Source organism: Pyxicephalus adspersus, chromosome 6, assembly GCF_032062135.1.
Source record: "Pyxicephalus adspersus chromosome 6, UCB_Pads_2.0, whole genome shotgun sequence".
Taxonomy (NCBI): Eukaryota; Metazoa; Chordata; class Amphibia; order Anura; family Pyxicephalidae; genus Pyxicephalus; species Pyxicephalus adspersus.
Window position 1 is genome coordinate 84,567,053 of NC_092863.1, and position 60,948 is coordinate 84,628,000.

Sequence of the window (60,948 nt, forward strand, 5' to 3'; positions counted from 1 at the left end):
GAGTAATTCTGTTGGTGGAGGGGATGCTTGTATTCTAACACATTTTGGCACAGCACTAGGACTGTGATCCTAAAGCCCTGAAGTATCTGTTTTAACAGTCAAAGGAGGAGACCCTTCATCATGTGGGACTGCTGGATTCCATGTAGCCCTAACAAATCATAGTATTGGGTCAGCAGAACTCTAAAGCCTGGCCACAAGTTTACATAAAGAGAAATCACATGGCATGCAATATTTTTCAGCGCCTTAATCTGGCAACACAGACAGGGCTGTGCCTATGCCCCACCTACACCATACAATTACACATATTTGTTGAGAGAGTGCTGTCATTGTTAAAGGTCTGCTTTCAAATACAGGTAACTTTTAGAAAGAAGACAAGTTTTACCTTTGTGGAGGGTGGTGGTGGAGGGAAATTAAGCCAGGCTGGAGCAAAGTCATGCTGCGCCATTTAGGTCAAGTCACTTGGATAAAGTGAAACAATGCTCTAGCAGCTCATTGCAAGTCCCTGTAAAATAAAAGCATAGCAGTCATCAGTTAATGGTATAGACATAACCTCCTCCTCCCCACTAAATAGCAAGCATGCTAAAATTATATCAGTACTACGAACACCTCCCAAAATTCATAACATTTCATACATATCCACCTTTCTGAAAGCAATATGTGTATTGCTGGACACCTGTTCACTAGGTTTTTCCATGGGAAAGAAGGTTGGAATGCTGCTTATAAGATTAAGTTCTGGAGTAAATGAGTGTTGTGTGCCATTTCCCCCACTTTTTAGATTGTAAGCTCTTCTGGGCAGGGACCTCCCTTCCTCCTGTGTCATTGTTTGTACCTGTGTATCAATTGCAACCCCTATTTAATGTACAGCACTGCGTAAAATGCTGGCGCTTTATAAATCAGTTTAATAATATTTGTATTTAAAGTGGACCTATCACTGAGAAATAATGGAATAATTGTAGAGAATGCTGATTGCCTGGGTGTAAAACTGATTATTTGGTTCCAGTAGTGTCGGTCTGAAAAATGTGTGGCAATTAGCTAACACCTGAACTGAACACCCATTGTGGGTCAGGGATTCAGAAGATATGTAGAAGTCTAGCTTTGAAAATCAGCAATCAGGCATGAGTCTTTATTGCAAATAGGGACAGGGCAACGTCCCTTTGGCAATAAAATATACTTACCGGCCTGTTTCCTATCTTTGGTCGGGTGCTGGGACTGAACAAACCCATGGGAGTTAAGTTAACCCATCCTGGCTAATCAAGGTGGCCAAGGATTAGGTCACAATGAAGATGGAGACGCCTGCAACACAACAGGGACAGGTGAGTGTATTTTAAAAAGTGAGATCAGGCAGGTAAGGTTATTTACTGCAGAATGGAAATCTACAATAATAGACCTGCCGGATCACAATTTTCTCATTTTTAGATCTAAGTACAACTTAGAGACAGATCAGAATACCAACCAAGCAAGCTAGCTAGATGAGCGGGAGGAAGAACACACTACAAGGATTCTGCAGTACATAAAGTTGGGACTTTAAACCACTGAAATAGGACGTTAAGGACCAATAAAAAATCAGCGTCAGATGTCAGGCAACAAGTGTCAAGCAGTATACATTACATGCTTCTAGGCACCAATACTTAGAAAATACAAGGAAAAGGTAAGTAGGTATATACATACACACAATGCTAGATTCTATAATAGTGTGGACAGCATACAGGTGAATGGGCTGAACAAAATACTTCTCTAGACTTAGGAAGTGGCCGTTTTCTTTTGGTGACGGCATTATACGTTATAATAAATAGTAAAATAGTACCAAATTCACTTACTGTGTGATACACAGGGCTTTGTTTATTTTCCCTGACATAGGTAAATCCTCATTTATTGGTGTCTCATGCGCTCCCCCTCCCACTACACTGCAGGGTTTTAGTAACTAAGGCAGAGCTGTCAATCCAGAAACCAGTGAGCAGAGCTAGTGGTGGCCCCGAGTCTAAAGTCTTGTGATTCAAAAGTGACAACAACCCCTGCAATATTTTGTTTGTCCCCCTTTAGTGCAAGCGGGCACAATCTACATGAGAATGACAATTCTCATATGAATTCAGGATCAGTGCAGCATTGTTGCAACCCCATCACAGAAAGCTGGATCAGGATCAACAGATATTTGTGAAACATTGTTGAAGTACTGATAAACACAAAGGGCTCCATTTATAAAGCAAGGAATTTGACTGAAACACATGGAACGTTTGGTTCTCAGTTTTATAAATAAAGCCCATAGTGCTGCAACACATTTTTTTATAGGATTTCATAGTTTAGGTTAAAGGTTGGGCAGCACGGTGGGCTCAGAAGTTAGCACGCTGGCCTTTGCAGCACTAGGTCACGGGTTCAAATTTTGGCCAGGATATGATCTACATGGAGTTTGCAGGGGTACAAGTTCAAATGGGAAAGAAGGAACAGCCTCACCTCAAATCAATGCCAAGGAGTGCAACTTTCCGATTGCCAGGACTGCAAATGGCCTTCCCAGAGACCAGATAAAGGAATCACAATTTTAATTTAATGGACATATTTTGATTATTATTATATAGTCCCTTTGATTTATAGGAAACTCAGTTGGGAAGGGACATTTGTCACATGGTTTGTTAGACAACAAACTTTACCAATCTTTATGTAATGTGAGAACTGATTCACTTACAATGCATCCCAACATATTTGCTGGTCTGCATAATAGGGACGAGGAAATCTCAGGATAAGATAGAGGGGGGAGCAAGCAACCACAAAAAACAACCTAGAAGGTTGGCACCATATTGTTCAAAACCAGTGTTTTCAAAACCGGTGCTGGTAGCCCCTGACAATTCAATGTATGTCATAAGTCATTTTCACTTTTAATAAACATGCAGTATGTAATATAATAGCAGCAGGTGATCCTGCCATGAAGATCCTTCTACAAGCTGGCTGATTTTGGTTGTTACTGAAGAGTTGCGCCATAAAACAGGGGTGACACCCGACTACAATTTCTTCCTACCTAGCTTCAAAAAAAAATTTGGGATGAGCACTGGGTTAATAAAGAAACACAAATATAGCAAACTATGGAGCCTTTACATCCATACTGGACCCTGACCCAGCTGAATATTCCTTTACCGATGTCTCCGATCTAAAGTGAGATCACCAAGGAAGCCGAGTCCGAGCCAGTCCCGCACATGAACCGTGCCCTCTTCCTGGAGAATGGAGAGTGCACAGCAGATGTGCAGGTCCAGCTTAGAAGACTTGACAATCGGCTCACAGATGATCGCACGCTGGGCCACCGGAAAGTAAGTACATCAGTGTTTAACCCAGAAATTTTTTAAAGCTGGGTGGGAAGAAATTGTAGGCGGGTAGAAGCCCCTGTATTGTAAAACAAATCTTTAGTAACCACCCAAAAACAGCCAGATGGTTACTGAAAAGTGTCAGGTGGTGTGCCCAGCTAAAAGGGGCTGGGGGGAACACTGCACATCATTGGTCTGTTGAAACAGGAGGCTATTTCCTACAATATGAAGAAAAAAATGATTAAACCAGACATAAACCATCAGAATATTGTGTCCCCAATGAAATGCATCCAGAAACTGACTTATTTTTTTGCTTAGTATAGAATGGATCCGATATGACTTTCAGACTTTCACTTTTTTCCCCCCTTCATTTCCCAGAGATACAACAGAAAGTGAGAGGACATCTCAAATAATAATACAAGGAAACCTCCCACTTCGGTATTACATTTTTATTTTATAGTATATATTTTAGTATATTTTATAGTATAGTATATATATTACAATTTATTTTATAGTATTTTAATACGGTGGCTAATCACCCGACATAAAACACCCCTCTTGATTAATTTGTGACTGACACTGTCCAAAAAATAAAGTAAATACAAACTTAATGGTAATAATAATAAACTTAATAATTTAATGCACAGCTCTGCATATTATGTTGGTGCTGTAAAAATACTGTTTAATATTATAAACATAAGGAATGTTTTATTTGATCTATTTTTGTTAAACTAATCATGTAAATGACTGAAGACAACACATGGGGCATTGGGGGACATTCCCACAATCATTCCCTAGTGGGAATCTTCCACATGTTTTAATGACAGTGATTGATTCTCACCAGACTCCATTCAGATTCCTTGTTTTATAAATAGCGCCCAGCTTTAGTCCCCAGAACAGGTGTCCCCATTGAAAGATTCACTTGTTCCGGTGACAAGGCGAGGTCACATAATAGAAGGGGGAATCTCCCAAATCCCTCAACGGCCGCCAAGGACACGGAAGTATCAGCACCTGTCAGGGGCTCTAACCCCTTTCTACATCAGCCAAAACTTTTTTAAGTTCTGCCATACCTGTTAACTTTTTTTAGTGAAGGGCCCACCTGAGCCTCCTATGGCTGTCATGTCAGCCCCCAAACACCCTGCAGTACACAGAAAGTGTCAGTACCCCCCAATCCCAGGATATGTTACCAACCAGGGGCCCCTAAGACAAATGTGGCCCCTAGCCTCTCCACCAAGTGTAAACATGCCAGTAAAAGTGAGTTGTACTCACACATGGCTCCACCTAGGAAGCTTAGGGACTAGAGAGTAGGGACTTATCCCCAACAGAGTTCAGAGGGGCCCACACTCCTCAAGCGACCCGAAACACCATAAGACACATGCAAAATATCCTGCAGGCACCAGAGTAACTTCCTCAATTCAGGGTCCTTCAACGCTTATAGGTCCAGCTTTTTCTACCTAGTTCAACGCAAAGGACCCAAACCTTAGCTGCCCTAAATGTGCCTGTTTGAGTTCCACCACAGTGGACTTCACATGACTACGGGCCCAAAGAGTTTAGGCACCAAGCCAAGCCTCCAGCTCTTCCCGTCTGTTCACCTGATTGTTCGGCGGCCACCCGATCACGAGCTGCGAGCAAAGCCGTACTGCTTAAAGCCATCGGGCGGCGCCATCTGGGGGCGAAGAGGTTAAAATGCGTTCGGAGGCAGTCATTAGGGGGCTCCCGGGCCTCCCCACGGCGTGACGTCATCTATTTCCGCACACCAGTCGACATGGCGCTGATGACGCACGCCGTCACGTGAAAGGGGGAGGGGCGAGAGATGAATGACTGTGATGGAAGCTGCTGGTTTGCGCTAGAATTTTCTATTGGCCAATTATCAGATGAGACCTGGAGAGGTCAATGGCCTGCTCTGTATAACACGATTAATATATATGTTTCTGGTTACACAGATCCCAAATGTGCTTGTTAAACACCTTCAGTCCTTCATAGCTGTATATTCATAAAACAGTGAATCTGACATTCCCCCAAACATTCCCTGGTGGGAATCAATGCCATTGAAACAAATGGATCTAGAAGAATCTCACCAGGGAATGTCTGAGGAGATGTCATATTTACTGTTTTATAAATAGAGCTCATTGAGATGGACAAATGTAAACAAGGGTCCTCCCCTCCTCCTGTGTCACTGTCTGTATCTGTCATTTGTTACCCCTGTTTAATGTACAGCGCTGCGTAATATGTTGGTGCTATATAAATCGTTTATTTAAAATAACGAGCTGCACCTACCATGTGCTATGATTTACAAAACACAATAATATTTAATATAGAGATACAAAGGCCACATGAAAGGTTTAGTGTGGTATAACTATGTATTGCACTGCGTAATATGTTGATGTTTTGTAAATTATTATTAAACAGGATTTATATAGCGCCAACATATTACGCAGCTCTGTACAATAAACAGGGGTTGCAAATACCAGACAGTTACAGACAGTGACACAGGAGGAGGTGAGGACCCTGCCCCGAAGAGCTTACAATCTAAGAGGTGGGGGAGGTAGCACACAGTAGGAGAGGGGATATGAAATGCTGGGTAAGTAGTGAGAGTTTAGGAGACAGAAGAAGATGGGTAAGTTTGAAAAGATGGGTTTTCTGAAGCCCATCAAGTCGAATAGGACGAGGAAGACTATTCCAGAGAGTCGGAATAGCTTTAGTAAAGTCTTGACTGAGAGAATAATCTTCCTTTCCTTATCAATAAAACCACGTCTAGATATGTCTTGTGACAGCCAATGCCACATTTCCCCACCCTACAGGACTGCTGCCTTGTCAACTATGTGCCCTCCATTACTCCTCACATTCAGAACATTTCTAGCTCCTGCAATAAATCAGAGGTTTCCACCTTTCTTTTTTTACAGAAACCACCCAATCCTAGTGCACACTTTCAAATACTCACGTCTACATTACTACAATATACAGGTTGTCCCTGAATTAAGGACATCCAACATACGGATGCCTCCTAGATACGACTAGATACAGGGCTTCCCTGCTCACTGTGTGCAGAACGGAGGCTTGAAGGGGGGGGGGGTACAGTTTGCATGACTTGCAGAAAAATTTTTTTGCTAAACACAGCTGAGGTTGTGGGTACCTGTTCTGACTTACATACAAATTTAACTTTAAATTTAAGAACAAACCTACACTATCTTGTATGTAACCTGGGGGCTACCTGTACTCATTTGCCTTCCCACTTTTTTGACTATCACCTCTCAATCCATCACACACTTTTAAAAAGCTTTTAAACACGCTTTTAAATCACTTTCTACTATGCTTGTCCCACCTACATTTTTAAGCTCATACAGAAATTCATCTATAACATCCGTGCCAGTTGATGTCCTCCTTGCTCATACTTTGTTCCTGGCAATGGCTCCAAGACCTTTCTAGAGCTGCTTCCACTTTCTGGAACTCTCTCACTTACCCTCACCATTACCATATTCAAAAGGACCCTTTAAACCCATTTAAACACACCTACATGTTTCCTCTTAGTGCTAACCACTAATAAGGAAACACAACGTTCATTTCTTCACCAATCATATACTATAGTCCCCCTTTTAGATTGTAAGCTTGTTTGGGCAGGGTCCTCGTCAGCTCTTGTATCATAGTTGGCACTGGACATCTACAATATATACATTTATAACTTGTACCCTCTGTTATTTATGGTACACAGTTGTTTAATACGTCAGCACATTGCTAGTAAGAAATGAGCATAATAATATCTTAGCATAGCTTCTTTCTTCTTTTTATGTAATTTGGCCAACATGTGAAAGTAAGTTTTTTTGTGTCATACCTGGGAATGGGCCAGAATTTCTAGCTGTCTATTATATATATTTTTAGAAGTGTGTATAATAAAGACAGGGATAAAGGGATTTTGTTACAAATGAGGGACAATTGGGATCTTTTCTTTGGTCAATTTATGGATTTGTAGTAATGTTACAGGTTTACAGTATTTATGTAGAGAAGGCGACACATAGACTTGTAGTTATATTAGCTTGACCAGATTTCACTTGTGATACGTCATGGCCATCTGACAGGTGAGTCGCAGCTCTGGCTGGTCCACCCCCCAGCGGCGTCAGGAGAAGGACCCTGCTTGGGGTGGTGCCCCGGCCACAGCTGCGGACCACATCTCCCGGAGACATCGCAGGCTCTGGGCAATGGGTGGGTTGTCTCTCTGGACACAACCAGCCCACTCTCCCATTGCAGATCTGAGAGTGGGTGGGTTCTGGCATCATGATGTCACTCTGGGGGAAGTTTGTTCCCCTTTAAATAACATTCAGCTCCCCACACACGTGCGGTTCAAAGCACTCGCATTTAGTGGTCGGTGAGCTGGTCGGTTGGGGACCACTGCCCTAAATGCAAAATTTCTTCTGCTTCTTTGGTCCACTGTCCATTGATCACTTGGTGTTGGCATGGAATTTTACAGTATGTACATGCAGTTACTGGGTATTTTGTCCCAGCCAACATTAGTTTGTGTATGTTTGGCTGGTGGGATGAATTTTGTGGTGAAGGGCAGAGGTAAGAGGGGATGGGTTTCAGTATGTCTTAGCCACAAGAAGGGTGCTACTTATGGGCTAGATTGATCCCCTACCCCCACGTTAAAAACTGATGGCTTTGTTAAGGTAGCTGTAAGCCTAATTAGCATACCCTCCTAAAGCTATAAAGTGACACTATCACCTTGACCAAGCAGAGAAAAATTGCACATTCCTGCCAGTACACAAGCCTGGCAGCCAATAGTTAGGGGCATAAGTATTGTCACAAAGTAAAGTGCTCCCTCCGATCACCAACATTGGGGGGGCATGGGTAAGATTACAGTAGCTATCTACCCTGCTACTGTTACCTATGATGTCTTTGCTTTAATGTCTTTTTCCAAAACCTTTATACAGGTATACAATTTTCAGAAAAAAAGTTGATATGAAATAAATACAAAATTAATGTGTGATAATTTACATTTTGCTGTACAGAGTAAACTCTGTAAATAATCCAATACAATTGATTGGTACATGTTTGTAGTGTAAAAGGTCTGAAAGTTGAGATGGTAAATATGGGGTAAACGGGAGTCTCAGAACTTGTAGGAGAAGAGGAAAAAAAAAGAGATGAGGTAAGTGGGTGGTGGGAGAGGGGAAAGGGGGAAGGAAAAGGTGGTCTGCAGAGAGGGAGGAAGGGTTCCCCTTGTATATGATGGTTGGATGTATTTATAAATAAAATATGGTAAACGCTTCAATATTAACTCTATATATGTCTTCTGAAAATATCTCTAGACTTTTAAATACCTAGATACAGGGATAATGCCTGCTTGCCTGCACTCTTCCTGAAGCTTCTTTTGAAAGAACTCATCATCACACCATTCACCTAATGAAACCTGGTATTTGTTCATATAGGGTACAGATTCCACCAAGTAAATATAACATAATATTCCACCCTAGGTAAAAATAAACTTTGTCCAAAAATTTCACCATAACCAACTAACTCAAATGGATTGTGTCCTGTTGGAACATTATTACTGTACCTCTGCAGTAATGACTTTAGCTTTTGACTGATCATGCCATGTAACTACAAAATTGTGCATAAAACTAATACAAACTTTCTTATTAACTCCCTGCAGTCATTTTATAGGCAGCCAACAAAACTGTCAAACAACACCCTCAAACTTCTAGCACGCACCAGGTATATGTACACTGCCAGGTACAGTATAACCCATGGGCGAAAGTGTGGGTCACTGAATCAATGTGCCTTTCCACTATGGAAGAATGTGGACATTTCTGAAGCTTATCCTCTGATAACTACCCATGCATACATCATACTTATGAGAAAGACAGGCCCAGGGCCAAAAAAAGAAGGAGAGATAGGTGCAGGAACTTCATGACAGGGTGAAAGTGCAGAAAGAATAAAGTGAAGGGGAGTTAAGGATTTTGGGGCGGAGTGGGGTAGTTAGAGGTATTAAAAGGGGGGGTCTAATTCTGGTAGGCAAGAGAGAGAAAAGGTTGTCCTGCCCTGGGATTGTTGAGTGGGTTTTAAAGCTGGTTAGTTTGATGGGTTTCAGTGGATGGCAGTTGATTTCCTGGAAGCAATGTTCTGAGTTGTGCTGTCTGCGTTGGGGTGATATTGGCACCTGAGCCAGGAGTGGCAGCTGGTGACCAAAAATATCAACTCTTGCACTTTCAGGTGGCATGAGGTTCTGGTTTGCTGTAAGGGTCCTTCTGGGGAACTGCAGCCAGGGAAGCTCTGATGTACCAGTTGTTTTTGTACGTTGATTGGTTATGTTATGTATGTGACATTATTATCAATACTGTTTAGTAAAAAAGAAAAACTGCATTGATATTATATATGCAAATATTTATTTGTAATAAACAGCTGTTACACCAAATTGTCCCACACTGCTGTGTCCCCAAGGTTATTTAGAGGGAAGGTAACCTGACAGCTCTGGTCTACCCTAGTGATGATCTGTCCAAAAACGTTATTATATGTTTGGAGTTATAACCAACTTAACGAACTTGGTCTAATATTTATTAATATATTTGCCATAATAATTAATGGAAACAATTTTCAACATACAAAACTGGTAAATATAAGAGCAGTCTCCCTCTTTTTCAGCAATAGAGCTGAATATCATGAGCGGCATGGTGGCTCAGAGGTTAGCACTCTAGGTTAACACTCTGCATGGAGTTTGCAAGTTCTCTCTGCGTTTGCGTGGGTTTCCTCCAGGTACTCACATTTCCTCCCACATTCCAAAAAAAAAAAAAACATGCAGTTAGGATATTTGACTTCCCCCAAAAAAAATTAGACCTTGGACAATATTAATGACATATGACCATGGTAGGGACACTAGATAGTGAGCACCTTTGAGGGAGAGCTAGTGACATGACTATGAACTTTGTAAATCGCTTCATATTGTTGGTGTTATATAAATATAATAATAATATATACCCTCATAAATAAGACACAAAAATGTTCCAGCAACAAATCTACATTGCTGGAGATGAGGGAGAGGCCTAGAGACCCTACTCCACACTAGGTAAGGATAAAACCATTCTGAGTTACATTCATTCCAATTATGACCAACCTGGGTGGCCTTGAATTACTTATAGACCCTGTTCTCTTGCCCACAGGCCCACAACCCTGATGATGAAGGTTAGTTTGAAAAGATTAACTAGATACACAAATTTAAAACCTTAACTATATCATTATATGAAAGGACGAAAACAATTAGGAAATATGAATCTACTGGCGGTAAAACCTACTAATCCATACTATATATAATTTGGCAGATCCTCTATAAAGAAAAACTGCAAGGCCCCCTTTCTACACATAGCATATGTAACTTCAGTTTCACACTCCCACTGCCTTTTCTGCCCTCCATACTTTTAAAAAGTGCAAAAAGTGAAAATGGCAGTGTTCTCCCCAGCCCCTTTTAGCTGGGCACACCACCCGGCACTTTTCAGTAACCACCCGGCTGTTTTTATGTGGCTACTGAAGAGTTGGGTCACAATACAGGGGCTGCCACCCGCCTACAATTTCTTCCCACCCGGCTCAAAAAAATTCCTGGGTTGAGCACTGGGCACTCTTACAAATAGCCAAAGGGATATTTGGTGTCAATGGTAGCTGACCTGAGAGGTCCTAATTGCTCATGACTTTCATGGCTCAAGGAACCCTAGGGTTCTTTTGAAAAACAATGATCTAGAGCAGCGGTCCCCAACCACCGGGCCGCGGCCCACTACCGGTCCGTGGCGGTGTTTTCAGTGGGCCGCGAGTACATGATCCATTATTAAAAACGAAGCGGCACCCAACCACCATCCGCGGACCGGAAGTGGTCCGCAGCGGTGTTTGTATGAGATGCCGGTAAATGTACACAGTAGTCTGTGTACAAGCAATGCGAGCACATGACATGCAGCTCGATTGGCTGTCAGATGTCATGTGATCGCTTTGAAGCAGCAGAGGTGCACAGAGAGAAAAGAGAAGACGCCAGAGTATGTCTTCTCTTTTCACTCTGTGCACCCCCCCGGTCCTCAGAGAAATTTCCTTCCGTGAAACCGGTCCCTGGGGCCAAAAAGGTTGGGGACCGCTGATCTAGAGGATACCAACGATTTTAGTCTAATTAGTACAAAAGCTAGCTATAGGAATGAGGAATGAGGAAGCAATATACCAAGAAAATATGCCCCAAACTATTACACCACAAGCTTGAACCACTGATAATGGATCCATGCTTTCATTTTGCTAATGCCAGTTTCTGACCTTCCCATCCGAATGTGGCAGCAGAAATCAAGACACATTGGACCAAGTAACTTTTTTCCAAATTTTTTCAATTTTCGTAAACCCATGTGAATTGTAGCTTCAGGCACCTGTTGTTGGCTGGCCGGAGTGGCACCCATGGTGGTCTTCAGTTGCTGTACGTCAAGGTTTGACATGTTGTGCATTCACAATGATGATGAGATTATAATGAGTGGTATTTAAGTTACCCTTCCCTTTCTATCAGCTCAAACCACTCTGGTCACTTTCCTCTGACATCAGCAATGCATTTTCACCCAGAGAAATGACACTCACTAGATATTTTACCTTTTTTAGTGTGATTTCTGTAAACCCTAGAGAAAGTTGTGTGTGAAAATCAAAAAATCAGCATTTTCTGAAAATGCTCAGACCAGCCCATCTGGCACCAACAGACATGCCACATCTAAAAAAAATTTTCTTCTCCATTCAGATGCTCAGTTTTAACCTCAGCAGATCCTCTTGTCTGGCTACCAGATAGGATGTAGACCTTGGGGTGAAGACCTATACACATGTGCACCTTCACCTGCAGGTCTTCAAACTGGCTATGGCTCGGGCTATGATTACAATACTTTTACTGGCTGAATTTAGCTAAATGCAGGATTAACCTAATTTTTTTAGAATTTTTTTTTGTGTTTTAACAGTATCCATAAGCATAATATGGCTAACAGCTTCAAGGCACATATATGTTTAGCTGCCAAATATTGAAAAGTAACCCCTCTTCATCATGGTATGGAAAGCTTGTTCCCCAGACAGCTGCAGTGTCCTTGGACAAATCTGTTCATTTTCATCTTTTCTTGGGTATTGCAAGTTATTATATGTTTCTAGTAAATCATATCTTGTTATGTAAAGCTGTAATATGGGTTGTGGTTATTCTAAAATCTTGATTGCTTTATAAAACAGTCATATTCTAGTCTGCCTTTGCTCACCCAAACCACACCTTTGCTTAGGCAAAATGGATGTTTGTGTCATCGCACATTGGATAGGTTAATTATGCCATGACATGGTGGTTAATGTACTTGAGATGCATTAAGGCGACTCCAGCAGAAGAAACTCCTAATCCTCGCTGAGGAAATTAATTTCTTAACATTTTGTAAGCCTATTGTAAGCCTTTGCCAACAGGTGTTTTCTGTAACTGTTACTAAGTAATCTCACTTTTCCAATGTAATCTCTTTTTTGCAACGCATGTAAATAAATCCTAATAAAAAAACTTTGAGTTTGAGTGATAATCTTCTATTCATATTGCCACTTTCAAATCCATCACATATTTTCTTATTTGGTTTCTCAAGCTGTACTTCCTAACCATTAAGGATTATTATTAATATTATTATTATTATCATTCAAGATAAACTAAAGTAGATGTATTATCTAAATAAAACTAAATGTTGTGCTGAAGAATCCATATAGAGAAAATAAACCTTACTGCTAACATGTATGTAAGGTTACAAAAGAAATGTCTTTCTTCCTGACACCCTTTGATCTAAACAACCAATATGCATAGTAAAGGTAAATAAAAAAAGTCTCAACTTCAAAGAATTCAGCCACCATTGAATGAAATGGATCCGCATTAACTTCTAAAAGGATCCAATCATCTCATAAAAAGATGAATCCTTTGGAAATACAGGAGGATTATTTGCTGGAGGAGGTGCTGTTGCTCACACAAATTAATGTGTGAATATTTTCATCTGGTAATAACTCATGTGCAGCTGAAATAAGTAAACAGGGTTTTGCTTTTTACAGGATTGGACAATTGGAGTGAATATTTTTAGGGTTTAACATATGAACACTTTCAACTCATATAGTTAGTCAGCATTTCAATCCCTAAGTGTTTTATAAATCCCAGAACTTTAATTTGAGATGATGGAATTAGATCTTTTATTTTTATTTCGGGTAATAACTACATACAGAGGAATGCACTACAATAAGTAAAATTTTGGTTTATTGTTTAATGTATAAAACCTTATAATCAGTGAATTTTTTTGGAATGCAGTGGCTTTATTTTCTGATCCCAGATAGACAATAATAAAAAAGAAAACACCTTATTGTTTGAAATCTATTGTAACATTTCAAACATTTGACTTCAAAGTATGAAATACGAAGGTCAATTTTAGGTATGTAACCGTGTGTGATGGGTAAAGAAAAGTGTTTAGGTTTTTCTCAGCAAGTTCTATGATCAACTTGGCTGACATTCTTCTGTGAAGCTACAAAGCGCTAAAAAGCCAATAGCTGTTTCTATCTGGAAAAAGGATACAATTAAAAATGTATCATAAATTTTTTTTAGCATATTGGAAAAAAACTCTCTTACATCAAGCATTTACCATCATTGCAAATGTTTAACACTGCCAAAGGTTATTCCCCGACAGTCTAATAGTCTTCCATCTGTCAAGTGATGCTTAAAAAAGTGTTGCAGTGATTCCTCTACAGTTGTAGGTCTCACCATAACTGCAATAAGCAGCTGTAACTGTTCTCTTGGTATACTGAGTTACTATTTCAGAGCTTTAGATGCCCTTTAATAAATCCTTATTTGACCTTTTCAGCATTAGTAGAAAGGAGTTAAAAATGCATTAGAGAATAGTTAACATGGTATGTCATATAAGCTTTAATAAAGATTGGTGTAAGCCTTACATTAAACTGGAAATACAGGTTTCTCCTCCTCCAGTTTATGAAACATAGTTCAGAAAACTATTAAATAATGTTGGAGGAAACTAGGGTACAATTTGGCAGTCAGCTGATGTCATCTTGGCAGAAAGTAAAGTATGGAGCACAAATTCATTCTTTGTTCCTACTATAGCAATTTGTTCATTAGATTTGCAGACCAATGCACTACATTTCTTCAAAATGCACATCTAATAGATACTTAGGACCATATAAATGATAGTAACACCTATATCTAAAATATTATGAAAAAATAATTTGTGCACCCAGTGAACACTTTATACAGTGACTCATTAACTCAGATAACCAGGCAGCAATTCACAGTCAAGCTTTCTAATGGTTTAGATAAAAGCAAAAGTTTAATCTGCTTATATTTAGTTTTCCCTGGTTCCTTCTACCACCCATTCCTTTATCAATTTTGTAATGTAATAATGAAATAAAACCTTTTTAGTTTCATTCCACACTTTTTTTAAAGATCCATTGACTTCATTACTTGGTCTTTGCAATGCAGGCAGATCATTCCTGGGGATGTGGCTTAGAAAGGAGCTGTACATTGGTTATGGAAAACAAAAATCTCTGGTAATGCCTACATGGCATGGTAAAGCTTTATGATTCAATGAACTATAATCTATTAATTAAAGGAAACAGACCAGGGACAGTAAAGCTGAGTAGGAAAGGGTTGGATGATGCTGGAAATCCTCCAACCAGGAAATGAGGTGTGCTGTATCTGACTTGCTGCAACTTTTAATGTAAGGAAGCAGTAGAGTAGCCTGTACAACTGTGCAAGACTGAAGTGAAGACGGAGTTGATTCATGCCAAATTTTGACTACATTTTTCAAATGACACCTTGAAATAATATGGGTTTATAAAATAGAAGGTTTTTTATACATTGGGAGGCTCATAGTGTTATGTAGTTGAGTCTGCATTTTTCATGTTAACCTAAACCTTCCGCTTAGATTGGAAGTTCACTGGCCAGGCCCCCTACCACAATTACCCATAAAGAAGAAAGTTAGGGTTATACTTGCTCACCCATGACTTACACATTGCTGTGACTAAGATAAGTGTATTTGTAACATTCACCTGTACATTTTGACCTACATTTCAGAAATGGTATGAGAACAGGGGAAGAGGGCCCAGCCACCATAAGTGGATCTCCCAGTTAAGTGTGAAGTTGAAAAATATACTCAGAAAGGCACAGAATAAGTAGGGAGTTTTAGACCTTAGAACAAAGCAGGCAAACTGCAGGGCAGCAAATTTTAAATATGCAAAAAGTTATTACCCGACTCCATAATCTCTCTCTAGAATCTCTCAATGTATTCGATAGAAGTTGTATTTTTTGTGTGAACTGTTAGGACAAAAAATTGCTTTTTGTGTGGCCTTTGTAGCAATGCTAACGTTCACTTTCGCCAAAATCAGTTGTCATTACGGCCTTCAACATGTTTCAGCTGAGTCGCTGTAGGATCACTTTGCTGTTTCTCACCAAGGTTTCATTCCTGTCCATATGTGAATAACTTCAGAATTTCACAGAATTGTTTACTACCTCTGTCCATTCTTGTAATCCACCTAGGCCAGCCATCATTCCAGCAAAAAAATACTGGGAATAATGGATGTGGCTTACACAGGCTTTTCTCACTGTTCACAAAGAGAATATCAAAAATAGAAACACCCTTTCTACCAATGATGGCTTCTTAGCAAACAATTGTAAGACTTGGGAGGTGTGAAGGCTGTGGGCAATCCTACAACATGAGGTGCTGGATTTATTGGTCTTTGGTCTTTTCATGTAGGATTTCACTATTTTTCACTAAAATTCACTAAAATATATAATGTGCTATATTTTTTTTATTAATGAGCATTATTTATTTGAACCTTTTGTCACCAGGGTTGTTTACCACCCCTCTGTAATTTGTTCCAACTAATGCTTTTTCATTAGTATCTTCCATTTTTCCATAATATTGTAATAAAGCCTGTTTATTGTGACTTTTTAGTGTCCCATGAATTGTAAAGAGCGTAATAGTGTGAATTATATGCTGTAATAATGTAGGCTTTCCATTCACATGAGCATTGAAAACTGTGGTGTTTACCACTCTACCTGGGAATGGTTCATGGTGGAAATTGCTAATCTTTTTCAAGTTTTTGCAAGTGGTTAAAAACACAAACTGCTAAGCAGTTTCTTTTTATAAGAATATTTATTTTTTTACTGGGGTTTTCCTGCAATGTAAAATAAAATGATTTCATGCATAGTGAGATTGGCACGTCATGACGATTTGTCACCCAAACTTATGCCTCCGCTGTGTGAGATTGTGTGATGTAAGAAAAAAGAAGAAAAGAGGAAGATGGTGGTGCCCTGTGTTCAGTCCACACTGAAATGAAGAAGGAAGATGGAGCAGCGTAGGACCAGCTGGTCTAGGATTGCTGAGAGATCAGTCGCTTTCTACCTATAAATACTGAAAGTTTCAATTTAGGATATGTTCAGACCCACAGCAGCACAAGCAGTTCCACACAGCACTCTCTGGCTGGCACCTTGGCATGTACTTACCCACACGCTGCACTGGTTCTGAATAAGCATTTATACATTATACAGCAGGTCATACTGAACATCTCACTGCAGCCCCTACATATGAATCAGGCTCCCTGTGTCTCACCTGTGGGTGTACTTCGGTGGAATGAAAAAGTAGTACCCAAACCGCAACCTCTCCACCAGTTTCAATCTAGTCTAAAGAACTGCAGATCTGTGACTAGTATGATGTGCTCAACTCTGTGTAGAAGGTATAACAAGCTTTCAGTGAGGGAGGGCAGCCTGTCAGTTATGCTTGCAGTAGATCTGGGATAGAAAATATGCAAAGTAATAAAAAGATACAAAGTAAAAGGGCCATTTCAAACTTTTAATTGACTGCAATGTTCTTTGGCAGGCTCAACTGTGCTCCCAACGGTTCCCATTCAACTGAATAGAAGTGATTGGGAACTATTTTGTGCACACGTTTGCATGTGGCTGCAGTTGTGGTAGAACTTTATACAGTTCCTAGAGGTAAGTCACTTCTGGGTGTGTGATTGCTCTTCTTTTTCTGGAAGAAGCACCCTACGTCAACCGCACAACAAAACTGTTGCCAAAAGCTGCCATTGACAATAAAATCAGTCTTGTTATTGGGTTTGTATGGAGTTGTGTTACAGGAGTTAGTGTACAGCTAAAGTATTTTCCATATGTACTAGATAAAACCCACATTTGCCTAAAACTACCCCTTAATGTAATTTTATAGGTCTTCCATTTCATTATCTAAGTATGGAAGGAGTTGGTTTCCAGTAATGGATGATTTTATATAGACATACATTAGTTAACAGTTTATTATCTAGACATGAAGGTTACATACTCCATATATGTGGAATGTGAATAGAGGGTCTATAGCAATAAAGACTTAAGATCATGTTTGACCTGGGAAGGAAGTGAACATCAATTACCATGGAAAGCAGGTCAAAGGAGCTCAGTGCAATGTTTATCTGAAATAAGGAGTCATGTGTTATAGAAAAGCTGCAGTGTATTTTCTTATCAGAATGTTTCCAACACTTCATATCCATACGGTCAAATGGTTGCCAAGCCAGCAGTATAACGCAGTCTGTGCAGTGATAGATTAGGTGTAGCTTTGTGATCACCCATTAAGTGTATGTCCATTACCTTTGTCATTTGCCAAATTATGTATTTTAGCGGGTAGGTACATATGCATTCACAATTGTAAATATTTTATTACATAGTAGTATCTTAAGAATAAGATAGCAGCTACAGTATTTGGGTCTGTACTCAGGTGGCTATGTGGTTATCAGCACAGACACTCTGCAAGAGAAAGATGAATATGTAGCATGCAATGTACAAGCCAGCTATTTGGAACCCATGAGATGAGTCTCTTGTGGGCAAACTATTCCTGGATTACATTTCTTAGGGAAATTACCAACTAGGGATCTTTTCTGCTTTGTAATTAAACCTTTTGTATTCCATGAAATATTACACACAGTTTACAAACCAAAGATTTAGTAATAGTATACAACAAACTTATTTCAACCAGATCACTATTTCAACTTAATGACCTTGTACTTAAATCCTAAAACTTAGGCCAACAAACCAATAAAACAGTTCAGCTGAGTGCTGTGACAATCATCCAAATAAAAAGGAAGCCAAGCAGCACTCAAACAGGATGCACTATAGTAGCAGTATTGGAAAAAAAAGATTTAGAAAAAGCATGTGTTTCCATAACACACATGTGTACATAAACAACAACTGCCTATACCCATTGGGAGAGGGAGGAATACATTTAGAGCCATCATTTAGGGTTAACACATCTTGTGCAGACCTTGTTTTAACACACACAGATCATACCAAGCAAAAACTATTTAATTAAGGTTTACATGACATATTATACATATTATATTAAGATCAAATTCATGCCTATTGCCTGTGTCCAGTAGTTTTTGTCAGAACTGCTTCTCTACTCAAATACGTCTATGGTAAAACAAAAGCAACTAGAAGCAGATTAAAGCAGCGACTGCTAAAGCAGCTGGCCCGCAAGAAAATTTGGGTGGCTGGTGCCAGTGCGCCCCCAAGCAGGGTCAGGGGGGGCGCACCCGGCAGAGCCACGGACCACGTCTCCTGTACGAATCGAAGGGTCAGGACGGTGGGTGGGTTGTGTCTCTGGTCATAACCAGCCCACATTCCCATTCAAGGCTCAGACCTGTGATGGAGAGCGGGTAGGTTCTGGCATCATGACGTCACTTGGAGGGAAGTTTCTTCCCCAGTGAGTAACACACAGCTCCCCACACATGTGCGCTCCGAAGTTCGTGCATTTATTGGTCCGTATGTCCCAAAAGTTTGGTGACCAGTGGATTAAAGCACACGAAATACAGGTCAGAACAAGTTGAACTGCTGATCAAATATACTTGTAATGATCCCAAATGTATCAGAAGCTGAAGTCAAACTGCATTTCAACAATGGCACATGTCATAATAGAAGTTGAATCAAAACCAACATGACAGCAATAATACAGCCAGTACAATATTGAAACACCAGAAATATGTTTGCAGACACAATTGTACTGTTATCACACAAACAGAATTAGTACTGACACAGCAGAAAGAATTCTGCAAACAAGGAATTGATACCACACTGAGACACCAAGAATACTTCCATTTATTTTATAAAATTGTACATCCCAAGACGAAAAAAATGAGTGCACTGCTTGTGAGCATATATATTGGGTTGTCTTTGGAAATTAATAAGCATTCACCTGCTTAGTGTTTACAGTACATTGTTGCAAGATGTATCAACGCACATTGATAGATTGTTTATACCACAAATGTTGCTGCTGTTTAATGTGAATTACTGAAACAGTCAGACAAATCTATTTACATACATGGATTAATAAATATTAGTTCTCCAACATTGTGGTTAATCAGACAATAATTCTCCAAACTAGTCTTATCATTTAATTGAGGAAACATTTATTTATCCAAATATAAGATACCTTAATATATAAATATAATAGATGAAAGATGCTCCTAATTTTAAACACCTCTTACTACAATTCAACAAAAAAACATTTTTTCACTTGCCAAAGATTTTTCAATATATTTAGTGTATTTCAGGTCTGCTGAATCCAGAAATGACACCAATTTCATTTGACTGGCTCTAGTTCTTGTGATACAGGAATCAGAATAGACGATCTTACAAACAACAAATGTTAACACAGCATATTATTATCAATCTTTGTTTACACCAATGTTTTGCATTTTATAGAACAAGAGAGGTGACACTCCTTCCATTGCAGAAAGAATGTCTGGAGACCTGGGTTATTGGGTTGGATGGGAGCACAGTCTAACCCCCAGTCTGCTCCTATCACAGGGGATTTCAATTCTTGAATACATAGTATGTTCAATAAAACTGGAAAAAATATATTTCATATTGTATATTGAAGTTTTTTTTCTGGGCTGCAGGAGTTCAGAATTTCATTGGGGTAGATTTAAATCTTTAGATTAATAAGAACTGACATATCTACTTTTTAATTTAGAGCAATGTAACCCATTTTTCCAATAAATATATGTTGGGTTATCACATAATGATAAAGAGCAACTTTCCAAATGGCAGTTTATAATCCCAATGTTTATAGAATAGGAAGTGATTGCAGTTGAAATAAATTACAAAGTGATGCTATGGTGGTACACGCTCCCTATCAAAGCTGCTCTGTTTTAGGAGATAAGGCGGCGTGGGTAGCATGGAGCACATATGGTGGTTGTGTCCAGTGCGCAGGAATACTGGGAGAGAGTATTTCAACTCATATCACTGGTATTACATACCTCCATTTATCCAATCTGGGATAGTGCCCTCCTGAGTAAAATTGATATGCCAATACCCAAATATCCTGGGAATCTATGTAATTATGAACTGTTTTCGTCCAGAATTGCATTGGCTAAGGCATGGAATTCACCCTCTTTCTCCCTGTACTTGTTGTCGACAAAACTCAAGCTGATAATGGTCAATGACAAGCTTACATGCACACTCAAGGACGATCCTCATGTATTCAGACTTACCTGGAATCCATAGATCTAATACCGCTTCTTGGTACCAAGCCCCTCCTGACGTGGACTTCCTTCTCGCTTTATCCCATATTACGCTTTTCCCTTTAACACCCCTTTCCTGGTTCATTCTGTGTTCCACCCATAAACACTGTTTTGTATTGTGTGTACTGTTATATTATGTTTGCTGTTCTGTCAATCTGTATCCGAGTTGTTCTTGTTAAACCTGTGATTTTACCTTTATACCTCAATTAAATAAAAATCTATTGAAGTAGAATACAAAGTGGTTGCACCAATAGGAAAATTAGTAAAGGAGATAGAAACCGTCTATAGTTACCTGGTAACATGTTCTGGTGTATAAATATGCAGAAATGTAGGAATAATATGATGACTGTATATAAATACTGCGTAATAATATTAATATTAATAATAAATTGTTGGGTTGCTTATCCTTTAAAGGGGTAACTTGGAACCTACCATCAGGTTTTCCTAGCAAAATTTGGAATTTTGGATCTTGGAAAGAAATGCATCAGAAATTGTAAACAGGTATCTTACATAAAACACTGTCTGAAAATGTAGTGGAATGGAGCCAGATTTACTTTTCAGCCTTTATCTCATGAGTAACACATTAAAGCGTACCTAAACTCACAATTTTCACTTTACATAAAAGGGTAGACAACCCATTGTGGGCATCACTGGGACAGGAAAGCATGTGGGCATCACATGGGAGTTTCAGGGACAGGAAGGTATATGGGTGTCACCCGGATAGGAAGGTATGTGGGCATCACTGGATCAATAGGATACATGGAAGTTACAGGGAGAGGAAGATATGAACATATAACCTAGACATAACGGCATGTGGGCATCACCTGGACAGGAAGGATTGTGGGCATCACTAGGTCAGGAAGACACATGGAAGTTATAGGAACAGGAATGCACATGGACATCACCTGGATAGGAAGGCATGTGAGAGTCACTGGGATATGAAGCTATGTGCTAGAAATGAGATGGGATGAATGGACCTAGAAATGAAGGCACGTGGGCATCACCTGGACAAGAAGACACATGAGCATCATCTGGATGAAAAAGCACACGGGCATCATTGAGACAGGAATACACGCAGGGGTCACCGAGACAGGAAGACACATAGGCATCACTAGGACAGAAAGACATGTGGGCATCACCAGGACAAGAAGACATATGGGCATCAGCAGGACTGAAGGAAGCAGGCAGCAATAAAAACAATTTTCAGACATTTTATCTGTGTTTTTTAAAATTAATTTCCAGTTGTCCAAATTCCAATGTTCTATTATGACAGAAAGTAAAGAGAAATCTCCCGAACTCACATGACAAGGGGCTCTAACCCAGATCAATCCAACGCAAAATCCAATGTTTGGCCCTGGGATGGGTTTTATTCATAATGATTTCCACGTTTAGGCTGTATAATGACACCATGGACCTGTTGGAGTTGCTGTTTGGGGTTCCATCTATTGATATCTATGATATATGTATTTATATATTATATGTATACATCCTATCATCCTGACCAGTGATGGAATGTATACATATGTGATATATATGTGTTATGTCAGGCTTCTATAGGATTTCAGAGGACTTTATATTATTATTACACAACCCGGGTATATATTTTATTGCCACCTATAGCCTGGGTATATATTTTATGGCCACACATAGCCCGGGTATATATGTTATTTCCACCCAATGCCTGGGTATATATGTTATCGCCTCCTGTAGCTCGGGTATATGTGTTATCACCTCTTATGGCCCGGGTATATATGTTATCACCTCTTATAGCCCGGGTATATATGTTATTACCTTCTATAGCCCGGGTAAATATTTTAAAACCTCTTATAGCCGGGTATATATGTTATCACCTCTTATAGCCGGGTATATATGTTATCATCTCCTATAGCCCGGGTATATATGGTATCGCCTCTTATAGCCCGGGTATATATGTTATCACCTCTTATGGACCGGGTATTTATGTTATCACCTCCTATAGCCCGGGTATATATGTTATCGCCTCTTAAAGCCTGGGTATATATGTTATCGCCTCTTATAGCCTGGGTATTACAAACATAACAGCGGAGTGATACGGGCGCCGAGATGACTCCGCCCACTCCTGGTCCTCAGCCTCACGCCCCTCCCCTTCTCCAGGCCGCCGGACACCTCTGGCTCGGCGATCATTGATTGGCTGACACTCTCCATCCGGGTACTTTGCGCAGTTGCAGCTCGTTCGCCTAGAGGTACCAATATGGCGGAGGTAAGGAGGAAAACCGGGCCGGAGCGGGGGGAGGGACGGAATAGACGGAAATTTCTGGCTCTACGGCCACCGAAACCGGCTATTTTCCCTCATAGCTCACCCATCAGAGCCCCATCCGGCTCCAGAGGGAGTCTGGGGTATCGAGGGCCGGCTAGGAGCGGAGAAATGTCGGCTAGGCCGCGGCTGGGATCAGACGGTCAGGGGTGGGGGAGGGACCGGGGGGCCAAGAGGCGGCGGCCGGCCGGAGCTTTCCCGCTTGTAGAGAGGGATGATCGGTTATCTATGGCTTGTTTCGTCATCCTTAGCGGTATTCGGAATGTTATTTGTGATGGACAGCCAGCCCCGGCAGTGTGATACCGTGTACGTAACTCGGTGTGTGGACCGGGACAGCGGCATCTCTCCATCTGTATAGCGCTGTCCTATAGAGAGGAGTTATATCATCTCTTATATGGAGAGCACCTCATCCTGGTGATACCTCAGGAGACAAGCTGTTACCCATAGCAACCAAACTCTGGAATCTGACAGATCAGGCAACAGGTCTGCAAAGCCATCAGTGTCATCATCAGTGTGTTCTGCTGGAACTTCCCCATCCCATGATGTCTCTGATATTCTTTATATAATGGCCGATTTATCAAACCCTCCAGGGCTGGGAGAGGATACACTTTCATCAGTGAAGCTGGGTGATCCAGCAAACCTGGAATGCATCTGGTCAAACATTTCTAATAACTTTCCATTTCAGGTTTGCTGGATCACCCAGCTTCACTGATGAAAGTGTATCCTCCCCAGCCTTGGAGGGTTTTAATAAATCGGGCTCATTACATTCATTTACGATTGTTTCTGGTTATTTGTACATTATGGGCTCAGCAAATCTAACCTGCTGGCAATCATTTGCTGCCATTGAATCTCATGAATCTGGAAGATTCCCTGTTTTATAAATCGATGTGTTGCAGCATTGACCCACCAACCTGTATGGCGTTCCTGAATTTTGTTTGATGTGGATGTAAATATTATCTGTGTGTTCTGTAATAAGTTTATTGGAATGGAAGCTGTTTTACATGTTAGTAAATATGATGAAGTTTGTTTTGAATAACCAGTCATGTGTTTGCAGAAACTTTTTTTTTTTCTAATTAAATTCTGTTTTGTTTATAAAGTGAGGATCTTTTAGGGATTATTCACACAGGCGGTGAGGTTGTGGTGGGTTTACATATGCATAGGGATTGAATAGGGGCAGGAATGAGTGGTACCAGTACCAATCACTGCTACCAGTCGTTGTTTTTTGGACCCAGTGCTGCCATGCAAGGTGCCAGCCATGGGGAGCTGTGCAAGATTGTTCAATCAAGCGGTGGCAGGGATGGACCTACCCATACACTATTGGTTCTTTCCACTGTTAGCATTTATTTCTCATTTATTTGGCTGGTGATTTATTCTTTGAAAAGTTCTTGCTGTTTCCTTGTAAACTGAGATGCGTGAATGGACCCCCCAAAAAAGATGAATATACTTTAGTGTTATTAAGCTCCCCAGAAAGACATTCCAAAAAGTTTTTTGTTTTCAATTCTAAGCGATCTATTTATAAAGAAAACATTTCCTGTGGGAGAGAGAGGGGTGTTTCAATTTTTTATGTATGTATGTATATATATGTATGTGTGTGTGTGTATATATATATATATATATATATATAAAATGGTGAACCAAAAGTAGGTGTACAGTACATAAGATTTATTTTGAGATTACATATACAATTATATTTACTATAAAATTAAATTTTGATAAACAAATATTACTTTTACAATTAAAGTTTATTGAATACAATAGTACAATACTAAAGCACTGAGAATTGTATTAACGCAGGTGCTCAAACTGCTGTCCACCTACTTTTGGTTCACCCTGTGTGTGTATATATATTTATATTTACATTGGGACTCTATCAGTCACACAACCTGTTTCCCCCAGGTGTATTTTGTATACACTACAATCTTTAAAACGTTTTTTTCCAATAAAAATTATTGTTAAAAAAACATTTTTTGAGGTGTCTGAGGCCCGGGAATGGGGAGTTACCTGGGCTCCCGTTACACTGCATTGGTATAATTGTAAGGAAACGTGTGAATCTGGAAGATTCTCCACTTGGGAATGTTTCAGTAAATGTCAGATTCACTGATTTATAAAAAGCCGCCAAAGTGTACATTTTAAACCAGATCCTCACTAAAACTTCAGAACTTGTATATAAAACACGCACTAAAATTGATTTCACTGCACATGTTGATTATATAACTCACATTTCTTTTGCAATATGTAGATCGGATCATATCGGGTACATGGACACTATGTATGTCAAAACCAAATAATTGCACCTTAAAGGATAAAAAATAATGTTACTCAAAATTGCCCACGCTATAAAAACTTTTTACCAGCTCATCAGTTTGTAGCAAACTGTAAATAATGGCCAAAGAATTATTGGTCTCCTCATTCTGTGTAGTGTTTTGTATAAAACCCAATATGTGTTACGCGGGTGCATGATTTTACTTGGTACACCTGATTACGTATGTGTGGTAAACCCCCTATTTACAAAAAACTAAAAATAAATTATTTTTTTTACTTTCACGGTAGGAAAACAAGCCCCTATGTGATTATATAGCACATGATAAAGTTTTGTTTTTGTTTTTTTGTGTGGGGGGTATACATAAAATTAATTATTTATTTTACTTCACTTTTTTGCCAGTCCTGGTGACAGGTCCACTTTATGATAAGTCAGACCTGTGTTAGACCCCTGATGTCTTCCCTACATAGTTTACAAGCAGAGTAAAACAGTTTTACTCGGTTAGTTTTTATTTGACAATCAGCCAATAGGAGGGTTCCCTGCTAAGATTACATTTCACAATCAGCCAATAGGAGGGCTCCCTGCTACGTTAACAGTCTTGGAAATTGATGTGTGCTATGGAAAACATTTAAAATCCTATAGGGTTCTCTTTTAGTACATGTGCCTATGTTTGCTTAGTAACTTTCTAGGTTTGTTTTCCTCTTAAAGTGGAACTAACCTAAAAGATTAAATTGTGAGCTGCCAGGGCCTTTACTGCTGAGTGGACCGGTGATGTCCCTTCTCCAATAAAAACATCAGCCTGCCTGTTATCAATCTTTTCTATAATATATATGTTGAGCCTGGCCTAGCTGGTATAGCATCATCCTGTGAGCTTTAGTTACATTATCCTGACCAAGCCAGTCAAGATGGCCAAATATTCTGAACCTGGAACCCAGTGAAGATGCTGGAAACAGGGCGATGAGAAGTGAGTTCAGTCACCTGCCCCTCTGTAATAAAGAATCCGCCTCCTAATATTTGTTTTTCTTTTAAGTTTAGTTCTGCTTTAAGTACGATTGCCCATCCCAATTCACACACTTAGAACAAGCTAACTCTTTTCATTGATTCACTCGCTGAATTGTTTTCTAAATGATTATATTCTCAGTATGAAATAATGAAGAGCGGGTTCTTTTTTAATGAATGAGCGGGGTCCTTTTTTATGTCCAGTCTTGTAAAACCTAGGTACACTTTTTTATATTTATATTCATGTAAAGGTATTATACTTGCATTCTTGACACAGTTGACATGGTATATTCATTCATTTTTTTATTATTTGAGATGATAAAAAAGAAGATTTGTTACATTTAAACATATGAACAGCTCCACATTTCCCATCACTTTAAATCCATGAAATTAGAATCTGACATTTCGGATTGGATGTTAATGATTGTGACCAACATGGGGAGTATACAGTTGGAACTGGTCATATTTAAACCTCAGATATCTAGGATCTGGTGTTTGCTTTGGTAATTACCTGTTTTGTGTCAGAAAGAAAGAAGGTTTGATGATAAAAGTAGTCTGCAAGAATACTTGGGTAACTTTTGCTACAGCTGGAGTACGCAGGGCATGGATCTACATTCTGAATTTTATTAAATGATTGAGAAGGCAAATTTCTGTGTTTTATTCATGTACATCACTTTTATCTGTAGGCAATGTGTGAATGAAGATCTAATGGTTGCTTGTTTAAATATATGAAATAATCCACCATGTGCATGGGGTGTACTTTCTTATGACTGAGTGTATAGACAGATATATAAAGACCGTGGTACCTGCATTTCATGTCAATTGAAGGGGCCTGGAGATACAAAACATTTAGCAATTACTAACAGGACCTGGCACAGGGAATATCAATGACAATACAAATGAGGGGCTGCTTCCCACTGAAACATCAAAGAAACAAAACTCTCATCAATACTTCTTGCACCAAATTCCATGAGTGCCCTGATCACTTCTGATAGTATTTGTGTGTGTTTTCTAATACCAAAGCTGTCTTTTGCAATTTGTTGTGACTTAGAACGTTGGTATGTGAATGCTGGAATGTATTCTGAAATGCTTCTACGCAGAACTGTTAAAACATACCAGTGTAAAATTCATTAAAATACAGCGATTGGTAATACATAATTAATATTCTTACAATGACAAAATCCATTACAGAAATATACTAATCACGCTTTTTTTTTTTTTTTTTTTTGCAGGCTTTGCTTGGCGGTTCGAGCCCAGGTTTGTTCTTTTTCTTCTCATTTAAACATTACAGTATCCTAGCTTGCTGAGAGGACATTATAGAGCCCTCAGTCAACTTTATTACTTAATGATAAAAAAGTAGTTTTGCTAATTTTGTCATTAGCTTGTTTAATTGAACATGATCATGTATTATGAGCTTAGTTGTGCCTGTGAGTGATAGTTTAGTCTTTTTAGAGTATTTGCATGTTCTATAGTTTAAAGATTTTTTTTTTTTAGTTTTAAAGACAATTTCTCCACTACAAATCCATTGTAATAATGGTTTGCAATGTAATCAGTAACTTTTTTTTTTTTTTACTGTATTAAATAATGACCTCCAAAAATAAATTAATAGAACATTAATACATTTTAAAACAAAGTAAATAACAAATCCATGTAATAGGATATTTTTGTTTTAATTTGTGGAAAATCTAATTCCAAATTTGCTGTTTATAAAGTAATGCATCATACATCTATATATGATGCCTTCCTTTACAAAATAATGTGTAAAATGAACCTCTGAAGTTAAGTTAGGGTTTATACTTTCCTTGCCCCCATTTTCCTCTTGTGGCATCAAACAATGAACAAGAAGGAAATTTTATCTGCTCTGCATTCCCTGTACAAGGAAGAAGCAGCCATGCCCGGCAATGTGTGGGATGGGGCTAAGGTAAGTATAAATGTTTTTTTTTTTTTCCCCAACAGGTACATTTACACCCACTTACAGGTGATTTGTAAATAGGGAGGGGCCTGTGCAATTTGAGCTGACCTTGCATATTTTTTTGCAAGGTCAACTTTAAGTACCATGCGCTTTCGTCTATGGTTAAAAAAATTGCTTAAAAATGGTTTAATTAGGGCAGTCTGCACGTTCCAACTCTTTCCTTAAATTGCAGTCTTACTATTCCTAGTTCCCCAATGCTTTCTCCTCTAACTGGTCATCTAAAGCTGCTTTTCTTTACTGCCCAACCAGTTATAGCTCTCTGATGTTTATTACATACCAGGCATGTCATATGTAAGTATGCTGAGGCCTGACACATCTGGAGAAATAAAGGAAAAGGGGGAGCTAGAAATAAGTAATTCACCTTCATCAACCACTAGCCAAAGTCTTTTTAACTCCTGGAGTTCGGTGATCAGCTTTAAATACTTAGTTGTATAGATGTGCTTTAGAAAGATTTGTTTGCCGTCTGTTTAGCTGTAATTACTCTGTTCAGGGTCTGTTACCTGTCATGTTGTGGGGTTGGTTGCCTGACCTTATGTGCCCTGTATGAGGACGGCCACCCAACCTAGACAATCACAAGCATAAGAGCCATGCACCTACGTGGTAGGTAAAGCTAAATAAGGATGGCAGACATGAGCCTTTCATTAGTATGTCTGCACAGATATCATTTTAAAATCAATATAAAGATTCTTCTCTAACTTCAACAATGACAAAGTATCTTTTTCAGAAACTTATACTGGTTGAATGTAGGGGTTGCAACTGCTGAGCTTTTTCCAAAAATGCTATTTGCGTGGGTTTCATATGCAGATCAAATTGGCTTTTATTTCTAAGGCTATATACACACATTAGATTTTTGTAGTTGGGAAAAGATCTTTCATGATCCTTTCCAAGGAAGGATAGTACATACAGCGCCATTCTGCTCTATGCAGAAAGGAGGGGGGACTATGAGCAAGCAGCACCCCGCTGCACTCTCTCCCCTTCATTTGCATTGCATCCACCTGGACGTATCCATAAACACACGTCATATTCTCGCCAAATACTAGCCCTAAAGCAGTATTTGGTCGAGAATCATCTGACGTGTGTATGTAGCCTTAGGGGGTTACCAAAACCCCAAAATATGCAAATTCGTTTTTCTGTTTTCTCTGGATTTTAAATAATAAAGCAATCAGGCAACCAATATTTTCTCGGAGGCTAGCGATGGTAGTCTCTATGTTTAAGGATGCTTTGCAGGGATCATTTTTACCAGCAGGTAAAATTTCTGGTCTCTGACAAAGCTCAATAGCAAGGAAGGGGAACCTTTAAAGTTTCTTTATTGGTAAGCCCCATCAGTTAAAGGACTTTGCTTTTGCTAAATTTAAAAAAAAAAAAGTTTTAATCTCTTTATAATATGTTAGCAAAACACATTGAACAGCCCTGCTTTATGGTATTAGCATCTGCTGTAAACGGAATTTATCATAAAAGTAAGAAATAAAGTTCAGTTAGTGTATCATCTCCAGTCTAAACATATGCATAATATTTTATTATAACCTATAATAAACTAAACATTAATGTATAAATATGAAAAGTTTTCCAAAGGGGGACAGCTGAAGCCTGGACAAAAATGTGGTTGCATCTTTCTGTGTGATTAACTTCTGTATGTAGTTGTGAGTCTTTGTTAGTTGTTTTGTGAGAACATTATAGACAAACCCCAAATCCACACATTTGGCCTTTTTCATGTTTATCCTATCTATTTATTTTTATGATATTTCCTTTAAGTTACATTTTATACTATTGTCCATCGCATTGTTTTTTTTTTCCCCCTTTCCAGTGGGTTTTGACTGTATTGTTCATATTTTTTTGTGTTGATATTGTATTTATGTATCTGAAATGCTGCAGACATTTTTCCAGCTTAGTTCCCAAGCTTTTCTTATGTTACATTAACAGTCTCTATATGGACAGCAGAAACGAAGCTTGACAGCCATTCCAAGAATATAAAGAGTTCTATAAACTAAGTAATGTAAGAAAACTTCTTGATAATCCGTAATAATGATAACCTGACATAATATGCATTGGGGAGAAGGGAGTTCTAAAGAGCATTTGTAGTTTTGGTTTCAAAATTTATACTGTATATGATGAATAAATAGAATATTCTGTACCCCTCCTCCTCCTTTTTATGGAGGTTTTAGAGTATTTTGGAAGTCGTATTTACATTTTGAATGACCTGTAACACTGCTTGATGACAGCTGAGCTTGTCTTAACTGACACTTCCACTTGTCAGTCCATATGGTGTTTCCATGGTAATGGGAAGTGGTCAGTGTGAGAGGATTAACTGTCATTTAGGATTAAAAAAAAAGGATGCTACAGAGCGACTTTTCTGAAGCATATTGTACATTTACATTTGGTATAGTATTTAGCTTAGATTTTAATTTGTGTCCACTTTTTTATGCAGGCAATGCTGTCCAGCAAAATGACCATGACAAGTGACAAACTATATCACTGCCACTTTCTCCCTAGTAACAGGCCTTAAAGCATACTTAAACTCAACATTTTTAGGTAGACAACCCTTCTAAATAAAGTTAAAATATTTTTTTTTAAAAAGGGATTAACAGCATCGCTTTAAGTCATGATAGTTGCGGCCATCAAGACTTATTGGGAGCGCAGAGCCACCCGGTATACCTATGTCACGCATCCTGGGGTGCTCTGGGTACTCCTTCTGTGCATGCCTAATCTCAGGCATGTGCAGAAGGGGCATTTTTTCCACCAAGTGCAAGATCTGGTGATGTAGCAAGAAGACCAGAAGAAGATGGAAGTGAAGACATAAGATGGCGGTGCCCAGTGCTTTCTTTTAATCCCGCAGATCTCCCGATGGCACTGGTCCTTCCCACTATCTAGTCCCGCGTCGTCCTGGAATTTTATCTGGTCCCGGCGCGGGACCAGATTGTAGAAAGGACCATCGTCATCAAGGGATCTGTGGGATTAAAGGTAAATGTAATTTTTTCATATTTAGTTTAGTTTTGCTTTACGTGCCTAAAAAACTAAATTGCAGAGTAATATCTTTATTTTCTAGTTGTACCTGCATTAGTATTCCTGATGACCCTTAAGGAAGCAGCATGAATTTTAAAATACAGGCTGTACAAATAGGTCTTGACTTTCTCTACTGTCATTGAGCCTCCTACTGGCTGATAAAATGTTAGCATTTGACAGGAGTTAGATTTTGTCAGGATTGAGTGGTTTATTCTTGATTTTGCCAGAAATTGAGGTCCATTGCAGCATTCAACTCAACAAAGTTTTTTTAAATTGTGTGGGAAGAAATTGTAGGTGGGTGGCAGCCCCTGTATTGTGACCCAAACTTCTAAGTAACCACCCAAAAACAGCCAGGCAGTTACTGAAAAGTGGTAGTAGTAGTGGGGAGAACACTGCATTGTACAGCTTGGGCTTAAAATCCAATGGCTGCACAGTCAAAGATATAAAAGCTAACAGAGGTACTGGTGCCAACACCTCATCATTACCTTAGAAACCATTTAGGTCCAGTTAGAATTGATTTGAATGATACAAATTAATTGTGACCCTTGTTGGCATCACTGGCAGTGTTCTAGTGTGTCCCAATCCTTGTCATGTTTGCTGTAGGACTCTCACCTGACTTGAAATGTAGAATAATGTTATTATAAGGTTAGACACTTCCAAAATAAACTAAAACCTTCCTCATTAGAAAAACAAAATATTTCATTACTCTTCCCTTCTTCAATGCATTTGGTCACTATTTAAGTGAACAGATTCAGTTCAGGAGGCTTTTTTTTTTTTTGTTCATATTTTGTCAAAATTAATTTCTAATAGCACCAGTCCCACTTGGCAAAAAAGTGAAGCTGTAAAATGTCAAACGTTTATAAAATAAATATATGCTATGTTTTTAAATGTGTTAAAATGTTATAATACCTAACAATAATCTAAATACTTAATGATAGAAATGTTGTTCTTATTGATTCAGAGCTGGAATAGTTCAGTTTAAGTGCCTTATAATTTTTGGTAAAAAATAATGGTAAAATCTGAATTTTTTTCCCTCTTGTCTGAAAAAATAGACCGTTGTTACAGTGGTGTGGGACAATCTGGGTAGCTTTTGTTAAATTACATTCTCTGCCCATGCAGATAACACATAAACATAAAATAATTCTGTGTTAAAAAAAAAATCTGTGCCGTGAAAATATTGGGAGGCTTCCATTGCTGACCTTCTGAAATGCTTGACAAACTTCAGTATTTTCTGAGTCATTGATATGGAACTATCACTCCACCAATGAATGTAAATTAAACATGGAATGCTGGATCTTCATACTTGTTCTGGCTACGACATCCAGGCAACAGGCATTTACAGAACCAGTGGTCAGTATTGGCTGCTTGTATATTATTAATACAGGTTTCCAATAATAAACATTTTGCCTATTGAGAAAGACAAATGCTTGGTCTTTAGGGGGCATGTTCACAAACCAGTGAATGTAACTGGTGGTGAGTCATTCATTGTCATTTAAAACTCAAACAGCAGAAAGATTTACCTGTGGTAAATGTTTTATAAATGGAGTCATGTTAAAAGGAAAACTCTGCTTTTGCTTAGAGTAAAAAAAAAATGTGTTTTTAAACTTTTCTCAGTCTGAACTTTTCCAGAACTTTCAGAAATATTGAATGTGACATTTTAAAAATGGGGAAAAAAGTAACTATTTTTAAAAATTGTATTTTAAAATTTAAAATAAATCTATTTTTCAAAATGTAATTTTAAAATTGTTTAATGAGCGGTTATTTGTATAATTTTAAAAATAAACCCAAATAATAAATACAAGGTCTAAAACTTATACATTTATACTTGGCATATGTTGTTTGAGCAGAAGGGTAGAAATGACAATTTGCCATTATTATGCTCCAATCAGAATTCGGAGCTGGTCCTGAATTAATTTATAGATGGCATCAGATCCATCAGTGAAGAGCATCAGCAGAACTTTAATGGCTTGCTTATAGCACAGATCTACTTTCACCTCCATCTTTTCTTGGTTCTTTTCTTTGGCTGAGCAGGGATGGCATTACTCAGTTCATTCATTCCTAGCAGCCTGGATAACCCACAGATGTCAGCCTCGTACACTGCCATGCATGGGCAGGTTACTTTTATTGCAGAAGGCACAAGTAAAATCTGATTGCAGATTTGTTTTGTGGAACTTTAGTTCCACCATAAAATCGGAGGATCAGATCACCAATCAGCCATATAGAGAAATGGTCATACAAAATATAGATCCATTCTGTACTGTTGCTGAATAAATAGGAGTCATTCCAGTCCAGTTAAAAGATACAAAGCAGTATTGAATGCTTCCTTCGGCTGCAGCCCTTGCACTAGAGATGCTATCAAATAGCCTTGCATTCTAAAATCCACTTTAGCCATCATTTGGATGGGGGGGGGGGTTACTCAAACTTTGGGGAAACAAAGTTTTCATAAATAGAGCCGTTGCAATAAGCCAGGGGACTCCTTGTTTCCCTGGGTAAACCAAACAAATTGTTTCTAAAAGTGGGGCACCCTGCAAACGCCCTTTTCTTCCTCCTCTGCCCCAGGGTATCTATTTGCTGTGAGCATTGGCTCCAGTTTTGCTTGTTCTATATTGTGTTAATTGTAATCAGTATATGTAGAGATTGTTCTTATCGATCATTACTCACATTGGTGGGAAAGTCAGTGTGAGCAGCATGTGTGAAACACACCACCAATTTGTTAGAAAATATGTGCATGGAAAACAAATGTTTTTGTTCATGAGACAGCAAGCTTAGTCACATCAAAATTTAGGAACTTTATGTGAGTTTCGAAAATACTGTTTTATTTCAATTTTTCTCTGAAATAGATAACTACTGAAGCATTTCTCAGTGAATTATTCAATCAGAATGACAAAGAGAATGTGAAGGTAATTTGTTGAACAATGTGTTTTTTTTTTTTTTTTTTTTTTTTTTTTAAATTCATTTTATTTTTTTATTTTGAACAAGTGCTTAAGTGAGACTGGTGCTTTAAGAGGTCAAAGGGAAAAGAATTGTGAGCAATTTGGGTGGAATTGTCCGAGTTTAATATAATATTGGAATTTTATCAATCTTGGCTATTGGTACCCATCTTGGACCAAGTGGGTCTGCTGCGTTCCTATGGGAATAAATGTATTTTTTAAGAACCATTCAGCTTTTTTCTACTTCATGCAGAACACAGAATTCAAAACCCTGCCCCAGGTTTCTTGCAAAGGAAATATTGGAAATAGGTATAACTTGTGTGTTCTGATAGGAGACTGTGAATGATAATATTCATTAATGGCTAGATTCACTTCCCCCTTCGCTGAGATTTAAAATCAAATACCTGTGAGCTGATATTTTTTTTTGTGTTTGGGATCAGCCAATCATATGCTGGCGTTTGGTGTTTTGCACTCCAATGGTGAGAAATCTTTACTACAGCTCAGTTATTTTAAACTGCTGCTGCTATTGGAGTCCATTTAAATCCTTTAATAGAGTGACATCATTGTTATGGTTTTGTGGGGAGGGGCAGAGGGAAAACTAATGTGAGGAGAATGACATTGTTCTTAGCCTTAAAGCCGACAGATGACTCCAGATGACTGCTCAGTCTAAACTGAAATTTCTAGTTTGTGAGGTGTAATCCATGTCACAATTTTTTTAGCTTTTTTTTTTTTTTTTTTTTTTTTTTTTTTATAAAAATCATTGTCGTGCCACAACTTTTAACTTTATCCAAAAAAATGTCGCTGCTTTAACCCTGGTTTAATTGGTTACTAAGCAGTTGACTTTTCTGACTTATGGGCTAAGCCACTCCTGCCTGCTGTTCCACATCCATCAGTGCCATTCTAGGTGAAAGTGTCTACAATGGGTTTATGAACAGGTCCCGGAGTATGACATGGCCCAAAAGTTTAAAAAGCCAGTTCCTTCATTACCATGTAGAGCCCAGAAGACATTTTTTTGGTTAAATAGATCTTAATCCAAGACAGGAAAGTGGCTGACATTGTTTGCTGAAGTTGAGATTTATATAACAAAAAATACTGCCTCCGGTATGATTTTAGTATTGATTCTTTTTGCCCTGGACACATACAGCACTGGTTAAGTACCACATTCCGCTTGCTAACACTGCTATGTTTAAAGTTTAATAATCTCAGTTCTTGGAGTAGCCTAGAGTCTGCAGATCCCCATTTCTGGAAACTATCATGGATCAGTGACTTTCAGCTACAGCTCTGGGTTTATACCCACAATATCAAGTTCTGCACATTTATTCTATAAAATACAATAAAAAATTTTTATGAATGAAAATACATTTTGTTTAGACAAGTCTTTTATCGAGAAATTTAATAATGTTTGGGGGAAAAAAGTATTTCTACCTATTGTCACTTTGCAGAGCCCTGCTTGTAAACTTCTGCCCTAAAAGAAAGTAGCTATATCCTATTTTTGCACATATCCTATAGATTTATAGCTGTGTCAAGGAATTTGGATTTTTGTTCATGCCTTAAAACATCTGCTGAGAGCCCTTTATTGGTTTTAGGCTTTACATTGCTGTTACACCAATTTCTGTTATTTATTTGTTTGTGTCGCTTCTGGTGCCATGCTGAAAGAAATTATTGAATACAGCTTACGGCTCAATGCCTGATATTATTTACCTAAATAATTGTATACATTAATATGCTAAATTGTTGTATTAGGTATAGTAAAATTTTCAGGTAGAATGCTGAAAATGATTTTGTGTAACAGTGTTTGGAAAATGTTAAGGGTTGTACAGTTTTATAACCAGTCCTGGACAATATTAGGACATTAGCAGATTTTAGAAAACAAACTATCCCTAGGATAGATGTTCGTGTTTTACACCTTAATGTATGTGTGCATGTAGCTCTATTTTCTAACCCATTCCACTTTTGTGACATAGTATATTTTTCCTGTCCTTTTCTAGTTGGCTCTCTGTCATCAGAAGATCATGACTTTGACCCTACAGCTGAAATGTTGGTACATGATTATGATGATGAGAGAACTCTTGAAGAAGAAGAAATGAAGGAAGACGGCAAAAACTTCAGTTCTGAAATTGAAGATTTGGAAAAGGTTTTTATTGCCTTGCTTTTCTTACAAAATATTTACTTCCTACTTTTTTGGAAAGATTAAACATTGCTGACCTTTTTCTAAAGAATAGTATTGTCATGTGTACATTTTAATTCTTGTATTTTAATAATGGATTGCTTTTGGGTAATAAGAAATCTGTTTTACAAATCTGTTTATAGGAAGGAAACATGCCTTTGGAAGATTTATTAGCCATTTATGTCTATGAGCCAGCAGATCCAGTTATGGCAGGATCCAGCGTTGGCAGTTCTCCCAGCGAGTTGGCTGATGAGCTCCCCGACATGACGCTAGATAAAGTAAGTAGCATCTATATACCTAACTATAAACTATATACTTACTTCAGGTGTTTAGATCAAAAAAATTTTTTTGAGAAAAAACTTTAACCAATTGGAAAGGGATTGTAATAACAAAATAATTAGATAAATTAGATTATTTTCTTTTTTTTTCTCAGGAGGAAATTGCAAAGGACCTTTTGTCAGGTGATGATGAAGAAACACAGTCTTCAGCTGATGATTTGACTCCATCTGTCACGTCACACGAAGCAACAGACTTTTTTCCACGACCTTTAAGATGTAAGCATCTAGTGCTTGTCTTTAGAAATCGTTGACAACTTGATCTGAGAAAAGGGATAAAATGTACAGGCAAAAAGCTATTGCTGAGCATAGGTGACCTAATCTGATAAAATGACCCATATTTTAGGATTTACAAAATCCTTACAGAATGTGATGGGCATAGGAACCTTTCTGGTGTCTGGTAGATAGAAAAAACCCTTCATATAACCCAAATATATAAAGTTCTACTTTCCTTAGGTTGTACTTTTTATTTTACCTAACTATCCTGTTAAAAAAAAAAAAAAAAAAATGTAAAGGGAAACCATGATTATCCCTAGTTCTCTCTCATGGACTACTAACAGTTCCTCCATTAATAATAAAAATTGAAATAAAAAAAAAAGTGACTTTGCCTATTTTAAATCTAAATTTGTCTGTAAATTTCTGTGTAGCGAATACTGCATACGACGGAGATAAGGAGTCTGAAAGTGAGGATTTGGAGACGGAAATGGGAAATTCTTCAGAAGATTTAAGGAAGGTAAGTGTGTTTAGATCTTTCTTATCCTTGACTTTCAGAACAAGAACTTGTGGCATCTGCTTCTAGGCTGTTAATGTGGTGCTTTTTTAAAATATTTGCTTCAATTCTAATAAAATGTGAAAAGAGCTTTGATTTATTGATTATTGGTAAATGTGGTTTTATTTTTGTCTGTGTTTTAGGAAATAATGGTCGGTTCACAATATCAAGCAGAAATTCCACCTTTTCAGGGGCATTACATGGCAAATTTATCTGGTAAGTAAATAACATATCAATATGCAAAAACTGCATTTTGCATACACAATACTTTTCTCATAGTTCAATATATATAATAAATCTTGTGTATTAAATTCAATACAGACTATGAACACCAAGATCAGTTGATCTGGAGTCCAGACGTTGTTCCAGAGAGCAAAGTGGAGGCTTATCTTTTGGAAACCATGAGGATAGACAACAAAAGACTTGTGGACAGAATACCTGATGGCATCCTAATCAAGGATAATGAACAGGTGAGGTTCCGAAAACTGCTTTTCAACTCTATTTGACCTGCAATATTTTCCTGTCTTTAATTAAACGTGCTATAGTTACATTTGAGTGGGCTTTAACATTGGAGGGCTGCTATGTAGGGCAATCTAATTTTTTGTGCAATTTAGATTTAATTCCAAAATAATACACTTTTATAGTTGAATTTGTGGTAACGCTTTTATATTTCCATTCTCTAGGCTCTGCATGAACTTTTCAAGTGTCGATACAACTTCACAGAGGCGATGGAGAGATTTTGCAGTAGAGAAGTGTTACATGGTAAGAGCTGAAGGAATGCAAAGATTAATGTCTGTGTACAATAATGTAGAATTTCCAGCATTGCTTGCACATTAAAGTATATATAGCAGATCTGGGGATATCTGGCTTTGTTTCTGATACTGATATAAAATGTTTTGGGGATATTTGGTGTAGTGATTGCAAATGGATACACAAGAGAATAATTTCCACTAATCCCTGCCAAAAACTACCTAGAGGTATCCAATTTATCCAATTCTTACAATTTGTTAAGGTTAACATGTAAACCAAATTACCAAATAAACGACAGTAAGATCTAAATCGATGAATTTCCATATTTTTTTTTTGCAGACGAGTTTAAGCCTTGGACTGAGGAGGAATGTAGAAATTTTGAACATGCACTTCTAATACATGGGAAAGATTTTCATCTAATACAGAAAAATAAGGTAACTATATGTAATATATGCAGTCCATTTTAATGTTTCAAGAAAGTTCCATACCTGCAAGCAGCCATAGTTTTCCATAACTTCCAAGGCAAATAAATGTCTCTATCAGCAATGACAACTTTTCAGAATCTTCTTCTTATTCCTCTAGCTGGTTTACTGCTTAAGTCTACACAGAATTACAATATAGGGTGCCAATGAATATGAAGGTAAAACATTCACACACACCTATTGTTTCCCTTGAAGTCCATTTGTCATTTAGTGAATATAATTTAAGACATTGTCATTCTATCAATTTGATCTTCTGCAGTCCTGTGCAGTTGCCATTATCACAGCCTATGACTAGAACGGCAATTTTCATGTTCATTTTCACCCTGCTGTATCTATTCAGTGGCACAATTACGGTTTTGGAGTGTTATTGGACTGACAGACCTCTTATTCCAATCCAAAAACAATTTCGGGATCAAGTCTCATAATTGTGTTTTTTTTTTACTTAAATTTACCAGGTGAGAACACGCACAGTAGCTGAATGTGTAGCTTTTTATTACATCTGGAAGAAGTCGGAGAGATATGACAATTTTGCCCAGCAAACAAGATTTGGCAAGAAAAGATATCACCATCATCCTGGAGTAACGTAAGTGGACATGAAAACTTTTTATTTATTTTTTAAATGTTTTTTTTTTTTTTTTTTTTTAATATGCTTTTATTGAGATACAACAAGGTTTCCTTACCTTTACTTAATACAACTGCAATCATCATACAAAGAAAAATACAATTACAGTCTGTAACATAAATTAAATAGCATGTACAAAGGAGAAAACAAAATATAATCACATAGTGTTTGAATTGACAAATAAACTAAGGTATCTCGTGTTTTTTTTTTTTTTTGAAACAGAAATAGAGAGCGGGTGGAAAATTTGAGGGGAAGGAGTGAAGATGTTTAGTGGGAGAAAAAGGGGGGGGGGGGGTGTAGGAACTCTGATTGTATTATGTTGCAGCAATAAATGTTCTTTTACCCTCCATAGCCATCGACCAATTGTTGGGGGACTCTCCTGTTTCCAAAATGTCGGGATACATGCCTTCGCTGCGTTAAGCAGGTGGTGCAGGAGGGAATATTTACCGTATTTTTTGCCGTATAAGACGCACTTTTTCTTCCCCAAAACTGGGGGGGGGGAAGTTAGTGCGTCCTATATGACAAATGTGTTATAAAATAATTAAAAAAATATACTCACCCGATACCCGATCCTGCGTGTGTCTCTGGCTGCAGCAGCGTCTGTCTCCTCTTCTCTCTGGCAGCAGCACGTGTCTTCTGTCTGTAAAGCAGAGCGAAAGAAGCTAGCACAGCGCCACCTGCTGTTCCCTGTCCTAACTGCCGTACAGTGGAAAAAAGCACAGAGTGATCAGAAGGGGAATTTGAATGGCACATGAGTGATCAGAAGGGGAATAATCTTTCAGAATCTTTTTTTCTAAATTTTCCTACTTTAAAATTGGGTGCGTCTTATATTCCGGAGCGTCTTATACGGCGAAAAATACGGTATATTGTTTCTTGGACATGAAGTAGACCTAATTCGGCCCTTCCTTTTATGTCCGTGCCTGTGAGTTTGTATGTTATATCAGCCACGCCTGCCCAGAAGTTTAACACTGGGCACTCCCAAAAAATATGTAATAGTGTACCGGGTGCCACTTTACATCTCCAACTCTTATCATCCGCATGAGGATAAATCTTTGCAAAGTTTAGTGGGACTTTGATACCAACGGGTCATGAACTTGTAATTTATTTCCTGATACCTAATACTAATCTCTGCCCTATGCCCTATACCTATGACCAAAATACAATATTGTATCTTTTTGTTCCTCCGTAAAGGACATTCCCAGATCTGCTTCCCACCTAGCAATAAATTGAGGTGTGGACAGAGTTTGTGATGTTAATAAAGTTCTGTAAGCATAGGAAAGAGTGCCTCTGTACTGTTCCAAACTGGAGCATATTGGCGTCAATGGGAGCAAAGTAGATAGTAGAGATGTAGAGAAGTAGATATGTCAATTAGATCACGCGCTAGTTACTCAACGCAGGCAATACTTTATCCTTTGGAATTGCATTATCGGGGCCCACGATCCATGTGCAATGAAATGTATGGCGCGGAACACTCCTCCGCGGCGCCAAGATTTAAAGATTGGGGTCTCAGAAGGGAAATTTGGGTGTTCCAACACAGGTGACAGCGGTGAGGGATGGGGTAGTGGAGGAGTTTGACCTATATTATCTAGAAATGGCTACTAATGTGGAACGTATTATCGGGTGTTTTCGTAACTTGTTGCTACAGGAGGTGGGAGCCCACGGTAATGTGTCTATTGGTACAGGTGAGACAGTGTCCTCAAGCTGTACCCATAATTTCAGCTGTTTATTCCGGCACCAGTCCATCAAACGTGAAAATGCACTGCCTGTTGGTAAAGGATTGGGTCCGGGAACACCATTCCACCATTTATTTTGGGAAGTCTGAGGGTTTTGACACCTATTCTTGGTGTATACGGGTGCCAAACAAATCTAGGAAATGCAATCCTAAATTTGGCTAAAATGTACATCGGTATGCCACCGGGATAGCCTGGAGCAAGTACAACCGCTTAGGCATGACGTTCATTTTTAGTATTTTACATCTCCCGAACCAAGTAAATGTCATTTGCCGCCACTTATGAAGGTCTTTCTGAATTTCCGAAGCGGGATAGTTTAGGACTACTAAATTAATGTGTTGAACTGGATTACAGATTTTTACCTTCCATCCATTTGTCTAACTATTGCAGTTTGGCCTAGTTGAAGTCATCATGTTTTCTAACACATCCCCTTCAAGAGCTGACTATCCACTTTCTAATCTATTCCACCAAATGACTGGTTCAGTTGTTATGAGATAATGTTATTCACTCCTATTCTACCTCACTTGTTTTAATATTTTGGTGTGTGAGTGTCTAACTAAATCCACCTTTTGTTGTTTCTTGTATTTAGGGATTACATGGACAGATTGGTAGATGAAGCAGAGGCACTTGGAGGAGCTGGGAGTCCATCGCTCTTAACCTGCCACAATAGGACAGAGTCCATTCCTGACACACAGCTTAACATTCTGAGTTCTATAACTGCTAATGAATTTTCAGGTAAGTCGTCATTGTAATGACCTCTTCTTCATCCTCTTTAAAATATCTGGTGTATAGCATAATACCAAGTTCCTGTATACCTGAGAAGCCGCATTCAATGTATATTCACAGTTGTCTGTTCCTTGATTCTTTCAGCCCTGAGTCACAGTGTGGCCACTGTATGCAATTCAGACGTAAACTGTTTAAGCGACGGCTTTCCGTCACTAGATCCATTGCCCCGCGGCCCAGTGAACCTCGTGCCTGTTGGGACGGAAGACCTGCTCCCCTTGCCCACCAATGGAGAAAGTGAATGCTATACCTTATTTGACACTGGATTTTATCCTTCTGATCTCAACCAAGTGAGCATATGCAGTGAGGAAACAGAAAGGCCGGCAAAAAGGATAAAAATGGGCATTTCCGTCCCAGAACCCTTCATCAACGATGTGTCTGTAAATAACCTAAGTGTGGACTTTGACAACCATGCGCACCACATTACCAGTGCCAAAATGGCTGTATCCATGGCAGACTTTAGCAGTCTTTCTGCTAACGACACAAATAGTTTTATAAGTTCGCACACACTACACCATACAGCCCTGCAGTCGGAGTGACTACCTCCAGCCTCCTACGAACGTTCTTTTTTGGGGACACAGCTGCCGCAAAATCTGATCATAAACTTCGGGTTTGCCTAGTCTTTCACTGGAAGTTTGAACTTTTTTCACTATGACATCAGTGATGTCTTTGTATGTAAAGAACTATATCTTGATTTTTGTCAAGAATTTAACTTTTTTTGTTTTGTTTTGTTATTGGTCCATTTATTGTGGAAACAACAATGTTCGGCAGAGTTGGGAACTCGGATCATGATCTGGGAAAGCAGCTTTTAGGCTTAACCTCTATTTTTCTTAAAATTTGGTAGAAAAACTTGGTTTCCATTTTAAAAAAAAAAAAAAAAAAAATCTAAACCAGCACAGGTTGAGAATCTAACTAGGTGACTCTTGATGCAAGTTACAACAGAGTTCAGTGGATAACCAATGTTTACAGGTACCAATCCATTCCCTGCTAAATGTAGCATTTCTTTTTCTTTTTTTTTTTAAAGCAGGGCTGGAAATACTAATTGGAACTGCACAATCCACCCTCCGTAAGGTTTTTCTTGTTTGTTTTTTCCCAGCATACTATTTCATAAAAGATAAAAAAGAAGAGCACTTGAGCTGTGACACCAAGACCAGCAATCTGCAGCTGGTGCATGGGACAGTATACGCTTCACCATGTTTTTGGATAAATACTGCCAGAGTGGATCTGTGTACCTGAGCTGAATGTGTCTTCTTTCTCTCTTTTTGATATTGTATTTTTTTTATTGGGAGAGTAGGTACCACTTGCTCTTTTTTTTTTTTTTTTTTTTTTAATATACATTTTTTTTTTTTTTTTTTTTGAAAATTGTAAAATGAAAAAAATAAATTACACATTAATATGTGTACTTTCATGAGGAAGCAGATCTTTTCCAAGTTTGAAGTGTATGTCCAGGCATTTATTCAAAGCTCTAACAGCAACAGCAGGCCTGTAAAATTTCCGCAGGTAGGTAGGCACACCCCAGAACTACATCTTCCAAGATCTTGGGGTGTGGAAAAGGCTTTTGGGAGTCTGCATTGGGAAAGAAATCCACGCATGCACATGGAGTTGGGACCAAAGGTTGGCACTCTCTACTCCAGCTGGTTGGAATTTAAGTAAATCAGCCCAAGCTAGGAGCTTAATGGGTTTCTGCTGGGATAAAACACAAAATGTGCATGTATTGCAGAGATTTGCTGGATTTGTTTTGCCCAGACATACACTTCTAGTGGGGATGTGATAGAACACACGTGGTTTACAGGAAAGCAGGCAGTTGTCTTCTAAACTTTTTTGTAGATTAGCATTGGTGGGTGAGGGTAACACGAAGCCTGAGATTTACTGCTCCCTTTTTTTCTTATTTCACTATTTGCATTAGACACCGCCATATACCGCTAGTTACTTAACCTGTGATTCCAGTCTATTTGTAACCTAGATCCTGTCGGAGGGTAATCGCCCATACACACAAATACCGCTGAGTGGCCCAAAGCTTCCCAATACAGGCCCAGCCAAGAGGTGTCGAGTTTTGTGAGCTCCATTTTTTAAGGAAAAACCACGCACCTGTCTCGCGTGCTTCCTCTGCCAAAGAGTTCTTCACACTGCACACTTTATTTTGCAACTGTCTTCTTTCTTCTACCGCTGCTCCAGATAAGCTCAAGAGTTGAGAATGTCGTCTCGTAGTCCATCCAAGGAATGTGTCCATTCATTGTTCATTCACGGCACACATTTGGGGTGTGTGTAGAGAGCATAGACCATAGCTAGATTTTCAGAGGGAGGGTATTTATTAAACTTACTGTGAACTGCATTGGGATTGGTCCTGAGTGACTGCCATATTTTTTTTTTTTTTGAAGGATAATTAAGTTTACACTGCAGACGTCATTAGACTGATCAACAGTGGGTAATAACTTACCTTACTGTATGCGGTTCTGTATGCAGTTTAATGTTGCCCAGTTTTGTCAGTGTTCTTTATATTTTATTTTATTTAGCAATTATTATCAATTCCAGTCAGATTTGTTTGGCCACATTTAAAGCGTATGTAAACTCAGAATCTATTTTTCAGTATTTTGGGAAGCCTCTTAATATATAGAACAGGGGTCTGTGGAACCTCAAGTTCCTTCAGCGGTTTCCTGGGGTTGTGCCTCTCAGGTCAAGTGACCCCAATGATCTTTTTGGCTGTCTGTATGGGTGACATTCTTCCTACTGGCCAGCAATGTAAGCGGCATTCTTCCCACTTACCACCACACTAATGTACTGTGAGCTGTGGATATAATTATAGCTGGGGTTCCCCTATGGTAAAAAAATTGAGAGAGGCTGATATACAGTTTTGTTTCTTACCAGGAGGTCCTGCCTAGAACAATACTGACATCTCCAAACTTCCGCCTCTCAGAAGCAGCGTTGTCAGATTGTTGGCCGCTGGGTTACAAGAGGTGCACACCTGATAGACGGCACAGAACAGTCACAGGAAGCTGACAGATTTTTTCCCAAACCCTGACAAATAAATTTTGGGTTTTGTACATTTTAAATAAAGTGGCTTTTTGGACTTAAAAGATGACAGAATGCTCAACCTGTTGCACTTTTTTTTTTTTTTTTTAGCAAAACACGATCATTCTTCATAGCAAATGCAGTAATAGTGAATCTATGCATTGCATTCATATAGATGAAGACAGAGTCTTGGGTTTCCCGTCAGTAGTTTTGATTGTCAGCAGTTTGTACAGATACTTTAGTCAATTAATAGAAGAAAAAAATAAAGTATTTCAATTTTTATTTTTGACCAAAATACTTTTGGATGATGTAAGAAGTTTTGCCTTTTGTAATGCTAGTTTACTTTTAGTGTATGGATCCTATACTTGTTTAGTAAAGCCTTACAAATCAAGGCCTCTTTTCCTGGCACTCCCTCTTTGCCTGGAAATTGGGCTTTCCCTGTTGCAATTTTTTGTTTTTAGCCTTTGTGTGTGTTTTTCTTTCATTTTTTTTCTCCCAAGTATTGCATTGCTGATTGTGTGGGCAAAAGGAGTGTTGAAAACTGTGAGCTAGCATTAAATCTTTACCTCTTAATTCTCGTGATGAGGCAATAATTGCAAGAATTTTGTAAATACCTGTAAATTTCTCTTTATCTTAGATATATCTATTTCTGTAAAATTGTTTTCTGACTTCCTGCAGTGTATAGTAACATTTTTGTGCATGCATAATGTGACACAATGTGTACCACTATTAACTTTACCCATGTAAAATAGCTATTTATTATTATTTTTTTTTTATTTTATTTTTTTAATAAAGCTGAGCTTTCTGTTTAAAATGTCACTCTGGCTGCCACATGGGCCTGTACTAAATTATAAAGAGATTAAATATGACTTTTTTTTGTGTTATTGGCTTTTTACAGAAGCACAGTATTGCAGACCGGTGTGGCAAGCCTAGTTCCTTCATGCACATTGTATAGCGTGCGCCGGTGCCCGTCTGCAATGGCCACTTTGAATGCGTGACATGAAAATATCATTGACCGCCTCCAGAATGGCTGCAGAACGGTCAGTGGTATACACAAGCATCGGCATGAAGAGACCTACAAATCTTGCGTATCTTGCCTTTTGAAAAGTTAAGCACAATTCCTCCTAGGAAACCGATGGATTCCTTGTTTTTTTCATTTTTAGCCGTTTATTTCATGCAGACAAACCAAAAACAGAAAGAATAGATTTTTGTTTAGAATTTATTAAGAAATGGCTATTTGTGGCCTCTTCCTAACGTTTATAATTCTGTGGTGTTGCAGCTCTCCAGCTGCTGAGAGAAATCTATTTTCATGGTCATCCCACTGACGACTTTTGTTGAATCCCCAGGCATGGAAGAATTGGCTGTCACAGTGATGCCCGGCCTATAGACACTTGGTGTGGCTCATTCCTGCCCTATTAATGGGGGGTTAAAATTCCTTCAATAATTAGGTAAAGATTGGTTCACTGAGCAAACATTCAGCAATTCAGTTTACTAGATGCTAGTAAGATCCTTGGTGATCTAAAATGTGTGATATATCAGCCTGACCAGTTAGCCCATGGACACTCAACACACAAAATCCTTCTCCTTCACCTATATGTGTTGTGGTGCATATACAGCACACTATGGTACTTAGCAGTAATGCTGATTTATTAAAGCTCTCCAAGGCTGGGGATGATACACTTTCATCAGTGACCCTGGGTGATCCAACAAACCTGCAGTGGATTTCTTAAAAGTCATTTGTGCTAGCTTAGATTGTTAAATGGTTTCAATCCCACATCAGATCCATTCCAGGTTTGCTGGTAAAAGTGTATCCTCTCCAGCCTCGGTTTAATAAATCAGGCCCATAGATGTCAATCTGACTTCATCAATTAAATACCCTGGTTTAGAAGTTAGAGATAAAAACAATTGAGATCAAGTAAATTTGCTCTACATTATGGTAAATTCGATTTATTGCCCCAGAGGTCCCCTACATACCATCATGCGAAGACTAATTGTATTTAGATGGGGTTTCAGGGTTTTAACACATTTAGCAGATTGCTCAGTTAAAATCGAATCCCCATTAACTATTCTGAAAGCTACAGCCACACTTAATGTATAGATGTAATCTTTGCTTGTGTATGACCTCCCCTATAAAGCCGCATCTCTTTGACTTCGATTTCTTCTTCCCTGGGTTGTTAGCTTGTCCCAATTTATCATGAATGTTTTAATTTTTTTTATTATTTTCTGAATTTACTTGAAGGGTTTGCAGAAAGTTCTAAGAAAATACTAAAGTGTGTACAAATCTGTTCACAATTGTGCAGTGTTTTTATTTCCTGGTATTTCTTGTTACTCATCAGTGAACATCTAACTGCTTCACACTTTTTGAGAACATTCTTTTTTTTTTGTATGTGTGTGTGTGGGCGCTAGTTGCTTCATTTTTTAAGTAAATCCTTTTGGTTGTTATCACGCAAGGCTTCCTAAGCATAGATGACGCCTCCTACAAGTAATTAGAATTATCTATTTTTTCTAAGACCTGAAAAGTTTACCCATCTAAATAGCTCCTGATCCTGAGAGGTATTTTTTTAAACAAAAGAAATGGAAATAATTGCCATGTATATTTAAGATATGTATGAAATATTCCTGTTGTATCGCCAGTGTTTTTCCAAGTTTCAGAATTACTGCTATAACCCCCCCAGGAACATTGGGTGACAATCACAAAGACGTTTTAGTATCAAAGGCTCGAGGAGGTCACTGTTCATTGGTTTTAATATTTGTACATAAACACTTTTTTTTTTTTAAAACATTATTTTGTATTTTTGTTGTACTTTAATATCTGGTGTACAGTTCCAGAAATAAAAAGTCTGGAAATCTTAACTTCCTGTGAGTGTATTAGATTTTTCTACTGGGAATATTTTTGCATGGGGAGATTCTGTGCACATAACATATAAGATTCTAAAATATATCACAACTCGATAAAAATATATATTGGACGTAGTGGTAAAATACCATTTTATTTATACCTGTGATCATGTCTAATACACTGCCTGTGCTGAAGTGACAACACTCACTCATTGGGCCTGATTTAATAAAGCTCCAAGGCTGGAGAGGATTCACTTTCATCAGTGAAGCTGGGTGATCCAGCAAACCTGGAAAAGATTTCCTAAAAGTAGATTACTTTTTGTTAACAATTGTTTTCAATCCTGGTTCAGATCTATTCCAGGTTTGCTGGTGACCAAAAAAAAAACAATGTTTTATCCTTTAGGTATACCACCTTCCCTTGAGCTAAAGGAACTACCAACCCTTAAATAAATATTTACCTGAATCAGACATGCAAAAAAGCTTCAGATACTCAAAATTGTCCCTGTGTAGTCAATCCTCATAGACTTCTATTTGGCTTTCCTCCGAGCATCTTTGGTATTGGCATTAAGCAATTTGAAGATTTCTGCTTACTGCAGCTATCCATATTAGGTGAGAACACATTTGGGATGTATGTGAATTGTTACTTTGCACAGGGGTGACATGTAAAAGTACAGATATCTTTTAACATAATTTACCAGTACTATACATGGTACAGCAATAGGTAGGGAGATGTGGTACCATCACTACCCAAGTCCTTGTGTGCAGAAAAAACTCTGACACTTATTCCAAATGTCTTTCCAATGAAAATATATTCACAATGTATTTATTAAGTTAAAAAAATGTTGTACTTGATGTGCTCCCCTTTTTTTTCTTATTTGACACAGCTGGTGATTGGCCCTGAGCTGTACCATGTAGATGGAGTTGTGATTTAGAGCTTTCAGCCATCGGCCATCCCTTTCTCAAAGTTTGCACTAAAAGCAAATAAGCTGACAATCTTGACCCTTTTATTAATCATCCCATGGCATGAAATAAGACTGATTTACACAGACACCATTTATCACGTGCTTACGGCCGCAAGATCATAAGAACAACCCAAGAAAGTCTTGTTTTTAAATCCGGATCCTCATCTGGGCCTGAAAACATTGAGCCACATGTCTGACATCCTGCAGATCTTCCATCTGTGTATTGTGTAAGTATTGCTGTAAATCCTGGGCCCATAACACATGGCATTACCGAATGATTGTAAAATAGTTTGAAAAGAGCTCTTCCCCACAATGAATGTCTCTGAGAGCAACAAGAACGACACACCTTAATGGCCTGGAACAGACAAAAGAGCAAACCGATCAACACACTGAATCTGAACACGTGAATGGACTGGCATGTTGTACGTAGAAGTATTTACTAGGATTGCTGCCTTCCAGCTTTACTCTGCACCCTTTGTCAGTAAGGCAGAATCAAAGATGAGAAAACAGTTCACTTCTGTACACACAGGCTGGTGACTTTATTTCTATGCTTTACAAACATATGGGTGGAAATAAAAATAATTCTCAAAATAGCAGTCCATTTAGTCTTAAGGTCTAACTAATCTTCAGTTCAAATCTGTTAAATACATTCCAAGGTTCATCAAAACAAAAGCTGTACAAAGTCTCATGGGCCCTTTATATAACCTTTATCGCCAGCAAAGACCCATTATTTCAATAGAAAAGCAGCACTACTCAGATATCCTAATTCATAAAAGTGACAGCTAACAATTATCAGTTTTATAAATGACAACCAATTGATTCATAATTTGTTCTTACTTGCACAACTGCTACACAGCACAATCACTTCCTGAATGCCAGAATGTGATTGCCATTTTAAGAAAAGAAATACGCCAATTACCACTTTTTTTAAAGACAATTTCTTTAAGAGAAGGGGAAAGTGGCAATCACTTACTCCAGTTTAGCAAATGAAGATTCTGATTACTAATTTAGGTGTATTGAATAATTACTGATTGCTTTTTTTATTTTTCTGGTATTAAAAAAGTGACGATCAACTAAAAAAAAAATTTGACTGCCACTTCCTTATTAATGGGCCCATCGCAGTTTGTTCATTACAGTTTGTTAAGAAAGCAGCCACCTCTCACCTGCCAGCATGCTAGAGAGAAGGATCCGTGCTATCTGTAAGGTCTCTAGCTCTAGCAAATTGCAGAGCTTCTGTAGCTCTCTCACCTAAATACTAGTACCCTAGTCACACCAGGTGCCAAGTATTCTAACAGTATATGTATATATTTTTTTAAATCTAATAACAGAGTATGTAGAACAAGTGCCATTGTTTATTTTGTAGGCAAGAGAAGCTGTAGCCCATCACTGAAAGACTATAAATGTCCTTAAGCCTGAAAGCACTGACAATATGGAAATGAGACATATATGGTGTCAGAAACAGGTGGCTTATGAAACTTAAAGGAAATTTCACACAAATCTTCCTGCAAAAAAATAGCACTCATAATATTACTATTCAATGTGTGCCTACAATACTACCAGAGACCCTGACATTATTTTTATAGATTTGTGTAGGTAAGCATGGACAAAAACCATATGTGTATAATAAAAGTAAACCCTTCATATACTAACCCTTCATTTTCATGAGAGTAGCGAATGTTCGGGATGTATTGTCGTAGTTCCACTGGGAACATGTCAGGTACATCAAATTCCTGATAACACACGTTAGCTGCCTTTTCTATGGAAAGAAGAGACAAGATCAGTTTCCTGGAATACAGACGCAAATACAGGTAATGTTAACGTACAACTTCAGCTAAGCAGACAAATACACAGATGAAATGCTTACATGATTACTGTTTTACCTGCCAGGGATTTGCACTAGATTTGCCATTTTTGATGATCTCTCCAGAATTATCAACGCTTCCAAGTCAGCTCTTTTTTTTAAAGAGGAACTAAACTGAAAAGTGCCTAAAACACCTAAAAAAAAACACAGCCTAAAAAAAATACACTGCATGCGAATGAGTCTTCCATCGGGTCCCACGTCATCTTGGCATCCGTCCTCAAGATGGCGCTCTGGGCACTGCCATCTTCTCTTCTTTCTGGTTCTTCCTACATCACCCGACCCTGACGCAAGATCGGCTGACAAAAATAACTTGCCGATCTCACTACGCATGTGTGAGATTGGCAAATTTTTCTCTTGTAACTAAAAGGCTCCTTCCGCGCATGCCCAAGATGCTCGGGCATGCGCAGAAGGAGCACCCAAGAGTCTCCCAGGATGCGTGACATAGATATCCCGGGAAGCTTTGCACTCCCAATCATTCTCAATTGCCCGCTCCTCTTCTGCTGTATCATCTCTTTGTAGTTCTCTTTGTAGTTTTGTAGCTCCTGTGCTTTGCCTTCAAATATCTTTCAAATGCACAGTTCTTGTCCCACTTACCTTTGTGACTTGGTAATAAAATACTCCCCCAGCTGCACTCTTCGCTCCTCCAATGACCTACTAATGACTTCCTCACTCATAACCCCATCACACGCATGGCTCCAAGACTTTTCTAGAGCTGCCCCAACTCTCTGGAATGGTCTTCCTCTTCCTATTCAGCTTGCTCCTGCTTTCTGCTCATTTAAAAGAGCCCTCAAAACCCATCTTTTCAATCTCTCCTACCTGTCTTCTTCTGTCTTTCGAAACTGTCACTACCTCCCACCATTACATATCTCCCACTCTTCGGGGCAGGGTCCTCCACTCCTCCTGTGTCACTGTCTGTATTCGTCTGTCATTTGCAACCCCTATTTAATGTACAGCGCCTGTGTAATATGTTGGGGCTATTTAAATCCTGTTTAATATTAATATTAATAAACATAATATAAATATTAGGAGGATGAATTGATTAATGGAGTACTGAATGACACATGTCTAGCTGTATGTAGCCCACAAGCCTGACAAAACAAGTAATTTATAGTAACAGTACATTGGAGTATTTCATCTATTTGGCTGTAAGGGCTTGTTACACCACAATGCATATTATCAGAATAAAATATTTTACTGTAAAGCTTTTAAAGCATCACTTTTAGTACATACATAGTAAATGCATTCCTTTTAGTATACATGTGAAAAATAAAAAAAATCTCCAGCCATGACTGTAGCTATGAGGAAGGATCAGAGGAACGGCCACATCATTTCTGCAAAGCTGAGGTAAGCTTCAATTTACATCTTTCAATGAGAGGAAGTCTTCTCAATGAGTGAAACCGTGGGTGGATTTGTTGCATAGGGCCTGATTTATGATAGCTCTACAAGGCTGCAGAGGATACACTTTAATCGGTGAAGCTGGGTAATCCAACAAACCTGGAATGGATTTCTTTAAAGGTATTTGCTATTTGCTTTGATGTTTCAAATGTTTTGAATCCTGGACTAGCTCTATTCCAGGTTGGCTGGATCACCCAGCTTAACTGATGAAAGTGTATTCTCTCCAGCCTTGGAGAGCTTTATTAAATCAGACCCATAGTGTCAATTCATTGTGGATGTTGGGATAGCCATGACATACTAGAAACTCCATGCCTGTCAATCATGGTAGATGGGGCAAGCTGTTTAGTCTTGTTCTAAAGAGATTGTACCAGTGGGAAGGGCAGACCACAAATTTAAAGTCCCAGGTTCCACCCACTGCAAAGGGTGTCAACATACAGTACTCAGAGGATGCTACATAAGAGCTGACATAGCGGCCTGCAATGCAGAATTACATCTTAAGAAAAGACCTTTACAAAAATGAATAATAACCTGTGTGCAGAGTTTACAGCAAGTAAACTTGTCATTGGAAAGAAATGGTTTGGCTGTCATTGCTGGTGCCTTCTAGTAACTAGTTGCCTTGCTTCTATGCCAATTCACCAAAATAGGTACTTTCTGAATTATAAGGAATGAAAAACTGAATCAAAAGCACTTCATCCAGGAAACTAGCATTTCAGCAATGGAAGCTTTCATGTTTCTCATCTCTTTTAGTAACTGAATAAGTAGACATACCATTGGAGCAATTATTGACATACTGTCCCACAGCTAGTGGATTATGGGGGGAACTTGTCAGCCAAGTGGAATCACACATCCTCAGAGGCCCCAGCCGGTCCCTTCTGCTGCAAGACCTGAAAAACATTTAGCCTCATGTATAAACTCTCCGGCTGATGTTTGTGTTTACCCCTCATTCCCAACAACCTAATTTAAACAGCCAATAGAGAAAGAAGGGTAACACAAGTTTTTCTTTTTTACTGCAAAGCCAGTTATCCTGAGATTTCAACAGATTTATGTGATGATTATTATTATTACTACACAGTATTTATATACTGCCAACATATTACACAGCACTGTACAAAGTCTATTGTCATGTCACTAGCTGTCCATCAAAGGGGCTTGCAATCTAATGTCCCTACCCTAGTCATATGTCAATATTACAGTCTAAGGTCAATTTTAGGGGGAAGCCAATTAACCAAATCACATGTTTTTGGAGTGTGGCAGGAAACCAGAGTACCCAGAAGAAAACCCATGCAAACATGAGAACCTGCAAACTCCATGCAGATAGTGTCCGGGACGAGATTAGAACCTGGGACCTAGCGCTGCAATAGCCACCATGTTGCCCATATTACTGATCTATGAAACACATTTCTTACCGATATACAGACTTTGAGATCCCCTTATCATTTCCATCGATAAGAATACCATCCAGGCACCGAAAAATAAATGGATTTCCAATAGACTGAAAAAAAATGGGCTCATACTTTTGGTAAATGGCACCTATTAAAAGAAATTGATTTTAGTCACAATATTTTGTGCAATGCATTCACAACATCTTTGTTCAATTGTAATAATTGTTAAAGTATTTTAACTAAAAACATGTTTTTACCCAGCAATAACTACAGAAGCTGAACTGTCTGCAGACTCTTTACTGGGAAAAAAATGACATAGAAAGAAACTTAACATACAAATGCTGCCAACATTACATTAACAGAAAACGTAAAGCATTATGCTATCATCTGATAATAAAAGGCAATAATTGCACCGCAGGTTTTATAAGATATATAAAACTCAATAAGTTAAATCTGCTATCTCAGGTGCATGAACCTGAGATCATAAGATATAAAACACCTTTTGTTTTTATGCACCTGAGATAGCGGATTTAACCTGTTGGGTACAATTGGGCTAGTTAGGAAGTCAGAACCACTGTCAGGTTTTTATTGCAGCCATTGTCCTCGTCAGAGAGATAAATATTTTAAAATATTTTCTACCACTAATTAAGTTTTAAGAAGACTCTTCAGCTGGCAGTAGTGAAAGCTTGGTACTTAAGCATCTCTGGTGCAGAATGATAATGTGTGATCTATTTGTAAATTAGGGGCTTAGCAATTTTTAAATATAGTAATTCATTTTTCATACTGTTACAATCAACTGATCACTGGAGGAGTTTGTGGTTCACAGTTTGGCTGTTTGCTGGGAGCACAGTCCTTATGTTAGGTAAAAAAACAATATCAGGGAGATGTCAACCAGTCGGGGCTCCTTTAAGGCTGACCTATCATCACATTTTCAACATTATGTAAAAGGTTTGCTATCCATTTTACATATTGAAAACAATTTGTGTCAGTAAAGACAGAATGGGAAACGTGCAGCCTCTTTGGATACTTATACCACATATCTCAGGAGGTTGGGGCTGCTTCTTCTGCGCATGCATCATCAGAAACTTTCCTCTAATGAAAAAAAATTCTTGCATGCGCATTGAGATTGGCGCTTGTTTTGTTACATTTGGAGGACACGTAACACAATCTCGCCCCTGTGCACAGCGAGATTTAGGACACATCAGGAAGAATGTGGAAAAAAGAATATGGCGGTGTTGGAAGGAACATTGAACCCTGGAAAGTAGAGGGAAGCCTGGACAGCTCAGGATTTGCTAGACCCGGTATGGATTGAGAGCTTTTAACAAGTAAAACTAAGTAGTTTCTTTTTTATGAAAATTCTGCTTTAAAGTGGACATGTACTAAGAGATTAAGTAAGCTGCCATTACTAAACTAATTCTAAAGAATCCTAACTGCCTGGATGTAACACTAATCATTTGGTGTCAGTCACACACCTGACACAAGCATACAGCCGTGTGACAATAAGCTGAACACCTGAGCTGCATCCTCATTCTGGGTCAGTGCTGCAGAAGATAAGAAAGGCAGAGGATCAGAACACCAACCAGACAGACAGATTTTTCAGAACCAGGTCAGATATGGCAGGTTACATAATCTTTCACTGAAAGATCTGCTTTAGGCCCTCGTGTATTCATTCAACCTGATTGAAACACACAATTCTACTAAAAATAAACTTTAAATCTACATTTCAGGAAACAGCTATATATAAAGATGAATACATATATGTTTTGGGAATTACCTGCTTGAAGATTTGTAACTCTGATCAATGACTCTTAAGATGTATTTTTCACTTGCACACTGCAAAGACAGAGAGATGACCCACTTCTTGCATGGCTCAGATTTACTGGCTTACTTTTCATCCTATTTAATGTACAGTATTACGTAATATGTTGGCGCTATTTAAATCCTGTTTATTAATAATAATAATAATAATTAAAAAATAATATTCTTCCCACCTCTAGCAAATAATTACCACCATCATTTCAGACATAGAAGGAAAGCTGACCGAGGAGATCAGGCAATAACATCACAAGAAGGGCTGGACAAAATGACAGAACCTCGGGTTGGTAAAACAAGAAAGATTTCATCTTTGTACTAAACTTTATGCCTGGCATTTGACTTTTAGACTAACCAACATTTAGATTTAAATCATAAGAGATCGCTCTGTCACATCTTTTCATAGAGAAGGAAATAAATATGTGTATGATAAAAATGACCGGCCAACAACAGCAAACATATATGTATTTAACCTGTGTATGCAGCTGTTTGCCTGTAGGTTAAGTCACAATGATCTTGTAAAATGTACCGGGGTACATAGACACTACTGCTCCTTTGGGCACAAGCCCTCTGGAAACGAAAACTCCAATCCCAGCCGAGTCCAGCGAGCTTGGACGTCTTTCAATAGCGAACCCGAGAGATCTGTGCAATATTTCATCCGCTTGCAGAGTAACGAGCAGTCCAGCATGGCAGTTCTGTTCATCTTTAATATCTGGGTTATAATACAAGGACTTGGTGCAGTCAGGAAGCATATCGAGAAGGTCTCTTTGTCTGTACAAATCAGCCCTGAATAAAGCTTGGAAGAAGCAAACTAGAGTTCCATTCACATTGGCATCTGGAATAAGTTTGTCGCTACTGCTTTCTGACACATAACACAAGGTCCTGTGTAAAGAAAGAAAATAAAATTATTTATCAAGGTTGTATACAGTATGACTAGGATAAACCTTTAGGCTTACTACACTGCTGATGAGCAATGCAGCCTGGTCTTGATTGGCCAATGAAGGAGAAGCAGCACACTGATGAGATTCGATTATCACACTGCTTCTACTCCTTTCAGGAAGCTTTCCCTGTAATGTACAGCAAATACAACCGAGCCTGATTGGGATAGAGCACTGCATTTCCTTCTTCCAAACTAAATGTAGGAGATTACAGAAGCCAAGTCACATACTACTTCTGCGTAATGTCACAAGCACAATATAGGAACAGATCCACTGCAGCGCCCAGTTTGTAATCTCGACCAGGACACTATCTACACTGGTTCTCTCCGTGTTTGCGTGGGTATCCTCCCGCATTCCAAAAACATGCAGTTAGGTTAGCTGGCTTCCCCCAAAAATTGCCCTTAGACTGTAATAAAGACATATGACTATGGTAGGCACATTAGATTGTGAGCCCCTCCAAGGGACAGCTAGTGACATGACTATGGACTTTGTACAGCGCTGTGTTTGATGTTGGCACTATATAAATACTGGTTAATATTATTAAATAGCTTTACAATGCAGCAACTGCCATCTCCACACATTTGTGTCTTTTCTACTTGCATGAGTGACTTCAGAACCTCTAGAACATGGGGGAACAATTAAAATAACATTGAGATCCCGGGGAACCCCTTCTATAATTACTACAAGCACAGCTTACAGTATATTAGTGTGGTGGTCAGTGGGAAGAATTCCTTACATTGCTGGCTATTAGGAAGAATGTCCCACTTACAGACAGCCAACATGATCATCGGTGTCACTGACCTGAGAGGTGCAAACTGCTTATTGCTGGGAACCCCCAGCAACCTCTGGTTGAGAAACACTGCACTATAAATATTGTGTAACAATAATAAAAATTATTAATAATAATAATAATATATAATATTATATATAATAAATAATAATAAAGAAATTATTTGCCATTGTTGTCCCTATTGTCACAAGAGCACTTTTGAAAAAAAAGGACAACCCTGAATAGTTCACATTTGAATCGTCACCACTGCTTCATAGCCTCTGCAGGGATGCCACACTTATAGCAGTTTGAACATTTGTTCCCCCATGCAGTGGTTTCCCCCACCAGCTTGTATGTCACTTGACTAGATGGCAGGAGGGACCATTGTGTTTTATGGGGGGGTATTTTTGACCTGATTGGTTGAATATCCACTATAGCTGAAGAGCAGTCATGTGGTGGCTTTTAAAGAGACAGGCCACCAGTTGGTAAGAACAATACTTCTTCCTATACAGAGTGGGCTTGTCACTTTAACATCCCATACAATTCTCTGCCTTCCGTAAGGACCTCTGACAGGCTGGCCTTTTCAGTATTTAAACTCCTTGTGTTTCTCTTATAACAGGTGAACTTTAGGGTGTTTCCGCCCTTCTTGCTGCCAGTCACCCCCGCTGGCTCTCCTCTGACCTAGAGGGGGATGTGTACTGGCTGTACCTATAGGAGCAGACTGTAAATGACCCCAGCAACTTATTAGCACACCTCTGGTTCCGGGCCAGGTTCAGAGCCACCCAGGGTACAAAGCGGTGTCTGTATGACTTCCACCGGGAGAGCAGAGCCCTGAGCACCGAGCCCGGGAAAGTCATGGTCGCCGGAAACCCGTACACGAGTTGCTATGGTGGCGGATTGTTGTTTGTATCACGTGACCGGAAAGCGTGATAGATCTTTCAGCTCAAATGGATATGATGTGTAAGTGAGCGCCCTCTGCAGGAAGTGGTGGGCACATGTTAGGCAGAACTTGTTTTCACCTGCTCATCATGGTGCTCCTGCTCCAGGAGAAACTACAGGGAGTTTATTAATCCCTGGAATCCTTCAAGCTTTGTACATGGAGGTCACATAGGATTGTTCTCTCCACTTTGAAATTAAATGGTAGACAAGATAACAGATAATATGGGGATGGGGCTATTATGGGAATCTAATTCCTTGCATTGTGTAAGCAAAGTTTACAATAAGGAATGAATGTGTGTTGCTTTAAAGCAGCCCGATCATTTTGTGTAAGCTTCCAAAGCCCCAAATAATAAACTTTCTCTTAGGGTGCAGCAGAATAAAATATTATTATTACACAGTATTTATATAGCACCAACATATTACACAGCACTGTACAAAGTCATGTCACTAGCTGTCCCTCAAAGGAGCTCACGATCTAATGTCCCTACCATAGTCATATGTCATTAATACAGTGTAAGGTCAATTTTGGGGGAAGCCAATTGCATGGTGTTGGGATGTGGGACGAAGCTGGAGTACACGGGGAGAACCTGCAAACTCCATGCAGATAGTGTCCTGGCTGGGAATCAAACCTGGGACCTAGCTCTGCAAAGGCCAAAGTGCTAACCACTGAGCCACCATGCTGCCCAATGACTGGTATATGGGGGGTAGTACAGAATATTACACTTTGCAGTAGGGTGCCACTACACTACTGTGCACACATTACATTGTTAAAATGTTTATTTATGTTTTAATAGTAGAATTCCAGTTAATGATTGTGGATAATTATGTACACCATGTGATTATCTGTAAGCCCCTTTATCTTTATTTACATCTGTGGAGTAAAACAGGAGTTGATGGAAAATGAGTAGGGATGCAACAATTTGGCATAAACAGAATCTTAGGTAGGAAGTTCATGTTTTATTAATAAACACCATACCAAGCCATGTCAATAATTGGTACAACCCCATTCATGTAAAGCAGATTGGACAGACTGTAGAAGAGAGCAACAACCCAGCAGATAACAGATCCAGGATAATAGGAACACAACACCACCTAGTGGACAAATTGAAAGTGACAGGCGCTATTAAACCAATGCATTTCCTGGCATATCTTCAAGTTTGATTTAAACTTCTTTTTTTTTTTGCCATTCTGAAATGTATTTAACCACATCAGACACTGAGTTACTGATATGTCATGCTTTTTATTGCTAAAATAGAGTTTAAATGATAGAACAGTGGAGCCAGACATTTGCGGTAGATCTAGTGTTTCCAGAAACTGCTCGGAGCATTTGCCAGTTATTTAAACTTCTAAATACACACCCGTGACTGTCAAATATCCACCTAGGTTGGAGCCAGCCAAGTTACCATGCAGCTGGGCAGCATTACAGTAACATTTCACTACTTTAGCCGCTCTCTTCGCTCCTCTAATGACCTACTAATGACTTCCTCACTCATAACCTCATCATACGCATGGCTCCAAGACTTTTGTAGAGCTTGCCTCGACTCTCTGGAATGGTCTTCCTCCTCCTATTTGGCTTGCTTCTACTTTCTGCTCATTTAAAAGAATGCTCAAAACCCACTCATCCTAAAATCACATCTCCAGACCAAGTGGTCACTCAATATAACCATACTCAGGTTCTGGACAAAGCTGGCCCTGCCACTCCTCTCATCTTGCTAACCCCCAACCACAGCACAATCACATTAAACATCTATAAAAGCCAGGTCATGCAGCAAAGCATAGGAGGAAATCTGCCCTCAATAGCGACTTATTACAAAACCAATTTTTTTTTACACTGCACACAATGCAATTGTTTCTATGCAAAATGACTTATCTGCTGCCCTATCCCCATAATCATCCAACCCAGGATGTCTTTTTTCTATAACAGACTCCCTCCTCAACCCAACACCTACATTCTCTACCTAGGACAGACTTCTCTAGAGCTGACCCAACTCTCAGGAAATATCTTTATCCTATTCGGCCTGTTACAACTTTCCATTTAAATCAAATCTTTTCAAACCTGCCTACACGTCTTCATTTGTCGCTTTACCCATACCTATATAGCCACCATTCCATACCCTATATTGTGAATTACTCTTCTCCACCTGTTAGATTTTAAGTTCTTTTGGGAAGAATCCTCTCCTCCTCCGGTGTCATTGTTTTCACTTAATTCTCATTTGCAACCTCTGTTTAATGTACAGTGATGCGTAATATTATTATTACACAGTATTTATATAGGGCCATCACAATCTAACGTCCCTACCTCAGTCATATATCTTTAATACAGTCTAAGGTCAACTTTGGGGAGAGGGGGGTTTGCAATCAACCTAACTGCATTTAATTTTGGAATGTGGGAGGAAACCGGAGTACCTGGAAGAGACCCACGCAAACGCTGGAAGAACCTGCAAACTCCATGCAGATAGTAAGCGCTAACCACTGAGCCACCATGCTGCCCCTAATATGTTGGCGCTTTATAAATATACAGAGGATAACAAATAACCTGATGAAAATATACATATGTTCCTATTCACATTATGGTTAGTGTCTCATTTAGAAACTATAAAAGTCTGTTAGCAATATTTTCTTACAATAAATTATTGGTTACTTGGATGGTTTTAGTGACCAATCAAAAGTCACTTGAAAACTAATCACAGCCTGTAAAACAGAAGCAATTTTAGTTGCCCCCTCTACAGCCTGAGCCTTTTTAAATCTGAACTCTGGTATTAGCAAATATTGTCTAAATACAAGGGGCATTTGTATTTTTGCTTAAATCTTCGAGCGATTTGTGTATATTTTGTGCAATAATCCGGTATCAAGTATTACCTTTGTGCTGATGCAGGTATTTCTCACTTCCAGGTGTACCCTCTCCTGCCGGATTCTAGATTTGTAATCATTCACTTATTTGTCACGATAGGACACACAAACCAAAGAAGCCATGGAGTTCAAGGAACGTTTTTTTTAACACTCAAATTGTGGAAAACTTGCTGTCCGGGGATGGTAATGACACAATTCTGGCGTGCATCGCTCTCGGTCAGCACTGTTTGGTTTACTTGCAGATGCATGATTTCTGCATAGCAG

The 60,948-nt window shown here is 38.8% G+C and overlaps 3 protein-coding genes across 8 annotated transcripts in view; 1 reads left to right on the forward strand and 2 right to left on the reverse strand.

Annotated features, from left to right (window-relative positions):
* Positions 1–5,039, reverse strand: part of GPBP1 (GC-rich promoter binding protein 1) — a 17,279-nt gene extending 12,240 nt beyond the window's left edge. Inside the window, exons 1-2 of one of the 2 annotated variants that reach the window (XM_072416401.1) lie at positions 4,880–5,039; positions 383–502 (exon numbers count right to left, since the gene is read on the reverse strand). In XM_072416401.1, coding sequence (XP_072272502.1) covers positions 383–445 — 63 coding nt within the window. In that variant the 5' untranslated portion in view covers positions 446–502; positions 4,880–5,039. Of the gene's footprint in view, positions 1–382; positions 503–4,556; positions 4,762–4,879 lie in introns of those variants that run through there. The other variant, XM_072416402.1, reaches the window with a different exon arrangement.
* Positions 5,040–23,037: 17,998 nt separating this feature from the next.
* MIER3 (MIER family member 3) lies at positions 23,038–47,791 on the forward strand. 5 transcript variants are annotated; one of them, XM_072416406.1, is made up of 15 exons: positions 23,038–23,076; positions 27,622–27,646; positions 30,282–30,354; positions 34,202–34,261; positions 36,280–36,425; positions 36,602–36,736; positions 36,892–37,012; positions 37,441–37,526; positions 37,706–37,778; positions 37,884–38,032; positions 38,246–38,324; positions 38,652–38,746; positions 39,250–39,377; positions 41,736–41,881; positions 42,017–47,791. In XM_072416406.1, exons 5-15 carry the CDS (start codon positions 36,327–36,329, stop codon positions 42,466–42,468), a joined length of 1,563 nt encoding a protein of 520 aa, XP_072272507.1. In that variant the 5' UTR covers positions 23,038–23,076; positions 27,622–27,646; positions 30,282–30,354; positions 34,202–34,261; positions 36,280–36,326; the 3' UTR covers positions 42,469–47,791. The 5 variants fall into 5 exon arrangements, with proteins under 5 accessions (XP_072272507.1, XP_072272506.1, XP_072272509.1 ...); XM_072416405.1 differs by having other exon boundaries at positions 23,048–23,076; positions 30,282–34,261; XM_072416408.1 differs by lacking the exon at positions 30,282–30,354 and having other exon boundaries at positions 23,059–23,076.
* Positions 47,792–48,758: 967 nt separating this feature from the next.
* SETD9 (SET domain containing 9) lies at positions 48,759–57,777 on the reverse strand. Its single transcript, XM_072416409.1, has 6 exons — positions 57,649–57,777; positions 55,718–56,070; positions 53,401–53,524; positions 52,763–52,878; positions 50,389–50,494; positions 48,759–49,093 (listed from the first exon to the last, which is right to left on the reverse strand). Exons 1-6 carry the CDS (start codon positions 57,750–57,752, stop codon positions 49,006–49,008), a joined length of 891 nt encoding a protein of 296 aa, XP_072272510.1. The 5' UTR covers positions 57,753–57,777; the 3' UTR covers positions 48,759–49,005.
* Between the last annotated feature and the right edge of the window lie 3,171 nt (positions 57,778–60,948).

Excerpts from the sequence above, each read along its gene's own strand:
- MIER3 (XM_072416406.1), top strand. The coding sequence starts at position 36,327 with ATGTTGGTACATGATTATGATGATGAGAGAACTCTTGAAGAAGAAGAA. Across the intron at positions 36,426-36,601 it reads AAATTGAAGATTTGGAAAAG|GAAGGAAACATGCCTTTGGA; the intron begins GTTTTTATTGCC and ends ATCTGTTTATAG. Across the intron at positions 38,033-38,245 it reads TAATCAAGGATAATGAACAG|GCTCTGCATGAACTTTTCAA; the intron begins GTGAGGTTCCGA and ends TCCATTCTCTAG.
- SETD9 (XM_072416409.1), bottom strand. The coding sequence starts at position 57,752 with ATGACTTTCCCGGGCTCGGTGCTCAGGGCTCTGCTCTCCCGGTGGAAG. Across the intron at positions 56,071-57,648 it reads AACCTGGCCCGGAACCAGAG|GACCTTGTGTTATGTGTCAG; the intron begins GTGTGCTAATAA and ends TTCTTTACACAG. Across the intron at positions 52,879-53,400 it reads ATCTCAAAGTCTGTATATCG|GTCTTGCAGCAGAAGGGACC; the intron begins GTAAGAAATGTG and ends AATGTTTTTCAG.